Source organism: Mobula birostris, chromosome 9 (genome assembly GCF_030028105.1).
Source record: "Mobula birostris isolate sMobBir1 chromosome 9, sMobBir1.hap1, whole genome shotgun sequence".
Taxonomy (NCBI): domain Eukaryota; kingdom Metazoa; phylum Chordata; class Chondrichthyes; order Myliobatiformes; family Myliobatidae; genus Mobula; species Mobula birostris.
Window position 1 is genome coordinate 83,223,056 of NC_092378.1, and position 72,089 is coordinate 83,295,144.

The window sequence follows — 72,089 nt, forward strand, 5'->3', positions numbered from 1 at the left end:
GCATACAATGCTTTGTCATTACCAATAGTATACATTCCAACTTTACACCAAACTACTGTGTGGAAACCTAATGGAAACACGTTAAGTTAACTTTCCACATGATTCTGAGTTCTTAAAAACTGATTTCATGCCTCTGTTGAGCAAGACAAAAAAGTTGTTTTCTCAGGACATGCATGCTTTGACATTACCAATAGTATACACTTCAATTTTACACCAAACTACTGTGTGCAAACCTAATGTTAACAGTTTAAGTTAACTTTCCACATGATTATGAGATGTTTAAAACTGGTTTCATGCTTCTGCAGAGCAAGGCAAAAAAGTTGTTTTCTCAGGGCATACAACGCTTTGACATTACCAAGAGTATACATTTCAATTTTACACCAAACTACTGTGTGCAAACCTAATGGAAACAACTTAAATCAATTTTCCACATGATTCTGAGTTGTTTAAAACTGGTTTCATGCCTGTGCTGAGCAAGACAAAAAAGTTATTTTCTCAGGGCATGCAATGCTTTGACAATACCAAGAGTATACATTTCAATTTGACACCAAACTACTGTGTGCAAACCTAATGCAAACACCTTAAATCAACTTCCCACATGATTCTGAGTTGTTTAAAACCTGTTTCATGCTTCTGTTGAGCAAGACAAAAAAGTTGTTTTCTCAGGGCATACAACGCTTTGACATTACCAAGAGTATATATTTCAATTTTACACCAAACTACTGTGTGCAAACCTAATGTTAACAGTTTAAGTTAACTTTCCACATGATTCTGAGTTGTTTAAAACTGGTTTCTTGCCTGTGCTGAGCAAGACAAACATTTGTTTTCTCAGGGCATACAATGCTTTGTCATTACCAATAGTATACATTCCAATTTTACACCAAACTACTGTGTGGAAACCTAATGCAAACACCTTAAGTTAACTTTCCACATGATTCTGAGTTCTTAAAAACTGATTTCATGCCTCTGTTGAGCAAGACAAAAAAGTTGTTTTCTCAGGGCATACAATGCTTTGACATTACCAAGAGTATACATTTCAATTTTACACCAAACTACTGTGTGCAAACCTAATGTTAACAGTTTAAGTTAACTTTCCACATGATTCTGAGTTGTTTAAAACTGGTTTCATGCCTGTGCTGAGCAAGACAAAAAAGTTGTTTTCTCAGGGCATACAATGCTTTGTCATTACCAATAGTATACATTTCAATTTTAAACCGAACTACTGTGTGGACACCTAATGGAAACACCTTAAGTTAACTTTCCACATGATTCTGAGTTCTGAAAAACTGGTTTCATGCCTCTGCTGAGCAAGACAAAAAAGTTCCTTTCTCAGGCATACAATGCTTTGACATTACCAAGAGTATATATTTCAATTTTACACCAACCTACTGTGTGCAAACCTAATATTAACAGTTTAAGTTAACTTTCCACATGATTCTGAGTTGTTTAAAACTGGTTTCATGCCTCTGCTGAGCAAGACAAAAAAGTTCTTTTCTCAAGCATACAATGCTTTGACATTTCCAATAGTATACATTTAAATTTTACACCAAACTACTGTGTGCAAACCTAATGCAAACACCTTAAATCAACTTTCCACATGATTCTGAGTTGTTTAAAACTGGTTTCATTCCTGTGCTGAGCAAGACAAAAAAGTTATTTTCTCAGGGCATGCAATGCTTTGACATTACCAATACTATAAATTCCAATTTCGCACCAAACTACTGTGTGGAAACCTAATGGAAACACCTTAAATTAACTTTCCACATGATTCTGAGTTCTTAAAAACTGATTTCATGCCTCTGTTGAGCAAGACAACAAAGTTGTTTTCTCAGGACATGCATGCTTTGACATTACCAATAGTATACACTTCAATTTTACACAAAACTACTGTGTGCAAACCTAATGTTAACAGTTTAAGTTAACTTTCCACATGATTATGAGATGTTTAAAACTGGTTTCTTGCTTCTGCAGAGCAAGACAATAAAGTTGTTTTCTCAGGGCATACAACGCTTTGACATTACCAAGAGTATATATTTCAATTTCACACCAAACTACTGTGTGCAAACCTAATGTTAACAGATTAAGTTAACTTTCCACATGATTCTGAGTTGATTAAAACTGGTTTCATGCCTGTGCTGAGCAAGACAGAAAAGTTATTTTCTCAGGGCATACAATGCTTTGACATTACCAAGAGTATACATTTAAATTTTACACCAAACTACTGTGTGCAAACCCAATGCAAACACCTTAAATAAACTTTCCACATGATTCTGAGTTGTTTAAAACTGGTTTCATGCCTGTGCTGAGCAAGACAAAACAGTTATTTTCTCAGGGCATACAATGCTTTGACATTACCAAGAGTATACATTTCAATTTTACACCAAACTACTGTGTGCAAACCTAATGCAAACACCTTAAATCAACTTCCCACATGATTCTGAGTTGTTTAAAACCTGTTTCATGCTTCTGTTGAGCAAGACAAAAAAGTTGTTTTCTCAGGGCATACAATGCTTTGACATTACCAAGAGTATACATTTCAATTTTACACCAAACTACTGTGTGCAAACCTAATGTTAACAGTTTAAGTTAACTTTCCACATGACTCTGAGTTGTTTAAAACTGGTTTCATGCCTCTGCTGAGCAAGACAAAAAAGTTCTTTTCTCAGGCATACAATGCTTTGTCATTTCCAATAGTATACATTTAAATTTTACACCAAACTACTGTGTGCAAACCTAATGCAAACACCTTAAATCAACTTTCCACATGATTCTGAGTTGTTTCAAACTGGTTTCATGCCTGTGCTGAGCAAGACAAAAAAGTTATTTTCTCAGGGCATACAATGCTTTGACATTACCAATACTATAAATTCCAATTTCGCACCAAACTACTGTGTGGAAACCTAATGGAAACACCTTAAATTAATTTTCCACATGATTCTGAGTTCTTAAAAACTGATTTCATGCCTCTGTTGAGCAAGACAAAAAAGTTGTCTTCTCAGGGCATACAATGTTTTGTCATTACCAATAGAATACATTTCAATTTTACACCAAACTACTGTGTGCAAACCTAATGGAAACACGATAAGTTAACTTTCCACACGATTCTGAGTTCTTAAAAACTGATTTCATGCCTCTGTTGAGCAAGACAAAAAAGTTGTTTTCTCAGGGCATACAACGCTTTGACATTACCAAGAGTATACATTTCAATTTTACACCAAACTACTGTGTGTTAACCTAATGCAAACACTTTAAATCAACTTCCCAAATCATTCTGAGTTGTTTAAAACCAGTTTCATGTTTCTGTTGAGCAAGACAAAAATTTGTTTTCTCAGGGCAAACAATGCTTTGACATTACCAATAGTATACATTTAAATTTTACACCAAACTACTGTGTGCAAACCTAATGCAAACACCTTAAATCAACTTCCCACATGATTCTGAGTTGATTAAAACCTGTTTCATGCTTCTGTTGAGCAAGACAAATAAGTTGTTTTCTCAGGGCATACAATGCTTTGTCATTACCAATAGTATACATTTCAATTTTACAACAAACGACTGTGTAGAAACCTAAAGGAAACACCTTAAGTTAACTTTCCACATGATTCTGAGTTCTTGAAAACTGGTTTCATGCCTCTGTTGAGCAAGACAAAAAAGTTGTTTTCTCAGGACATGCATGCTTTGACATTACCAATAGTATGCACTTCAATTTTACACCAACCTACTGTGTGGAAACCTAATGTTAACAGTTTAAGTTAACTTTCCACATGATTATGAGATGTTTAAAACTGGTTTCATGCTTCTGCAGAGCAAGACAAAAAAGTTGTTTTCTGAGGGCATACAACGCTTTGACATTACCAAGAGTATACATTTCAATTTTACACCAAACTACTGGCTGCAAACCTAATGTTAACAGTTTAAGTTAACTTTCCACATGATTCTGAGTTGTTTAAAACTTGTTTCATGCCTCTGCTGAGCAAGACAAAAAAGTTATTTTCTCAGGGCATACAATGCTATGACATTTCCAATAGTATACATTTAAATTTTAGACCAAACTACTGTGTGTTAACCTAATGCAAACACCTTAAATCAACTTCCCAAATGATTCTGAGTTGTTTAAAACCTGTTTCATTCTTCTGTTGAGCAAGACAAAGAAGTTGTTTTCTCAGGGCAAACAAAGCTTTGACATTACCAATAGTATACATTTCAATTTTACACCAAACTACTGTGTGGAAACCTAATGCAAACACCTTATATCAACTTTCCACATGATTCTGAGTTGTTTAAAACTGGTTTCATGCCTGTGCTGAGCAAGACAAAAAAGTTATTTTCTCAGGGCATGCAATGCTTTGACATTACCAAGAGTATACATTTCAATTTTACACCAAACTACTGTGTGCAAACCTAATGCAAACACCTTAAATCAACTTCCCACATGATTCTGAGTTGTTTAAAACCTGTTTCATGCTTCTGTTGAGCAAGACAAAAAAGTTGTCTTCTCAGGGCATACAATGTTTTGTCATTACCAATAGAATACATTTCAATTTTACACCAAACTACTGTGTGCAAACCTAATGGAAACACGATAAGTTAACTTTCCACATGATTCTGAGTTGTTTAAAACTGCTTTCATGCCTGTGCTGAGCAAGACAAAAAAGTTGTTTTCTCAGGGCATACAATGCTTTGTCATTACCAATAGTATACATTTCAATTTTACAACAAACTACTGTGTAGAAACCTAAAGGAAACACCTTAAGTTAACTTTCCACATGATTCTGAGTTCTTGAAAACTGGTTTCATGCCTCTGTTGAGCAAGACAAAAAAGTTGTTTTCTCAGGACATGCATGCTTTGACATTACCAATAGGATACACTTCAATTTTACACCAACCTACTGTGTGGAAACCTAATGTTAACAGTTTAAGTTAACTTTCCACATGATTATGAGATGTTTAAAACTGGTTTCATGCTTCTGCAGAGCAAGACAAAAAAGTTGTTTTCTGAGGGCATACAACGCTTTGACATTACCAAGAGTATACATTTCAATTTTACACCAAACTACTGGCTGCAAAGCTAATGTTAACAGTTTAAGTTAACTTCCCACATGATTCTGAGTTGTTTAAAACTGGTTTCATGCCTCTGCTGAGCAAGACAAAAAAGTTATTTTCTCAGGGCATACAATGCTATGACATTTCCAATAGTATACATTTAAATTTTACACCAAACTACTGTGTGTTAACCTAATGCAAACACCTTAAATCAACTTCCCAAATGATTCTGAGTTGTGTAAAACCTGTTTCATTCTTCTGTTGAGCAAGACAAAGAAGTTGTTTTCTCAGGGCAAACAATGCTTTGACATTACCAAGAGTATACATTTCAATTTTACACCAAACTACTGTGTGCAAACCTAATGGAAACAACTTAAATCAATTTTCCACATGATTCTGAGTTGTTTAAAACTGGTTTCATGCCTGTGCTGAGCAAGACAAAAAAGTTATTTTCTCAGGGCATGCAATGCTTTGACAATACCAAGAGTATACATTTCAATTTGACACCAAACTACTGTGTGCAAACCTAATGCAAACACCTTAAATCAACTTCCCACATGATTCTGAGTTGTTTAAAACCTGTTTCATGCTTCTGTTGAGCAAGACAAAAAAGTTGTTTTCTCAGGGCATACAACGCTTTGACATTACCAAGAGTATATATTTCAATTTTACACCAAACTACTGTGTGCAAACCTAATGTTAACAGTTTAAGTTAACTTTCCACATGATTCTGAGTTGTTTAAAACTGGTTTCTTGCCTGTGCTGAGCAAGACAAACATTTGTTTTCTCAGGGCATACAATGCTTTGTCATTACCAATAGTATACATTCCAATTTTACACCAAACTACTGTGTGGAAACCTAATGCAAACACCTTAAGTTAACTTTCCACATGATTCTGAGTTCTTAAAAACTGATTTCATGCCTCTGTTGAGCAAGACAAAAAAGTTGTTTTCTCAGGGCATACAATGCTTTGACATTACCAAGAGTATACATTTCAATTTTACACCAAACTACTGTGTGCAAACCTAATGTTAACAGTTTAAGTTAACTTTCCACATGATTCTGAGTTGTTTAAAACTGGTTTCATGCCTGTGCTGAGCAAGACAAAAAAGTTGTTTTCTCAGGGCATACAATGCTTTGTCATTACCAATAGTATACATTTCAATTTTAAACCGAACTACTGTGTGGACACCTAATGGAAACACCTTAAGTTAACTTTCCACATGATTCTGAGTTCTGAAAAACTGGTTTCATGCCTCTGCTGAGCAAGACAAAAAAGTTCCTTTCTCAGGCATACAATGCTTTGACATTACCAAGAGTATATATTTCAATTTTACACCAACCTACTGTGTGCAAACCTAATATTAACAGTTTAAGTTAACTTTCCACATGATTCTGAGTTGTTTAAAACTGGTTTCATGCCTCTGCTGAGCAAGACAAAAAAGTTCTTTTCTCAAGCATACAATGCTTTGACATTTCCAATAGTATACATTTAAATTTTACACCAAACTACTGTGTGCAAACCTAATGCAAACACCTTAAATCAACTTTCCACATGATTCTGAGTTGTTTAAAACTGGTTTCATTCCTGTGCTGAGCAAGACAAAAAAGTTATTTTCTCAGGGCATGCAATGCTTTGACATTACCAATACTATAAATTCCAATTTCGCACCAAACTACTGTGTGGAAACCTAATGGAAACACCTTAAATTAACTTTCCACATGATTCTGAGTTCTTAAAAACTGATTTCATGCCTCTGTTGAGCAAGACAACAAAGTTGTTTTCTCAGGACATGCATGCTTTGACATTACCAATAGTATACACTTCAATTTTACACAAAACTACTGTGTGCAAACCTAATGTTAACAGTTTAAGTTAACTTTCCACATGATTATGAGATGTTTAAAACTGGTTTCTTGCTTCTGCAGAGCAAGACAATAAAGTTGTTTTCTCAGGGCATACAACGCTTTGACATTACCAAGAGTATATATTTCAATTTCACACCAAACTACTGTGTGCAAACCTAATGTTAACAGATTAAGTTAACTTTCCACATGATTCTGAGTTGATTAAAACTGGTTTCATGCCTGTGCTGAGCAAGACAGAAAAGTTATTTTCTCAGGGCATACAATGCTTTGACATTACCAAGAGTATACATTTAAATTTTACACCAAACTACTGTGTGCAAACCCAATGCAAACACCTTAAATAAACTTTCCACATGATTCTGAGTTGTTTAAAACTGGTTTCATGCCTGTGCTGAGCAAGACAAAACAGTTATTTTCTCAGGGCATACAATGCTTTGACATTACCAAGAGTATACATTTCAATTTTACACCAAACTACTGTGTGCAAACCTAATGCAAACACCTTAAATCAACTTCCCACATGATTCTGAGTTGTTTAAAACCTGTTTCATGCTTCTGTTGAGCAAGACAAAAAAGTTGTTTTCTCAGGGCATACAATGCTTTGACATTACCAAGAGTATACATTTCAATTTTACACCAAACTACTGTGTGCAAACCTAATGTTAACAGTTTAAGTTAACTTTCCACATGACTCTGAGTTGTTTAAAACTGGTTTCATGCCTCTGCTGAGCAAGACAAAAAAGTTCTTTTCTCAGGCATACAATGCTTTGTCATTTCCAATAGTATACATTTAAATTTTACACCAAACTACTGTGTGCAAACCTAATGCAAACACCTTAAATCAACTTTCCACATGATTCTGAGTTGTTTCAAACTGGTTTCATGCCTGTGCTGAGCAAGACAAAAAAGTTATTTTCTCAGGGCATACAATGCTTTGACATTACCAATACTATAAATTCCAATTTCGCACCAAACTACTGTGTGGAAACCTAATGGAAACACCTTAAATTAATTTTCCACATGATTCTGAGTTCTTAAAAACTGATTTCATGCCTCTGTTGAGCAAGACAAAAAAGTTGTCTTCTCAGGGCATACAATGTTTTGTCATTACCAATAGAATACATTTCAATTTTACACCAAACTACTGTGTGCAAACCTAATGGAAACACGATAAGTTAACTTTCCACACGATTCTGAGTTCTTAAAAACTGATTTCATGCCTCTGTTGAGCAAGACAAAAAAGTTGTTTTCTCAGGGCATACAACGCTTTGACATTACCAAGAGTATACATTTCAATTTTACACCAAACTACTGTGTGTTAACCTAATGCAAACACTTTAAATCAACTTCCCAAATCATTCTGAGTTGTTTAAAACCAGTTTCATGTTTCTGTTGAGCAAGACAAAAATTTGTTTTCTCAGGGCAAACAATGCTTTGACATTACCAATAGTATACATTTAAATTTTACACCAAACTACTGTGTGCAAACCTAATGCAAACACCTTAAATCAACTTCCCACATGATTCTGAGTTGATTAAAACCTGTTTCATGCTTCTGTTGAGCAAGACAAATAAGTTGTTTTCTCAGGGCATACAATGCTTTGTCATTACCAATAGTATACATTTCAATTTTACAACAAACGACTGTGTAGAAACCTAAAGGAAACACCTTAAGTTAACTTTCCACATGATTCTGAGTTCTTGAAAACTGGTTTCATGCCTCTGTTGAGCAAGACAAAAAAGTTGTTTTCTCAGGACATGCATGCTTTGACATTACCAATAGTATGCACTTCAATTTTACACCAACCTACTGTGTGGAAACCTAATGTTAACAGTTTAAGTTAACTTTCCACATGATTATGAGATGTTTAAAACTGGTTTCATGCTTCTGCAGAGCAAGACAAAAAAGTTGTTTTCTGAGGGCATACAACGCTTTGACATTACCAAGAGTATACATTTCAATTTTACACCAAACTACTGGCTGCAAACCTAATGTTAACAGTTTAAGTTAACTTTCCACATGATTCTGAGTTGTTTAAAACTGGTTTCATGCCTCTGCTGAGCAAGACAAAAAAGTTATTTTCTCAGGGCATACAATGCTATGACATTTCCAATAGTATACATTTAAATTTTAGACCAAACTACTGTGTGTTAACCTAATGCAAACACCTTAAATCAACTTCCCAAATGATTCTGAGTTGTTTAAAACCTGTTTCATTCCTCTGTTGAGCAAGACAAAGAAGTTGTTTTCTCAGGGCAAACAAAGCTTTGACATTACCAATAGTATACATTTCAATTTTACACCAAACTACTGTGTGGAAACCTAATGCAAACACCTTATATCAACTTTCCACATGATTCTGAGTTGTTTAAAACTGGTTTCATGCCTGTGCTGAGCAAGACAAAAAAGTTATTTTCTCAGGGCATGCAATGCTTTGACATTACCAAGAGTATACATTTCAATTTTACACCAAACTACTGTGTGCAAACCTAATGCAAACACCTTAAATCAACTTCCCACATGATTCTGAGTTGTTTAAAACCTGTTTCATGCTTCTGTTGAGCAAGACAAAAAAGTTGTCTTCTCAGGGCATACAATGTTTTGTCATTACCAATAGAATACATTTCAATTTTACACCAAACTACTGTGTGCAAACCTAATGGAAACACGATAAGTTAACTTTCCACATGATTCTGAGTTGTTTAAAACTGCTTTCATGCCTGTGCTGAGCAAGACAAAAAAGTTGTTTTCTCAGGGCATACAATGCTTTGTCATTACCAATAGTATACATTTCAATTTTACAACAAACTACTGTGTAGAAACCTAAAGGAAACACCTTAAGTTAACTTTCCACATGATTCTGAGTTCTTGAAAACTGGTTTCATGCCTCTGTTGAGCAAGACAAAAAAGTTGTTTTCTCAGGACATGCATGCTTTGACATTACCAATAGGATACACTTCAATTTTACACCAACCTACTGTGTGGAAACCTAATGTTAACAGTTTAAGTTAACTTTCCACATGATTATGAGATGTTTAAAACTGGTTTCATGCTTCTGCAGAGCAAGACAAAAAAGTTGTTTTCTGAGGGCATACAACGCTTTGACATTACCAAGAGTATACATTTCAATTTTACACCAAACTACTGGCTGCAAAGCTAATGTTAACAGTTTAAGTTAACTTCCCACATGATTCTGAGTTGTTTAAAACTGGTTTCATGCCTCTGCTGAGCAAGACAAAAAAGTTATTTTCTCAGGGCATACAATGCTATGACATTTCCAATAGTATACATTTAAATTTTACACCAAACTACTGTGTGTTAACCTAATGCAAACACCTTAAATCAACTTCCCAAATGATTCTGAGTTGTGTAAAACCTGTTTCATTCTTCTGTTGAGCAAGACAAAGAAGTTGTTTTCTCAGGGCAAACAATGCTTTGACATTACCAATAGTATACCTTTCAATTTTACACCAAACTACTGTGTGGAAACCTAATGCAAGCACCTTATATCAACTTTCCACATGATTCTGAGTTGTTTAAAACTGGTTTCATGCCTGTGCTGAGCAAGACAAAAAAGTTATTTTCTCAGGGCATACAATGCTTTGACATTACCAAGAGTATACATTTCAATTTTACACCAAACTACTGTGTGCAAACCTAATGTTAACAGTTTAAGTTAACTTTCCACATGATTATGAGATGTTTAAAACTGGTTTCATGCTTCTGCAGAGCAAGGCAAAAAAGTTGTTTTCTCAGGGCATACAATGCTATGACATTTCCAATAGTATACATTTAAATTTTACACCAAACTACTGTGTGTTAACCTAATGCAAACACCTTAAATCAACTTCCCAAATGATTCTGAGTTGTGTAAAACCTGTTTCATTCTTCTGTTGAGCAAGACAAAGAAGTTGTTTTCTCAGGGCAAACGATGCTTTGACATTACCAATAGTATACATTTCAATTTTACACCAAACTACTGTGTGGAAACCTAATGCAAACACCTTATATCAACTTTCCACATGATTCTGAGTTGTTTAAAACTGGTTTCATGCCTGTGCTGAGCAAGACAAAAAAGTTATTTTCTCAGGGCATACAATGCTTTGACATTACCAAGAGTATACATTTCAATTTTACACCAAACTACTGTGTGCAAACCTAATGCAAACACCTTAAATCAACTTCCCACATGATTCTGAGTTGTTTAAAACCTGTTTCATGCTTCTGTTGAGCAAGACAAAAAAGTTGTCTTCTCAGGGCATACAATGCTTTGTCATTACCAATAGAATACATTTCAATTTTACACCAAACTACTGTGTGCAAACCTAATGGAAATACGATAAGTTAAATTTCCACACGATTCTGAGTTCTTAAAAACTGATTTCATGCCTCTGTTGAGCAAGACAAAAAAGTTGTTTTCTCAGGGCATACAACGCTTTGACATTACCGAGAGTATACATTTCAATTTTACACCAAACTACTGTGTGCAAACCTAATGTTAACAGTTTAAGTTAACTTTCCACATGATTCCGAGTTGTTTAAAACTGGTTTCATGCCCGTGCTGAGCAAGACAAAAAAGTTGTTTTCTCAGGGCATACAATGCTTTGTCATTACCAATAGTATACATTCCAACTTTACACCAAACTACTGTGTGGAAACCTAATGGAAACACGTTAAGTTAACTTTCCACATGATTCTGAGTTCTTAAAAACTGATTTCATGCCTCTGTTGAGCAAGACAAAAAAGTTGTTTTCTCAGGACATGCATGCTTTGACATTACCAATAGTATACACTTCAATTTTACACCAAACTACTGTGTGCAAACCTAATGTTAACAGTTTAAGTTAACTTTCCACATGATTATGAGATGTTTAAAACTGGTTTCATGCTTCTGCAGAGCAAGGCAAAAAAGTTGTTTTCTCAGGGCATACAACGCTTTGACATTACCAAGAGTATACATTTCAATTTTACACCAAACTACTGTGTGCAAACCTAATGGAAACAACTTAAATCAATTTTCCACATGATTCTGAGTTGTTTAAAACTGGTTTCATGCCTGTGCTGAGCAAGACAAAAAAGTTATTTTCTCAGGGCATGCAATGCTTTGACAATACCAAGAGTATACATTTCAATTTGACACCAAACTACTGTGTGCAAACCTAATGCAAACACCTTAAATCAACTTCCCACATGATTCTGAGTTGTTTAAAACCTGTTTCATGCTTCTGTTGAGCAAGACAAAAAAGTTGTTTTCTCAGGGCATACAACGCTTTGACATTACCAAGAGTATATATTTCAATTTTACACCAAACTACTGTGTGCAAACCTAATGTTAACAGTTTAAGTTAACTTTCCACATGATTCTGAGTTGTTTAAAACTGGTTTCTTGCCTGTGCTGAGCAAGACAAACATTTGTTTTCTCAGGGCATACAATGCTTTGTCATTACCAATAGTATACATTCCAATTTTACACCAAACTACTGTGTGGAAACCTAATGCAAACACCTTAAGTTAACTTTCCACATGATTCTGAGTTCTTAAAAACTGATTTCATGCCTCTGTTGAGCAAGACAAAAAAGTTGTTTTCTCAGGGCATACAATGCTTTGACATTACCAAGAGTATACATTTCAATTTTACACCAAACTACTGTGTGCAAACCTAATGTTAACAGTTTAAGTTAACTTTCCACATGATTCTGAGTTGTTTAAAACTGGTTTCATGCCTGTGCTGAGCAAGACAAAAAAGTTGTTTTCTCAGGGCATACAATGCTTTGTCATTACCAATAGTATACATTTCAATTTTACACCGAACTACTGTGTGGACACCTAATGGAAACACCTTAAGTTAACTTTCCACATGATTCTGAGTTCTGAAAAACTGGTTTCATGCCTCTGCTGAGCAAGACAAAAAAGTTCCTTTCTCAGGCATACAATGCTTTGACATTACCAAGAGTATATATTTCAATTTTACACCAACCTACTGTGTGCAAACCTAATATTAACAGTTTAAGTTAACTTTCCACATGATTCTGAGTTGTTTAAAACTGGTTTCATGCCTCTGCTGAGCAAGACAAAAAAGTTCTTTTCTCAAGCATACAATGCTTTGACATTTCCAATAGTATACATTTAAATTTTACACCAAACTACTGTGTGCAAACCTAATGCAAACACCTTAAATCAACTTTCCACATGATTCTGAGTTGTTTAAAACTGGTTTCATTCCTGTGCTGAGCAAGACAAAAAAGTTATTTTCTCAGGGCATGCAATGCTTTGACATTACCAATACTATAAATTCCAATTTCGCACCAAACTACTGTGTGGAAACCTAATGGAAACACCTTAAATTAACTTTCCACATGATTCTGAGTTCTTAAAAACTGATTTCATGCCTCTGTTGAGCAAGACAACAAAGTTGTTTTCTCAGGACATGCATGCTTTGACATTACCAATAGTATACACTTCAATTTTACACAAAACTACTGTGTGCAAACCTAATGTTAACAGTTTAAGTTAACTTTCCACATGATTATGAGATGTTTAAAACTGGTTTCTTGCTTCTGCAGAGCAAGACAATAAAGTTGTTTTCTCAGGGCATACAACGCTTTGACATTACCAAGAGTATATATTTCAATTTCACACCAAACTACTGTGTGCAAACCTAATGTTAACAGATTAAGTTAACTTTCCACATGATTCTGAGTTGATTAAAACTGGTTTCATGCCTGTGCTGAGCAAGACAGAAAAGTTATTTTCTCAGGGCATACAATGCTTTGACATTACCAAGAGTATACATTTAAATTTTACACCAAACTACTGTGTGCAAACCCAATGCAAACACCTTAAATAAACTTTCCACATGATTCTGAGTTGTTTAAAACTGGTTTCATGCCTGTGCTGAGCAAGACAAAACAGTTATTTTCTCAGGGCATACAATGCTTTGACATTACCAAGAGTATACATTTCAATTTTACACCAAACTACTGTGTGCAAACCTAATGCAAACACCTTAAATCAACTTCCCACATGATTCTGAGTTGTTTAAAACCTGTTTCATGCTTCTGTTGAGCAAGACAAAAAAGTTGTTTTCTCAGGGCATACAATGCTTTGACATTACCAAGAGTATACATTTCAATTTTACACCAAACTACTGTGTGCAAACCTAATGTTAACAGTTTAAGTTAACTTTCCACATGACTCTGAGTTGTTTAAAACTGGTTTCATGCCTCTGCTGAGCAAGACAAAAAAGTTCTTTTCTCAGGCATACAATGCTTTGTCATTTCCAATAGTATACATTTAAATTTTACACCAAACTACTGTGTGCAAACCTAATGCAAACACCTTAAATCAACTTTCCACATGATTCTGAGTTGTTTCAAACTGGTTTCATGCCTGTGCTGAGCAAGACAAAAAAGTTATTTTCTCAGGGCATACAATGCTTTGACATTACCAATACTATAAATTCCAATTTCGCACCAAACTACTGTGTGGAAACCTAATGGAAACACCTTAAATTAATTTTCCACATGATTCTGAGTTCTTAAAAACTGATTTCATGCCTCTGTTGAGCAAGACAAAAAAGTTGTTTTCTCAGGACATGCATGCTTTGACATTACCAATAGTATACACTTCAATTTTACACAAAACTACTGTGTGCAAACCTAATGTTAACAGTTTAAGTTAACTTTCCACATGATTATGAGATGTTTAAAACTGGTTTCATGCTTCTGCAGAGCAAGACAATAAAGTTGTTTTCTGATTGCATTCAACGCTTTGACATTACCAAGAGTATACATTTCAATTTTACACCAAACTACTGGCTGCAAACCTAATGTTAACAGTTTAAGTTGACTTTCCACATGATTCTGAGTTGTTTTAAACTGGTTTCATGCCTCTGCTGAGCAAGACAAAAAAGTTATTTTCTCAGGGCATACAATGCTATGACATTTCCAATAGTATACATTTAAATTTTACACCAAACTACTGTGTGTTAACCTAATGTAAACACCTTAAATCAACTTCCCAAATGATTCTGAGTTGTTTAAAACCTGTTTCATGCTTCTGTTGAGCAAGACAACAAAGTTGTTTTCTCAGGGCAAACAATGCTTTGACATTACCAATAGTATACATTCCAATTTTACACCAAACTACTGAGTGGAAACCTAATGCAAACACCTTAAATCAACTTTCCACATGATTCTGAGTTGTTTAAAACTGGTTTCATGCCTGTGCTGAGCAAGACAAAAAAGTTATTTTCTCAGGGCATACAATGCTTTGACATTACCAAGAGCATACATTTCAATTTTACACCAAACTACTGTGTGCAAACCTAATGCAAACACCTTAAATCAACTTCCCACATGATTCTGAGTTGTTTAAAACCTGTTTCATGCTTCTGTTCAGCAAGACAAAAAAGTTGTTTTCTCAGGGCATACAATGCTTTGTCATTACCAATAGTATACATTTCAATTTTACACCGAACTACTGTGTGGACACCTAATGGAAACACCTTAAGTTAACTTTCCACATGATTCTGAGTTCTGAAAAACTGGTTTCATGCCTCTGCTGAGCAAGACAAAAAAGTTCCTTTCTCAGGCATACAATGCTTTGACATTACCAAGAGTATATATTTCAATTTTACACCAACCTACTGTGTGCAAACCTAATATTAACAGTTTAAGTTAACTTTCCACATGATTCTGAGTTGTTTAAAACTGGTTTCATGCCTCTGCTGAGCAAGACAAAAAAGTTCTTTTCTCAAGCATACAATGCTTTGACATTTCCAATAGTATACATTTAAATTTTACACCAAACTACTGTGTGCAAACCTAATGCAAACACCTTAAATCAACTTTCCACATGATTCTGAGTTGTTTAAAACTGGTTTCATGCCTCTGCTGAGCAAGACAAAAAAGTTATTTTCTCAGGGCATGCAATGCTTTGACATTACCAATACTATAAATTCCAATTTCGCACCAAACTACTGTGTGGAAACCTAATGGAAACACCTTAAATTAACTTTCCACATGATTCTGAGTTCTTAAAAACTGATTTCATGCCTCTGTTGAGCAAGACAACAAAGTTGTTTTCTCAGGACATGCATGCTTTGACATTACCAATAGTATACACTTCAATTTTACACAAAACTACCGTGTGCAAACCTAATGTTAACAGTTTAAGTTAACTTTCCACATGATTATGAGATGTTTAAAACTGGTTTCTTGCTTCTGCAGAGCAAGACAATAAAATTGTTTTCTCAGGGCATACAACGGTTTGACATTACCAAGAGTATATATTTCAATTTCACACCAAACTACTGTGTGCAAACCTAATGTTAACAGATTAAGTTAACTTTCCACATGATTCTGAGTTGATTAAAACTGGTTTCATGCCTGTGCTGAGCAAGACAGAAAAGTTATTTTCTCAGGGCATACAATGCTTTGACATTACCAAGAGTATACATTTAAATTTTACACCATACTACTGTGTGCAAACCCAATGCAAACACCTTAAATAAACTTTCCACATGATTCTGAGTTGTTTAAAACTGGTTTCATGCCTGTGCTGAGCAAGACAAAACAGTTATTTTCTCAGGGCATACAATGCTTTGACATTACCAAGAGTATACATTTCAATTTTACACCAAACTACTGTGTGCAAACCTAATGCAAACACCTTAAATCAACTTCCCACATGATTCTGAGTTGTTTAAAACCTGTTTCATGCTTCTGTTGAGCAAGACAAAAAAGTTGTTTTCTCAGGGCATACAATGCTTTGACATTACCAAGAGTATACATTTCAATTTTACACCAAACTACTGTGTGCAAACCTAATGTTAACAGTTTAAGTTAACTTTCCACATGACTCTGAGTTGTTTAAAACTGGTTTCATGCCTCTGCTGAGCAAGACAAAAAAGTTCTTTTCTCAGGCATACAATGCTTTGTCATTTCCAATAGTATACATTTAAATTTTACACCAAACTACTGTGTGCAAACCTAATGCAAACACCTTAAATCAACTTTCCACATGATTCTGAGTTGTTTCAAACTGGTTTCATGCCTGTGCTGAGCAAGACAAAAAAGTTATTTTCTCAGGGCATACAATGCTTTGACATTACCAATACTATAAATTCCAATTTCGCACCAAACTACTGTGTGGAAACCTAATGTTAACAGTTTAAGTTAACTTTCCACATGATTATGAGATGTTTAAAACTGGTTTCATGCTTCTGCAGAGCAAGACAAAAAAGTTGTTTTCTCAGGGCATACAACGCTTTGACATTACCAAGAGTATACATTTCAATTTTACACCAAACTACTGGGTGCAAGCCTAATGTTAGCAGTTTAAGTTAACTTTCCACATGATTCTGAGTTGTTTAAAACTGGTTTCATGCCTCTGCTGAGCAAGACAAAAAAGTTATTTTCTCAGGGCATATAATGCTATGACATTTCCAATAGTATACATTTAAATTTTACACCAAACTACTGTGTGTTAACCTAATGCAAACACCTTAAATCAACTTCTCAAATGTTTCTGAGTTGTTAAAAACCTGTTTCATGCTTCTGTTGAGCAAGACAAAAAAGTTGTTTTCTCAGGGCATACAATGCTTTGACATTACCAATAGTATACATTTCAATTTTACACCAAACTACTGTGTGGAAACCTAATGGAAACACCTTAAGTTAACTTTCCACATGATTCTGAGTTCTTAAAAACTGATTTCATGCCTCTGTTGAGCAAGACAAAAAAGTTGTTTTCTCAGGACATGCATGCTTTGACATTACCAATAGTATACACTTCAATTTTACATCAAACTACTGTGTGCAAACCTAATGTTAACAGTTTAAGTTAACTTTCCACATGATTATGAAATGTTTAAAACTGGTTTCATCCTTCTGCAGAGCAAGACAAAAAAGTTGTTTTCTCAGGGCATACAACGCTTTGACATTACTAAGATTATACATTTCAATCTTACACCAAACTACTGTGTGGAAACCTAATGGAAACACCTTAAATCAGCTTTCCACATGATTCTGAGTTGTTTAAAACTGGTTTCATGCCTGTGCTGAGCTAGACAAAAAAGTTATTTTCCCAGGGCACGCAATGCTTTGACAATACCAACAGTATACATCTCAATTTTACACCAAACTACTGTGTGCAAACCTGATGCAAACACCTTAAATCAACTTCTCACATGATTCTGAGTTGTTTAAAACCTGTTCCATGCTTCTGTTGAGCAAGACAAAAAAGTTGTTTTCTCAGGGCATACAATGCTTTGACATTACCAATAGTATACATTTCAATTTTACACCAAACTACTGTGTGGAAACCTAATGGAAACACCTTAAGTTAACTTTCCACATGATTCTGAGTTCTGAAAAACTGGTTTCATGCCTCTGCTGAGCAAGACAAAAAAGTTTTTTTCTCAACCATACAATGCTTTGACATTACAAAGAGTATACATTTCAATTTTACTCCAAACTACTGTGTGCAAACCTTATGTTAACAGTTTAAGTTAACTTTCCACATGATTCTGAGTTGTTTAAAACTGGTTTCATGCCTGTGCTCAGCAAGACAAAAAAGTTATTTTCTCAGGGCATGCAATGCTTTGACGTTACCAAGAGTATACATTTCAATTTTACACCAAACTACTGTGTGCAAACCTAATGCAAACACCTTAAATCAACTTCCCACATGATTCTGAGTTGTTTAAAACCTGTTTCATGCTTCTGTTGAGCAAGACAAAAAGTTGTTTTCTCACGGCATACAATGCTTCATTATTACCAATAGTATACATTTCAATTTTACACCAAACTACTGTGTGCAAACCTAATATTAACAGTTTATGTTAACTTTCCACATGATTATGAGATGTTTAAAACTGGTTTCATGCTTCTGCAGAGCAAGACAAAAAAGTTGTTTTCTCAGGGCATACAACGCTTTGACATTACCAAGAGTATACATTTCAATTTTACACCAAACTACTGTGTGCAAACCTAATGTTAACAGTTTAAGTTAACTTTCCACATGATTCTGAGTTGTTTAAAACAGGTTTCATGCCTCTGCTGAGCAAGACAAAATAGTTATTTTCTCAGGGCATTCAATGATATGACATTTCCAATAGTATACATTTAAATTTTACATCAAACTACTGTGTGTTAACCTAATGCAAACACCTTAAATCAACTTCCCACATGATTCTGAGTTGTTTAAAACCTGTTTCATGCTTCTGTTGAGCAAGACAAAAAAGTTGTTTTCTCAGGGCATACAATGCTTTGACATTACCAATAGTATACATTTCAATTTTACACCAAACTACTGTGTGGAAACCTAATGGAAACACCTTAAGTTAACTTTCCACATGATTCTGAGTTCTTAAAAACTGATTTCATGCCTCTGTTGAGCAAGACAAAAAAGTTGTTTTCTCAGGACATGCATGCTTTGACATTACCAATACTTTACACTTCAATTTTACACCAAACTACTGTGTGCAAACCTAATGGAAACAGCATAAGTTAACTTTCCACATGATTCTGAGTTGTTTAAAACTGGTTTCATGCCTGTGCTGAGCTAGACAAAAAAGTTATTTTCCCAGGGCACGCAATGCTTTGACAATACCAACAGTATACATCTCAATTTTACACCAAACTACTGTGTGCAAACCTGATGCAAACACCTTAAATCAACTTCTCACATGATTCTGAGTTGTTTAAAACCTGTTTCATGCTTCTGTTGAGCAAGACAAAAAAGTTGTTTTCTCAGGGCATACAATGCTTTGACATTACCAATAGTATACATTTCAATTTTACACCAAACTACTGTCTGGAAACCTAATGGAAACACCTTAAGTTAACTTTCCACATGATTCTGAGTCCTGAAAAACTGGTTTCATGCCTCTGCTGAGCAAGACAAAAAAGTTTTTTTCTCAAGCATACAATGCTTTGACATTACAAAGAGTATACATTTCAATTTTACTCCAAACTACTGTATGCAAACCTAATGTTAACAGTTTAAGTTAACTTTCCACATGATTCTGAGTTGTTTAAAACTGGTTTCATGCCTGTGCTGAGCAAGACAAAAAAGTTATTTTCTCAGGGCATGCAATGCTTTGACGTTACCAAGAGTATACATTTCAATTTTACACCAGACTACTGTGTGCAAACCTAATGCAAACACCTTAAATCAACTTCCCACATGATTCTGAGTTGTTTAAAACCTGTTTCATGCTTCTGTTGAGCAAGACAAAAAGTTGTTTTCGCACGGCATACAATGCTTCGTTATTACCAATAGTATACATTTCAATTTTACACCAAACTACTGTGTGCAAACCTCATATTAACAGTTTATGTTAACTTTCCACATGATTATGAGATGTTTAAAACTGGTTTCATGCTTCTGCAGAGCAAGACAAAAAAGTTATTTTCTCAGGGCATACAACGCTTTGATATTACCAAGTGTATACATTTCAATTTTACACCAAACTACTGTGTGCAAACCTAATGTTAACAGTTTAAGTTAACTTTCCACATGATTCTGAGTTGTTTAAAACTGGTTTCATGCCTCTGCTGAGCAAGACAAAAAAGTTATTTTCTCAGGGCATACAATGCTATGACATTTCCAATAGTATACATTTAAATTTTACATCAAACTACTGTGTGTTAACCTAATGCAAACACCTTAAATCAACTTCCCAAATGATTCGGAGTTGTTTAAAACCTGTTTCATGCTTCTGTTGAGCAAGATAAAAAAGTTGTTTTCTCAGGGCAAACAATGCTTTGACATTACCAATAGTATACATTTCAATTTTACACCAAACTACTGTGTGCAAACCTAATGCAAACACATTAAATCAACTTCCCACATGATTCTGAGTTGTTTAAAACCTGTTTCATGCTTCTGTTGAGCAAGACAAAAAAGTTGTTTTCTCAGGGCATACAATGCTTTGACATTACCAATAGTATACATTTCAATTTTACACCAAACTACTGTGTGGAAACCTAATGGAAACACCTTAAGTTAACTTTTCACATGATTCTGAGTTCTTAAAAACTGAATTCATGCCTCTGTTGAGCAAGACAAAAAAGTTGTTTTCTCAGGACATGCATGCTTTGACATTACCAATACTATACACTTCAATTTTACACCAAACTACTGTGTGCAAACCTAATGTTAACAGTTTAAGTTAACTTTCCACATGATTCTGAGTTGTTTAAAACTGGTTTCATGCCTGTGCTGAGCAAGACAAAAAAGTTATTTTCTCAGGGCATGCAATGCTTTGACATTACCAAGAGTATACATTTCAATTTTACACCAAACTACTGTGTGCAAACCTAATGCAAACACCTTAAATCAACTTCCCACATTATTCTGAGTTGTTTAAAACCTGTTTCATGCTTCTGTTGAGCAAGACAAAAAGTTGTTTTCTCACGGCATACAATGCTTCGTTATTACCAATAGTATACATTTCAATTTTACACCAAACTACTGTGTGCAAACCTAATATTAACAGTTTAAGTTAACTTTCCACATGATTATGAGATGTTTAAAACTGATTTCATGCTTCTGCAGAGCAAGACAAAAAAGTTGTTTTCTCAGGGCATACAACGCTTTGACATTACCAAGAGTATACATTTCAATTTTACACCAAACTACAGGGTGCAAACCTAATGTTAACAGTTTAAGTTATGATTCTGAGTTGTTTAAAACTGGTTTCATGCCTCTGCTGAGCAAGACAAAAAAGTTATTTTCTCAGGGCATACAATGCTATGACATTACCAATAGTATACACTTCAATTTTACACCAAACTACTGTGTGCAAACCTAATGTTAACAGTTTAAGTTAACTTTCCACATGATTATGAAATGTTTAAAACTGGTTTCATGCTTCTGCAGAGCAAGACAAAAAAGTTGTTTTCTCAGGACATACAACGCTTTGACATTACCAAGCGTATACATTTCAATCTTACACCAAACTACTGTGTGGAAACCTAATGGAAACACCTTAAATCAACTTTCCACATGATTCTGAGTTGTTTAAAACTGGTTTCATGCCTCTGCTGAGCAAGACAAAAAAGTTATTTTCTCAGGGCATACAATGCTATGACATTACCAATAGTATACACTTCAAATTTACACCAAACTACTGTGTGCAAACCTAATGTTAACAGTTTAAGTTAACTTTCCACATGATTCTGACTTCTTAAAAACTGATTTCATGCCTCTGTTGAGCAAGACAAAAAAGTTATTTTCTCAGGGCATGCAATGCTTTGACATTACCAAGAGTATACATTTCAATTTTACGCCAAACTACTGTGTGCAAACCTAATGCAAACAGCTTAAATCAACTTCCCACATGATTCTGAGTTGTTTAAAACCTGTTTCATGCTTCTGTTGAGCAAGACAAAAAAGTTGTTTTCTCAGGGCATACAACGCTTTGACATTACCAAGAGTATACACTTCAATTTTACACCAAACTACTGTGTGCAAACCTAATGGAAACCACATAAGTTAACTTTCCACATGATTCTGAGTTCTTAAAAACTGATTTCATGCCTCTGTTGAGCAAGACAAAAAAGTTGTTTTCTCAGGACATGCATGCTTTGACATTACCAATAGTATACACTTCAATTTTACACCAAACTACGTTGTGCAAACCTAATGTTAACAGTTTAAGTTAACTTTCCACATGATTCTGAGTTGTTTAAAACTGGTTTCATGCCTGTGCTGAGCAAGACAAAAAAGTTATTTTCTCAGGGCATACAATGCTTTGACATTACCAATAGTATACATTTCAATTTTACACCAAACTGCTATGTGGAAACCTAATGGAAACACCTTAAGCTAACTTTCTACATGATTCTGAGTTCTGAAAAACTGGTTTCATGCCTCTGCTGAGCAAGACAAAAAAGTTTTTTTCTCAAGCATACAATGCTTTGACATTTCAAAGAGTATACATTTCAATTTTACTCCAAACTACTGTGTGCAATCCTAATGCAAACACCTTAAATCAACTTCCCACATGATTCTGAGTTGTTTAAAACCTGTTTCATGCTTCTGTTGAGCAAGACAAAAAAGTTGTTTTCTCAGGGCATGCAATGCTTTGTCATTACCAATAGTATACATTTCAGTTTTACACCAAACTACTCTGTGCAAACCTAATGTTAACAGTTTAAGTTAACTTTCCACATGATTATGAGATGTTTAAAACTGGTTTCATGCTTCTGCAGAGCAAGACAAAAAAGTTGTTTTCTCAGGGCATACAACGCTTTGACATTACCAAGAGTATACATTTCAATTTTACACCAAACTACTGGGTGCAAACCTAATGTTAACAGTTTAAGTTAACTTTCCACATGATTCTGAGTTGTTTAAAACTGGTTTCATGCCTCTGCTGAGCAAGACAAAAAAGTTATTTTCTCAGGGCATATAATGCTATAACATTTCCAATAGTATACATTTAAATTTTACACCAAACTACTGTGTGTTAACCTAATGCAAACACCTTAAATCAACTTCTCAAATGTTTCTGAGTTGTTTAAAACCTGTTTCATGCTTCTGTTGAGCAAGACAAAAAAGTTGTTTTCTCAGGGCATACAATGCTTTGACATTACCAATAGTATACATTTCAATTTTACACCAAACTACTGTGTGGAAACCTAATGGAAACACCTTAAGTAAACTTTCCACATGATTCTGAGTTCTTAAAAACTGATTTCATGCCTCTGTTGAGCAAGACAAAAAAGTTGCTTTCTCAGGACATGCATGCTTTGACATTACCAATAGTATACACTTCAATTTTACACCAAACTACTGTGTGCAAACCTAATGTTAACAGTTTAAGTTAACTTTCCACATGATTATGAGATGCTTAAAACTGGTTTCATGCTTCTGCAGAGCAAGACAAAAAAGTTGTTTTCTCAGGGCATACAACGCTTTGACATTACCAAGAGTATACATTTCAATCTTACACCAAACTACTGTGTGGAAACCTAATGGAAACACCTTAAATCAGCTTTCCACATGACTCTGAGTTGTTTAAAACTGGTTTCATGCCTGTGCTGAGCTAGACAAAAAAGTTATTTTCCCAGGGCACGCAATGCTTTGACAATACCAATAGTCTACACTTCAATTTTACACCAAACTACTGTGTGCAAACCTAATGTTAACAGTTTAAGTTAACTTTCCACATGATTCTTAGTTGTTTAAAACTGGTTTCATGCCTGTGCTGAGCAAGACAAAAAAGTTATTTTCTCAGGGCATGCAATGCTTTGACGTTACCAAGAGTATACATTTCAATTTTACACCAAACTACTGTGTGCAAACCTAATGCAAACACCTTAAATCAACTTCCCACATGATTCTGAGTTGTTTAAAACCTGTTTCATGCTTCTGTTGAGCAAGACAAAAAGTTGTTTTCTCACGGCATACAATTCTTCGTCATTACCAATAGTATACATTTCAATTTTACACCAAACTACTGTGTGCAAACCTAATATTAACAGTTTATGTTAACTTTCCACATGATTATGAGATGTTTAAAACTGGTTTCATGCTTCTGCAGAGCAAGACAAAAAAGTTATTTTCTCAGGACATGCATGCCTTGACATTACCAAGAGTATACATTTCAATTTTACACCAAACTACTGGGTGCAAACCTAATGTTAACAGTTTAAGTTAACTTTCCACATGATTCTGAGTTGATTAAAACTGGTTTCATGCCTCTGCTGAGCAAGACAAAAAATTTATTTTCTCAGGGCATACAATGCTATGACATTTCCAATAGTATACATTTAAATTTTACACCAAACTAATGTGTGTTAACCGAAAGCAAACACCTTAAATCAACTTCCCAAATGATTCTGAGTTGTTTAAAACCTGTTTCATGCTTCTGTTGAGCAAGACAAAAAAGCTGTTTTCTCAGGGCAAACAATGCTTTGACATTACCAATAGTATACATTTCAATTTTACACCAAACTACTGTGTGGAAACCCAATGGAAACACCTTAAGTTAACTTTCCACATGATTCTGAGTTCTTAAAAACTGATTTCATGCCTCTGTTGAGCAAGACAAAAAAGTTGTTTTCTCAGGACATGCATGCTTTGACATTACCAATAGTATGCACTTCAATTTTACACCAAACTACTGTGTGCAAACCTAATGTTAACAGTTTAAGTTAACTTTCCACATGATTATGAGATGTTTAAAACTGGTTTCATGCTTCTGCAGAGCAAGACAAAAAAGTTGTTTTCTCAGGGCATACAACGCTTTGACATTACCAAGAGCATACATTTCAATTTTAGACCAAACTACTGTGTGCAAACCTAATGTTAACAGTTTAAGTTAACTTCCCACATGATTCTGAGTTGTTTAAAACTGGTTTCATGCCTCTGCTGAGCAAGACAAAAAAGTTATTTTCTCAGGGCGTACAATGTTATGACATTTCCAATAGTATACATTTAAATTTTACATCAAACTACTGTGTGTTAACCTAATGCAAACACCTTAAATCAACTTCCCAAATGATTCTGAGTTGTTTAAAACCTGTTTCATGCTTCTGTTGAGCAAGACAAAAAAGTTGTCTTCTCAGGGCAAACAATGCTTTGACATTACAAATAGTATACATTTCAATTTTACACCAAACTACTGTGTGCAAACCTAATGCAAACACCTTAAATCAACTTCCCACATGATTCTGAGTTGTTTAAAACCTGTTTCATGCTTCTGTTGAGCAAGACAAAAAAGTTGTTTTCTCAGGGCATGCAATGCTTTGTCATTACCAATAGTATACATTTCAATTTTACACCAAACTACTGGGTGCAAACCTAATGTTAACAGTTTAAGTTAACTTTCCACATGATTCTGAGTTGTTTAAAACTGGTTTCATGCCTCTGCTGAGCAAGACAAAAAACTTATTTTCTCAGGGCGTATAATGCTATGACATTTCCAATAGTATACATTTAAATTTTACACCAAACTACTGTGTGCTAACCTAATGCAAACACCTTAAATCAACTTCCCACATGATTCTGAGTTGTTTAACACCTGTTTCATGCTTCTGTTGAGCAAGACAAAAAAGTTGTTTTCTCAGGGCATGCAATGCTTTGTCATTACCAATAGTATACATTTCAATTTTACACCAGACTACTCTGTGCAAACCTAATGTTAACAGTTTAAGTTAACTTTCCACATGATTTATGAGACGTTTAAAACTGGTTTCATGCTTCTGCAGAGCAAGACAAAAAAGTTGTTTTATCAGGGCATACAACGCTTTGACATTACCAAAAGTATACATTTCAATTTTACACCAAACTACTGGGTGCAAACCTAATGTTAACAGTTTAAGTTAACTTTCCACATGATTCTGAGTTGTTTAAAACTGGTTTCATGCCTCTGCTGAGCAAGACAAAAAAGTTATTTTCTCAGGGCATATAATGCTATGACATTTCCAATAGTATACATTTAAATTTTACACCAAACTACTGTGTGTTAACCTAATGCAAACACCTTAAATCAACTTCTCAAATGATTCGGAGTTGTTTAAAACCTGTTTCATACTTCTGTTGAGCAAGACAAAAAAGTTGTTTTCTCTGGGCAAACAATGCTTTGACATTACCAATAGTATACATTTCACTGTTACACCAAACTACTGTGTGGAAACCCAATGGAAACACCTTAAGTTAACTTTCCACATGATTCTGAGTTCTTAAAAACTGATTTCATGCCTCTGTTGAGCAAGACAAAAAAGTTGTTTTCTCAGGACATGCATGCTTTGACATTACCAATAGTATGCACTTCAATTTTACACCAAACTACTGTGTGCAAACCTAATGTTAACAGTTTAAGTTAACTTTCCACATGATTATGAGATGTTTAAAACTGGTTTCATGCTTCTGCAGAGCAAGACAAAAAAGTTGTTTTCTCAGGGCATACAACGCTTTGACATTACCAAGAGTATACATTTCAATTTTAGACCAAACTACTGTGTGCAAACCTAATGTTAACAGTTTAAGTTAACTTCCCACATGATTCTGAGTTGTTTAAAACTGGTTTCATGCCTCTGCTGAGCAAGACAAAAAAGTTATTTTCTCAGGGCGTACAATGCTATGACATTTCCAATAGTATACATTTAAATTTTACATCAAACTACTGTGTGTTAACCTAATGCAAACACCTTAAATCAACTTCCCAAATGATTCTGAGTTGTTTAAAACCTGTTTCATGCTTCTGTTGAGCAAGACAAAAAAGTTGTTTTCTCAGGGCAAACAATGCTTTGACATTACCAATAGTATACATTTCAATTTTACACCAAACTACTGTCTGGAAACCTAATGGAAACACCTTAAGTTAACTTTCCACATGATTCTGAGTCCTGAAAAACTGGTTTCATGCCTCTGCTGAGCAAGACAAAAAAGTTTTTTTCTCAAGCATACAATGCTTTGACATTACAAAGAGTATACATTTCAATTTTACTCCAAACTACTGTATGCAAACCTAATGTTAACAGTTTAAGTTAACTTTCCACATGATTCTGAGTTGTTTAAAACTGGTTTCATGCCTGTGCTGAGCAAGACAAAAAAGTTATTTTCTCAGGGCATGCAATGCTTTGACGTTACCAAGAGTATACATTTCAATTTTACACCAGACTACTGTGTGCAAACCTAATGCAAACACCTTAAATCAACTTCCCACATGATTCTGAGTTGTTTAAAACCTGTTTCATGCTTCTGTTGAGCAAGACAAAAAGTTGTTTTCGCACGGCATACAATGCTTCGTTATTACCAATAGTATACGTTTCAATTTTACACCAAACTACTGTGTGCAAACCTAATATTAACAGTTTATGTTAACTTTCCACATGATTATGAGATGTTTAAAACTGGTTTCATGCTTCTGCAGAGCAAGACAAAAAAGTTATTTTCTCAGGGCATACAACGCTTTGATATTACCAAGTGTATACATTTCAATTTTACACCAAACTACTGGGTGCAAACCTAATGTTAACAGTTTAAGTTAACTTTCCACATGATTCTGAGTTGTTTAAAACTGGTTTCATGCCTCTGCTGAGCAAGACAAAAAAGTTATTTTCTCAGGGCATACAATGCTATGACATTTCCAATAGTATACATTTAAATTTTACATCAAACTACTGTGTGTTAACCTAATGCAAACACCTTAAATCAACTTCCCAAATGATTCGGAGTTGTTTAAAACCTGTTTCATGCTTCTGTTGAGCAAGATAAAAAAGTTGTTTTCTCAGGGCAAACAATGCTTTGACATTACCAATAGTATACATTTCAATTTTACACCAAACTACTGTGTGCAAACCTAATGCAAACACATTAAATCAACTTCCCACATGATTCTGAGTTGTTTAAAACCTGTTTCATGCTTCTGTTGAGCAAGACAAAAAAGTTGTTTTCTCAGGGCATACAATGCTTTGACATTACCAATAGTATACATTTCAATTTTACACCAAACTACTGTGTGGAAACCTAATGGAAACACCTTAAGTTAACTTTTCACATGATTCTGAGTTCTTAAAAACTGATTTCATGCCTCTGTTGAGCAAGACAAAAAAGTTGTTTTCTCAGGACATGCATGCTTTGACATTACCAATACTATACACTTCAATTTTACACCAAACTACTGTGTGCAAACCTAATGTTAACAGTTTAAGTTAACTTTCCACATGATTCTGAGTTGTTTAAAACTGGTTTCATGCCTGTGCTGAGCAAGACAAAAAAGTTATTTTCTCAGGGCATGCAATGCTTTGACATTACCAAGAGTATACATTTCAATTTTACACCAAACTACTGTGTGCAAACCTAATGCAAACACCTTAAATCAACTTCCCACATTATTCTGAGTTGTTTAAAACCTGTTTCATGCTTCTGTTGAGCAAGACAAAAAGTTGTTTTCTCACGGCATACAATGCTTCGTTATTACCAATAGTATACATTTCAATTTTACACCAAACTACTGTGTGCAAACCTAATATTAACAGTTTAAGTTAACTTTCCACATGATTATGAGATGTTTAAAACTGATTTCATGCTTCTGCAGAGCAAGACAAAAAAGTTGTTTTCTCAGGGCATACAACGCTTTGACATTACCAAGAGTATACATTTCAATTTTACACCAAACTACAGGGTGCAAACCTAATGTTAACAGTTTAAGTTATGATTCTGAGTTGTTTAAAACTGGTTTCATGCCTCTGCTGAGCAAGACAAAAAAGTTATTTTCTCAGGGCATACAATGCTATGACATTACCAATAGTATACACTTCAATTTTACACCAAACTACTGTGTGCAAACCTAATGTTAACAGTTTAAGTTAACTTTCCACATGATTATGAAATGTTTAAAACTGGTTTCATGCTTCTGCAGAGCAAGACAAAAAAGTTGTTTTCTCAGGACATACAACGCTTTGACATTACCAAGCGTATACATTTCAATCTTACACCAAACTACTGTGTGGAAACCTAATGGAAACACCTTAAATCAACTTTCCACATGATTCTGAGTTGTTTAAAACTGGTTTCATGCCTCTGCTGAGCAAGACAAAAAAGTTATTTTCTCAGGGCATACAATGCTATGACATTACCAATAGTATACACTTCAAATTTACACCAAACTACTGTGTGCAAACCTAATGTTAACAGTTTAAGTTAACTTTCCACATGATTCTGACTTCTTAAAAACTGATTTCATGCCTCTGTTGAGCAAGACAAAAAAGTTATTTTCTCAGGGCATGCAATGCTTTGACATTACCAAGAGTATACATTTCAATTTTACGCCAAACTACTGTGTGCAAACCTAATGCAAACAGCTTAAATCAACTTCCCACATGATTCTGAGTTGTTTAAAACCTGTTTCATGCTTCTGTTGAGCAAGACAAAAAAGTTGTTTTCTCAGGGCATAAAACGCTTTGACATTACCAAGAGTATACACTTCAATTTTACACCAAACTACTGTGTGCAAACCTAATGGAAACCACATAAGTTAACTTTCCACATGATTCTGAGTTCTTAAAAACTGATTTCATGCCTCTGTTGAGCAAGACAAAAAAGTTGTTTTCTCAGGACATGCATGCTTTGACATTACCAATAGTATACACTTCAATTTTACACCAAACTACGTTGTGCAAACCTAATGTTAACAGTTTAAGTTAACTTTCCACATGATTCTGAGTTGTTTAAAACTGGTTTCATGCCTCTGCTGAGCAAGACAAAAAAGTTATTTTCTCAGGGCATACAATGCTTTGACATTACCAATAGTATACATTTCAATTTTACACCAAACTGCTATGTGGAAACCTAATGGAAACACCTTAAGCTAACTTTCTACATGATTCTGAGTTCTGAAAAACTGGTTTCATGCCTCTGCTGAGCAAGACAAAAAAGTTTTTTTATCAAGCATACAATGCTTTGACATTTCAAAGAGTATACATTTCAATTTTACTCCAAACTACTGTGTGCAATCCTAATGCAAACACCTTAAATCAACTTCCCACATGATTCTGAGTTGTTTAAAACCTGTTTCATGCTTCTGTTGAGCAAGACAAAAAAGTTGTTTTCTCAGGGCATGCAATGCTTTGTCATTACCAATAGTATACATTTCAGTTTTACACCAAACTACTCTGTGCAAACCTAATGTTAACAGTTTAAGTTAACTTTCCACATGATTATGAGATGTTTAAAACTGGTTTCATGCTTCTGCAGAGCAAGACAAAAAAGTTGTTTTCTCAGGGCATACAACGCTTTGACATTACCAAGAGTATACATTTCAATTTTACACCAAACTACTGGGTGCAAACCTAATGTTAACAGTTTAAGTTAACTTTCCACATGATTCTGAGTTGTTTAAAACTGGTTTCATGCCTCTGCTGAGCAAGACAAAAAAGTTATTTTCTCAGGGCATATAATGCTATGACATTTCCAATAGTATACATTTAAATTTTACACCAAACTACTGTGTGTTAACCTAATGCAAACGCCTTAAATCAACTTCTCAAATGTTTCTGAGTTGTTTAAAACCTGTTTCATGCTTCTGTTGAGCAAGACAAAAAAGTTGTTTTCTCAGGGCATACAATGCTTTGACATTACCAATAGTATACATTTCAATTTTACACCAAACTACTGTGTGGAAACCTAATGGAAACACCTTAAGTAAACTTTCCACATGATTCTGAGTTCTTAAAAACTGATTTCATGCCTCTGTTGAGCAAGACAAAAAAGTTGCTTTCTCAGGACATGCATGCTTTGACATTACCAATAGTATACACTTCAATTTTACACCAAACTACTGTGTGCAAACCTAATGTTAACAGTTTAAGTTAACTTTCCACATGATTATGAGATGCTTAAAACTGGTTTCATGCTTCTGCAGAGCAAGACAAAAAAGTTGTTTTCTCAGGGCATACAACGCTTTGACATTACCAAGAGTATACATTTCAATCTTACACCAAACTACTGTGTGGAAACCTAATGGAAACACCTTAAATCAGCTTTCCACATGATTCTGAGTTCTTTAAAACTGGTTTCATGCCTGTGCTGAGCTAGACAAAAAAGTTATTTTCCCAGGGCACGCAATGCTTTGACAATACCAATAGTCTACACTTCAATTTTACACCAAACTACTGTGTGCAAACCTAATGTTAACAGTTTAAGTTAACTTTCCACATGATTCTTAGTTGTTTAAAACTGGTTTCATGCCTGTGCTGAGCAAGACAAAAAAGTTATTTTCTCAGGGCATGCAATGCTTTGACGTTACCAAGAGTATACATTTCAATTTTACACCAAACTACTGTGTGCAAACCTAATGCAAACACCTTAAATCAACTTCCCACATGATTCTGAGTTGTTTAAAACCTGTTTCATGCTTCTGTTGAGCAAGACAAAAAGTTGTTTTCTCACGGCATACAATTCTTCGTTATTACCAATAGTATACATTTCAATTTTACACCAAACTACTGTGTGCAAACCTAATATTAACAGTTTATGTTAACTTTCCACATGATTATGAGATGTTTAAAACTGGTTTCATGCTTCTGCAGAGCAAGACAAAAAAGTTATTTTCTCAGGACATGCATGCCTTGACATTACCAAGAGTATACATTTCAATTTTACACCAAACTACTGGGTGCAAACCTAATGTTAACAGTTTAAGTTAACTTTCCACATGATTCTGAGTTGATTAAAACTGGTTTCATGCCTCTGCTGAGCAAGACAAAAAATTTATTTTCTCAGGGCATACAATGCTATGACATTTCCAATAGTATACATTTAAATTTTACACCAAACTAATGTGTGTTAACCGAAAGCAAACACCTTAAATCAACTTCCCAAATGATTCTGAGTTGTTTAAAACCTGTTTCATGCTTCTGTTGAGCAAGACAAAAAAGCTGTTTTCTCAGGGCAAACAATGCTTTGACATTACCAATAGTATACATTTCAATTTTACACCAAACTACTGTGTGGAAACCCAATGGAAACACCTTAAGTTAACTTTCCACATGATTCTGAGTTCTTAAAAACTGATTTCATGCCTCTGTTGAGCAAGACAAAAAAGTTGTTTTCTCAGGACATGCATGCTTTGACATTACCAGTAGTATGCACTTCAATTTTACACCAAACTACTGTGTGCAAACCTAATGTTAACAGTTTAAGTTAACTTTCCACATGATTATGAGATGTTTAAAACTGGTTTCATGCTTCTGCAGAGCAAGACAAAAAAGTTGTTTTCTCAGGGCATACAACGCTTTGACATTACCAAGAGTATACATTTCAATTTTAGACCAAACTACTGTGTGCAAACCTAATGTTAACAGTTTAAGTTAACTTCCCACATGATTCTGAGTTGTTTAAAACTGGTTTCATGCCTCTGCTGAGCAAGACAAAAAAGTTATTTTCTCAGGGCGTACAATGTTATGACATGTCCAATAGTATACATTTAAATTTTACATCAAACTACTGTGTGTTAACCTAATGCAAACACCTTAAATCAACTTCCCAAATGATTCTGAGTTGTTTAAAACCTGTTTCATGCTTCTGTTGAGCAAGACAAAAAAGTTGTTTTCTCAGGGCAAACAATGCTTTGACATTACAAATAGTATACATTTCAATTTTACACCAAACTACTGTGTGCAAACCTAATGCAAACACCTTAAATCAACTTCCCACATGATTCTGAGTTGTTTAAAACCTGTTTCATGCTTCTGTTGAGCAAGACAAAAAAGTTGTTTTCTCAGGGCATGCAATGCTTTGTCATTACCAATAGTATACATTTCAATTTTACACCAAACTACTGGGTGCAAACCTAATGTTAACAGTTTAAGTTAACTTTCCACATGATTCTGAGTTGTTTAAAACTGGTTTCATGCCTCTGCTGAGCAAGACAAAAAACTTATTTTCTCAGGGCGTATAATGCTATGACATTTCCAATAGTATACATTTAAATTTTACACCAAACTACTGTGTGCTAACCTAATGCAAACACCTTAAATCAACTTCCCACATGATTCTGAGTTGTTTAACACCTGTTTCATGCTTCTGTTGAGCAAGACAAAAAAGTTGTTTTCTCAGGGCATGCAATGCTTTGTCATTACCAATAGTATACATTTCAATTTTACACCAGACTACTCTGTGCAAACCTAATGTTAACAGTTTAAGTTAACTTTCCACATGATTTATGAGACGTTTAAAACTGGTTTCATGCTTCTGCAGAGCAAGACAAAAAAGTTGTTTTATCAGGGCATACAACGCTTTGACATTACCAAAAGTATACATTTCAATTTTACACCAAACTACTGGGTGCAAACCTAATGTTAACAGTTTAAGTTAACTTTCCACATGATTCTGAGTTGTTTAAAACTGGTTTCATGCCTCTGCTGAGCAAGACAAAAAAGTTATTTTCTCAGGGCATATAATGCTATGACATTTCCAATAGTATACATTTAAATTTTACACCAAACTACTGTGTGTTAACCTAATGCAAACACCTTAAATCAACTTCTCAAATGATTCGGAGTTGTTTAAAACCTGTTTCATACTTCTGTTGAGCAAGACAAAAAAGTTGTTTTCTCTGGGCAAACAATGCTTTGACATTACCAATAGTATACATTTCACTGTTACACCAAACTACTGTGTGGAAACCCAATGGAAACACCTTAAGTTAACTTTCCACATGATTCTGAGTTCTTAAAAACTGATTTCATGCCTCTGTTGAGCAAGACAAAAAAGTTGTTTTCTCAGGACATGCATGCTTTGACATTACCAATAGTATGCACTTCAATTTTACACCAAACTACTGTGTGCAAACCTAATGTTAACAGTTTAAGTTAACTTTCCACATGATTATGAGATGTTTAAAACTGGTTTCATGCTTCTGCAGAGCAAGACAAAAAAGTTGTTTTCTCAGGGCATACAACGCTTTGACATTACCAAGAGTATACATTTCAATTTTAGACCAAACTACTGTGTGCAAACCTAATGTTAACAGTTTAAGTTAACTTCCCACATGATTCTGAGTTGTTTAAAACTGGTTTCATGCCTCTGCTGAGCAAGACAAAAAAGTTATTTTCTCAGGGCGTACAATGCTATGACATTTCCAATAGTATACATTTAAATTTTACATCAAACTACTGTGTGTTAACCTAATGCAAACACCTTAAATCAACTTCCCAAATGATTCTGAGTTGTTTAAAACCTGTTTCATGCTTCTGTTGAGCAAGACAAAAAAGTTGTTTTCTCAGGGCAAACAATGCTTTGACATTACCAATACTATACATTTCAATTTTACACCAAACTACTCTGTGCAAACCTAATGTTAACAAGTTAAGTTAACTTTCCACATGATTATGAGATGTTTAAAACTGGTTTCATGCTTCTGCAGAGCAAGACAAAAAAGTTGTTTTCTCAGTGCATACAACGCTTTGACATTACCAAGAGTATACATTTCAATTTTACACCAAACTACTGGGTGCAAACCTAATGGAAACACCTTAAATCAACTTTCCACATGATTCTGAGTTGTTTAAAACTGGTTTCATGCCTGTGCTGAGCAAGACAAAAAAGTTATTTTCTCAGGGCATGCAATGCTTTGACATTTCCAAGAGTATACATTTAAATTTTACATCAAACTACTGTGTGTTAACCTAATGCAAACACCTTAAATCAACTTCCCATATAATTCGGAGTTGTTTAAAACCTGTTTCATGCTTCTGTTGAGCAAGACAAAAAAGTTGTTTTCTCAGGGCAAACAATGCTTTGACATTACCAATACTATACATTTCAATTTTACACCAAACTACTGTGTGCAAACCTAATGCAAACACCTTAAATCAACTTCCCACATGATTCTGAGTTGTTTAAAACCTGTTTCATGCTTCTGTTGAGCAAGACAAAAAAGTTGTTTTCTCAGGGCATGCAAAGCTTTGTCATTACCAATAGTATACATTTCAATTTTACACCAAACTACTCTGTGCAAACCTAATGTTAACAAGTTAAGTTAACTTTCCACATGATTATGAGATGTTTAAAACTGGTTTCATGCTTCTGCAGAGCAAGACAAAAAAGTTGTTTTCTCAGTGCATACAACGCTTTGACATTACCAAGAGTATACATTTCAATTTTACACCAAACTACTGGGTGCAAACCTAATGGAAACACCTTAAATCAACTTTCCACATGATTCTGAGTTGTTTAAAACTGGTTTCATGCCTGTGCTGAGCAAGACAAAAAAGTTATTTTCTCAGGGCATGCAATGCTTTGACATTTCCAAGAGTATACATTTAAATTTTACACCAAACTACTGTGTGTTAACCTAATGCAAACACCTTAAATCAACTTCTCAAATGTTTCTGAGTTGTTTAAAACCTGTTTCATGCTTCTGTTGAGCAAGACAAAAAAGTTGTTTTCTCAGGGCATACAATGATTTGACATTACCAATAGTATACATTTCAATTTTACACCAAACTACTATGTGCAAACCTAATGTTAACAGTTTAAGTTAACTTTCCACATGATTCTGAGTTCTTAAAAACTGATTTCATGCCTCTGTTGAGCAAGACAAAAAAGTTGTTTTCTCAGGACATGCATGCTTTGACATTACCAATAGTATACACTTCAATTTTACACCAAACTACTGTGTACAAACCTAATGTTAACAGTTTAAGTTAACTTTCCACATGATTCTGAGTTGTTTAAAACCTGTTTCATGCTTCTGTTGAGCAAGACAAAAAAGTTGTTTTCTCAGGGCATGCAATGCTTTGTCATTATCAATAGTATACATTTCAATTTTACACCAAACTACTCTGTGCAAACCTAATGTTAACAGTTTAAGTTAACTTTCCACATGATTATGAGATGTTTAAAACTGGTTTCATGCTTCTGCAGAGCAAGACAAAAAAGTTTTTTACTCAGGGCATACAACGCTTTGACATTACCAAGAGTATACATTTCAATTTTACACCAAACTACAGGGTGCAAACCTAATGTTAACAGTTTAAGTTAACTTTCCACATGATTCTGAGTTGTTTAAAACTGGTTTCATGCCTCTGCTGAGCAAGACAAAAAAGTTATTTTCTCAGGGCATATAATGCTATGACATTTCCAATAGTATACATTTAAATGTTACACCAAACTACTGTGTGTTAACCTAATGGAAACACCTTAAGTTAACTTTCCACATGATTCTGAGTTCTTAAAAACTGATTTCATGCCTCTGTTGAGCAAGACAAAAAAGTTGTTTTCTCAGGACACGCATGCTTTGACATTACCAATAGTATACATTTCAATTTTACACCAAACTACTGTGTGCAAACCTAATATTAACAGTTTAAGTTAACTTTCCACATGATTATGAGATGTTTAAAACTGGTTTCATGCTTCTGCAGAGCAAGACAAAAAAGTTGTTTTCTCAGGGCATACAACGCTTTGACATTACCAAGAGTATACATTTCAATTTTACACCAAACTACTGTGTGCAAACCTAATGTTAACAGTTTAAGTTAATTTTCCACATGATTCTGAGTTGTTTAAAACTGGTTTCATGCCTCTGCTGAGCAAGACAAAAAAGTTATTTTCTCAGGGCATACAATGCTATGACATTTCCAATAGTACACATTTAAATTTTACATCAAACTCCTGTGTGTTAACCTAATGCAAACACCTTAAATCAACTTCCCAAATGATTCTGAGTTGTTTAAAACCTGTTTCATGCTTCTGTTGAGCAAGACAAAAAAGTTGTTTTCTCAGGGCAAACAATGCTTTGACATTACCAATAGTATACATTTCAATTTTACACCAAACTACTGTGTGCAAACCTAATGCAAACACCTTAAATCAACTTCCCACATGATTCTGAGTTGTTTAAAACCTGTTTCATGCTTCTGTTGAGCAAGACAAAAAAGTTGTTTTCTCAGGGCATGCAATGCTTTGTCATTACCAATAGTATACATTTCAATTTTACACCAAACTACTCTGTGCAAACCTAATGTTAACAGTTTAAGTTAACTTTCCACATGATTATGAGATGTTTAAAACTGGTTTCATGCTTCTGCAGAGCAAGACAAAAAAGTTGTTTTCTCAGGGCATGCAACGCTTTGACATTACCAAGAGTATACATTTCAATTTTACACCAAACTACAGGGTGCAAACCTAATGTTAACAGTTTAAGTTATGATTCTGAGTTGTTTAAAACTGGTTTCATGCCTCTGCTGAGCAAGACAAAAAAGTTATTTTCTCAGGGCATACAATGCTATGACATTACCAATAGTATACACTTCAATTTTACACCAAACTACTGTGTGCAAACCTAATGTTAACAGTTTAAGTTAACTTTCCACATGATTATGAGATGTTTAAAACTGGTTTCATCCTTCTGCAGAGCAAGACAAAAAAGTTGTTTTCTCAGGGCATACAACGCTTTGACATTACCAAGCGTATACATTTCAATCTTACACCAAACTACTGTGTGGAAACCTAATGGAAACACCTTAAATCAACTTTCCACATGATTCTCAGTTGTTTAAAACTGGTTTCATGCCTGTGCTGAGCTGGACAAAAAAGTTATTTTCTCAGGACATGCATGCCTTGACATTACCAATAGTATACACTTCAATTTTACACCAAACTACTGTGTGCAAACCTAATGTTAACAGTTTAAGTTAACTTTCCACATGATTCTGAGTTCTTAAAAACTGATTTCATGCCTCTGTTGAGCAAGACAAAAAAGTTATTTTCTCAGGGCATGCAATGCTTTGACATTACCAAGAGTATACATTTCAATTTTACGCCAAACTACTGTGTGCAAACCTAATGCAAACACCTTAAATCAACTTCCCACATGATTCTGAGTTGTTTAAAACCTGTTTCATGCTTCTGTTGAGCAAGACAAAAAAGTTGTTTTCTCAGGGCATACAACGCTTTGACATTACCAAGAGTATACATTTCAATTTTACACCAAACTACTGGGTGCAAACCTAATGTTAACAGTTTAAGTTAACTTTCCACATGATTCTGAGTTGATTAAAACTGGTTTCATGCCTCTGCTGAGGAAGACAAAAAAGTTATTTTCTCAGGGCATACAATGCTATGACATTTCCAATAGTATACATTTAAATTTTACACCAAACTACTGTGTGTTAACCGAAAGCAAACACCTGAAATCAACTTCCCAAATGATTCTGAGCGGTTTAAAACCTGTTTCATGCTTCTGTTGAGCAAGACAAAAAAGCTGTTTTCTCACGGCAAACAATGCTTTGACATTACCAATAGTATACATTTCAATTTTACACCAAACTACTGTGTGGAAACCTAATGCAAACACCTTAAGTTAACTTTCCACATGATTCTGAGTTCTTAAAAACTGATTTCATGCCTCTGTTGAGCAAGACAAAAAAGTTGTTTTCACAGGACATGCATGCTTTGACATTACCAATAGTATGCACTTCAATTTTACACCAAACTACTGTGTGCAAACCTAATGTTAACAGTTTAAGTTAACTTTCCACATGATTATGAGATGTTTAAAACTGGTTTCATGCTTCTGCAGAGCAAGACAAAAAAGTTGTTTTCTCAGGGCATACAACGCTTTGACATTACCAAGAGTATACATTTCAATTTTACACCAAACTACTGTGTGCAAACCTAATGTTAACAGTTTAAGTTAACTTTCCACATGATTCTGAGTTGTATAAAACTGGTTTCATGCCTCTGCTGAGCAAGACAAAAAAGTTATTTTCTCAGGGCATACAATGCTATGACATTTCCAATAGTATACATTTAAATTTTACATCAAACTACTGTGTGTTAACCTAATGCAAACACCTTAAATCAACTTCCCAAATGATTCTGAGTTGTTTAAAACCTGTTTCATGCTTCTGTTGAGCAAGACAAAAAAGTTGTTTCCTCAGGGCAAACAATGCTTTGACATTACCAATAGTATACATTTCAATTTTACACCAAACTGCTGTGTGCAAACCTAATGCAAACACCTTAAATCAACTTCCCACATGATTCTGAGTTGTTTAAAACCTGTTTCATGCTTCTGTTGAGCAAGACAAAAAAGTTGTTTTCTCAGGGCATGCAATGGTTTGTCATTACCAATAGTATACATTTCAATTTTACAACAAACTACTCTGTGCAAACCTAATGTTAACAGTTTAAGTTAACTTTCCACATGATTATGAGATGTTTAAAACTGGTTTCATGCTTCTGCAGAGCAAGACAAAAAAGTTGTTTTCTCAGGGCATACAACGCTTTGACATTACCAAGAGTATACATTTCAATTTTACACCAAACTACTGGGTGCAAACCTAATGTTAACAGTTTAAGTTAACTTTCCACATGATTCTGAGTTGTTTAAAACTGGTTTCATGCCTCTGCTGAGCAAGACAAAAAAGTTATTTTCTCAGGGCATATAATGCTATGACATTTCCAATAGTATACATTTAAATTTTACACCAAACTACTGTGTGCTAACCTAATGCAAACACCTTAAATCAACTTCTCACATGATTCTGAGTTGTTTAAAACCTGTTTCATGCTTCTGTTGAGCAAGACAAAAAAGTTATTTTCTAAGGGCCTGCAATGCTTTGACATTACCAAGAGTATACATTTCAATGTTACACCAAACTACTGTGTGGAAACCTAATGGAAACACCTGAAGTTAACTTTCCACATGATTCTGAGTTCTTAAAAACTGATTTTATGCCTCTGTTGAGCAAGACAAAAAAGTTGTTTTCTCAGGGCATACAATGCTTTGACATTACCAATAGTATACATTTCAATTTTACACCAAACTACTGTGTGCAAACCTAATATTAACAGTTTAAGTTAACTTTCCACATGATTCTGAGTTCTTAAAAACTGATTTCATGCCTCTGTTGAGCAAGACAAAAAAGTTGTTTTCTCAGGACATGCATGCTTTGACATTACCAATAGTATACACTTCAATTTTACACCAAACTACTGTGTGCAAACTTAATGTTAACAGTTTAAGTTAACTTTCCACATGATTCTGAGTTGTTTAAAACTGGTTTCATGCCTGTGCTGAGCAAGACAAAAAAGTTATTTTCTAAGGGCCTGCAATGCTTTGACATTACCAAGAGTATACATTTCAATTTTACACCAAACTACTGTGTGCAAACCTAATGCAAACACCTTAAATCAACTTCCCACATGATTCTGAGTTGTTTAAAACCTGTTTCATGCTTCTGTTGAGCAAGACAAAAAAGTTGTTTTCTCAGGGCATACAAAGCTTTGACATTACCAAGAGTATACATTTCAATTTTACACCAAACTACTGTGTGGAAACCTAATGGAAACACCTTAAGTTAACTTTCCACATGATTCTGAGTTCTTAAAAACTGATTTTATGCCTCTGTTGAGCAAGACAAAAAAGTTGTTTTCTCAGGACATGCATGCTTTGACATTACCAATAGTATACACTTCAATTTTACACCAAACTACTGTGTGCAAACCTAATGTTAACAGTTTAAGTTAACCTTCCACATGATTCTGAGTTGTTTAAAACTGGTTTCATGCCTGTGCTGAGCAAGACAAAAAAGTTATTTTCTCAGGGCATGCAATGCTTTGACATTACCAATAGTATACATTTCAATTTTACACCAAACTACTGTGTGCAAACCTAATGCAAACACCTTAAATCAACTTCCCACATGATTCTGAGTTGTTTAAAATCTGTTTCATGCTTCTGTTGAGCAAGACAAAAAGTTGTTTTCTCACGTCATACAATGCTTCGTTATTACCAATAGTATACATTTCAATTTTACACCAAACTACTGTGTGCAAACCTAATATTAACAGTTTAAGTTAACTTTCCACATGATTATGAGATGTTTAAAACTAGTTTCATGCTTCTGCAGAGCAAGACAAAAAGGTTGTTTTCTCAGGGCATACAACGCTTTGACATTACCAAGAGTATACATTTCAATCTTACACCAAACTACTGTGTGGAAACCTAATGGAAACACCTTAAAACAACTTTCCACATGATTCTGAGTTGTTTAAAACTGGTTTCATGCCTGTGCTGAGCAAGACAAAAAAGTTATTTTCTCAGGGCATACAATGCTATGACATTTCCAATAGTATACATTTAAAATTTACATCAAACTACTGTGTGTTAACCTAATGCAAACACCTTAAATCAACTTCCCAAATTATTCGGAGTTGTTTAAAACCTGTTTCATGCTTCTGTTGAGCAAGACAAAAAAGTTGTTTTCTCAGGGCAAACAATGCTTTGACATTACCAATAGTATACATTTCAATTTTACACCAAACTACTGTGTGTAAACCTAATGCAAACACCATAAATCAACTTCCCACATGATTCTGAGTTGTTTAAAACCTGTTTCATGCTTCTGTTGAGCAAGACAAAAAAGTTGTTTTCTCAGGGCATGCAAAGCTTTGTCATTACCAATAGTATACATTTCAATTTTACACCAAACTACTCTGTGCAAACCTAATGTTAACAGTTTAGGTTAACTTTCCACAGGATTATGAGATGTTTAAAACTGGTTTCATGCTTCTGCAGAGCAAGACAAAAAAGTTGTTTTCTCAGGGCATACAACGCTTTGACATTACCGAGAGTATACATTTCAATTTTACACCAAACTACTGGGTGCAAACCTAATGTTAACAGTTTAAGTTAACTTTCCACATGATTCTGAGTTGATTAAAACTGGTTTCATGCCTCTGCTGAGCAAGACAAAAAAGTTATTTTCTCAGGGCATACAATGCTATGACATTTCCAATAGTATACATTTAAATTTTACACCAAACTACTGTGTGTTAACCGAAAGCAAACACCTGAAATCAACTTCCCAAATGATTCTGAGCGGTTTAAAACCTGTTTCATGCTTCTGTTGAGCAAGACAAAAAAGCTGTTTTCTCACGGCAAACAATGCTTTGACATTACCAATAGTATACATTTCAATTTTACACCAAACTACTGTGTGGAAACCTAATGCAAACACCTTAAGTTAACTTTCCACATGATTCTGAGTTCTTAAAAACTGATTTCATGCCTCTGTTGAGCAAGACAAAAAAGTTGTTTTCACAGGACATGCATGCTTTGACATTACCAATAGTATGCACTTCAATTTTACACCAAACTACTGTGTGCAAACCTAATGTTAACAGTTTAAGTTAACTTTCCACATGATTATGAGATGTTTAAAACTGGTTTCATGCTTCTGCAGAGCAAGACAAAAAAGTTGTTTTCTCAGGGCATACAACGCTTTGACATTACCAAGAGTATACATTTCAATTTTACACCAAACTACTGTGTGCAAACTGAATGTTAACAGTTTAAGTTAACTTTCCACATGATTCTGAGTTGTATAAAACTGGTTTCATGCCTCTGCTGAGCAAGACAAAAAAGTTATTTTCTCAGGGCATACAATGCTATGACATTTCCAATAGTATACATTTAAATTTTACATCAAACTACTGTGTGTTAACCTAATGCAAACACCTTAAATCAACTTCCCAAATGATTCTGAGTTGTTTAAAACCTGTTTCATGCTTCTGTTGAGCAAGACAAAAAAGTTGTTTCCTCAGGGCAAACAATGCTTTGACATTACCAATAGTATACATTTCAATTTTACACCAAACTACTGTGTGCAAACCTAATGCAAACACCTTAAATCAACTTCCCACATGATTCTGAGTTGTTTAAAACCTGTTTCATGCTTCTGTTGAGCAAGACAAAAAAGTTGTTTTCTCAGGGCATGCAATGGTTTGTCATTACCAATAGTATACATTTCAATTTTACAACAAACTACTCTGTGCAAACCTAATGTTAACAGTTTAAGTTAACTTTCCACATGATTATGAGATGTTTAAAACTGGTTTCATGCTTCTGCAGAGCAAGACAAAAAAGTTGTTTTCTCAGGGCATACAACGCTTTGACATTACCAAGAGTATACATTTCAATTTTACACCAAACTACTGGGTGCAAACCTAATGTTAACAGTTTAAGTTAACTTTCCACATGATTCTGAGTTGTTTAAAACTGGTTTCATGCCTCTGCTGAGCAAGACAAAAAAGTTATTTTCTCAGGGCATATAATGCTATGACATTTCCAATAGTATACATTTAAATTTTACACCAAACTACTGTGTGCTAACCTAATGCAAACACCTTAAATCAACTTCTCACATGATTCTGAGTTGTTTAAAACCTGTTTCATGCTTCTGTTGAGCAAGACAAAAAAGTTGTTTTCTCAGGGCATACAATGCTTTGACATTACCAATAGTATACATTTCAATTTTACACCAAACTACTGTGTGCAAACCTAATATTAACAGTTTAAGTTAACTTTCCACATGATTCTGAGTTCTTAAAAACTGATTTCATGCCTCTGTTGAGCAAGACAAAAAAGTTGTTTTCTCAGGACATGCATGCTTTGACATTACCAATAGTATACACTTCAATTTTACACCAAACTACTGTGTGTAAACTTAATGTTAACAGTTTATGTTAACTTTCCACATGATTCTGAGTTGTTTAAAACTGGTTTCATGCCTGTGCTGAGCAAGACAAAAAAGTTATTTTCTAAAGGCCTGCAATGCTTTGACATTACCAAGAGTATACATTTCAATTTTACACCAAACTACTGTGTGCAAACCTAATGCAAACACCTTAAATCAACTTCCCACATGATTCTGAGTTGTTTAAAACCCGTTTCATGCTTCTGTTGAGCAAGACAAAAAAGTTGTTTTCTCAGGGCATACAAAGCTTTGACATTACCAAGAGTATACATTTCAATTTTACACCAAACTACTGTGTGGAAACCTAATGGAAACACCTTAAGTTAACTTTCCACATGATTCTGAGTTCTTAAAAACTGATTTTATGCCTCTGTTGAGCAAGACAAAAAAGTTGTTTTCTCAGGACATGCATGCTTTGACATTACCAATAGTATACACTTCAATTTTACACCAAACTACTGTGTGCAAACCTAATGTTAACAGTTTAAGTTAACTTTCCACATGATTCTGAGTTGTTTAAAACTGGTTTCATGCCTGTGCTGAGCAAGACAAAAAAGTTATTTTCTCAGGGCATGCAATGCTTTGACATTACCAATAGTATACATTTCAATTTTACACCAAACTACTGTGTGCAAACCTAATGCAAACACCTTAAATCAACTTCCCACATGATTCTGAGTTGTTTAAAATCTGTTTCATGCTTCTGTTGAGCAAGACAAAAAGTTGTTTTCTCAAGTCATACAATGCTTCGTTATTACCAATAGTATACATTTCAATTTTACACCAAACTACTGTGTGCAAACCTAATATTAACAGTTTAAGTTAACTTTCCACATGATTATGAGATGTTTAAAACTGGTTTCATGCTTCTGCAGAGCAAGACAAAAAAGTTGTTTTCTCAGGGCATACAACGCTTTGACATTACCAAGAGTATACATTTCAATCTTACACCAAACTACTGTGTGGAAACCTAATGGAAACACCTTAAAACAACTTTCCACATGATTCTGAGTTGTTTAAAACTGGTTTCATGCCTGTGCTGAGCAAGACAAAAAAGTTATTTTCTCAGGGCATACAATGCTATGACATTTCCAATAGTATACATTTAAAATTTACATCAAACTACTGTGTGTTAACCTAATGCAAACACCTTAAATCAACTTCCCAAATTATTCGGAGTTGTTTAAAACCTGTTTCATGCTTCTGTTGAGCAAGACAAAAAAGTTGTTTTCTCAGGGCAAACAATGCTTTGACATTACCAATAGTATACATTTCAATTTTACACCAAACTACTGTGTGTAAACCTAATGCAAACACCATAAATCAACTTCCCACATGATTCTGAGTTGTGTAAAACCTGTTTCATGCTTCTGTTGAGCAAGACAAAAAAGTTGTTTTCTCAGGGCATGCAATGCTTTGTCATTACCAATAGTATGCATTTCAATTTTACACCAAACTACTCTGTGCAAACCTAATGTTAACAGTTTAGGTTAACTTTCCACAGGATTATGAGATGTTTAAAACTGGTTTCATGCTTCTGCAGAGCAAGACAAAAAAGTTGTTTTCTCAGGGCATACAACGCTTTGACATTACCGAGAGTATACATTTCAATTTTACACCAAACTACTGGGTGCAAACCTAATGTTAACAGTTTAAGTTAACTTTCCACATGATTCTGAGTTGTTTAAAACTGGTTTCATGCCTCTGCTGAGCAAGACAAAAAAGTTATTTTCTCAGGGCATATAATGCTATGACATTTCCAATAGTATACATTTAAATTTTACACCAAACTACTGTGTGTTAACCTAATGCAAACACCTGAAATTAACGTCTCAAATGTTTCTGAGTTGTTTAAAACCTGTTTCATGCTTCTGTTGATAAGACAAAAAAGTTGTTTTCTCAGGGCATACAATGCTTTGACATTACCAATAGTATACATTTCAATTTTACACCAAACTACTGTGTGCAAACCTAATGTTAACAGTTTAAGTTAACTTTCCACATGATTCTGAGTTCTTAAAAACTGATTTCATGCCTCTGTTAAGCAAGACAAAAAAGTTGTTTTCTCAGGACATGCATGCTTTGACATTACCAATAGTATACACTTCAATTTTACACCAAACTACTGTGTGCAAACCTAATGTTAACAGTTTAAGTTAACTTTCCACATGATTCTGAGTTGTTTAAAACCTGTTTCATGCTTCTGTTGAGCAAGACAAAAAAGTTGTTTTCTCAGGGCATGCAATGCTTTGTCATTATCAATAGTATACATTTCAACTTTACACCAAACTACTCTGTGCAAACCTAATGTTAACAGTTTAAGTTAACTTTCCACATGATTCTGAGTTGTTTAAAACTGGTTTCATGCTTCTGCAGAGCAAGACAAAAAAGTTGTTTTCTCAGGGCATACAACGCTTTGACATTACCAAGAGTATACATTTCAATTTTACACCAAACTACTGGGTGCAAACCTAATGTTAACAGTTTAAGTTAACTTTCCACATGATTCTGAGTTGTTTAAAACTGGTTTCATGCCTCTGCTGAGCAAGACAAAAAAGTTATTTTCTCAGGGCATATAATGCTATGACATTTCCAATAGTATACATTTAAATTTTACACCAAACTACTGTGTGCTAACCTAATGCAAACACCTTAAATCAACTTCTCACATGATTCTGAGTTGTTTAAAACCTGTTTCATGCTTCTGTTGAGCAAGACAAAAAAGTTGTTTTCTCAGGGCATACAATGCTTTGACATTACCAATAGTATACATTTCAATTTTACACCAAACTACTGTGTGCAAACCTAATGTTAACAGTTTAAGTTAACTTTCCACATGATTCTGAGTTCTTAAAAACTGATTTCATGCCTCTGTTGAGCAAGACAAAAAAGTTGTTTTCTCAGGACATGCATGCTTTGACATTACCAATAGTATAGACTTCAATTTTACACCAAACTACTGTGTGCAAACTTAATGTTAACAGTTTAAGTTAACTTTCCACAAGATTCTGAGTTGTTTAAAACTGGTTTCATGCCTGTGCTGAGCAAGACAAAAAAGTTATTTTCTAAGGGCCTGCAATGCTTTGACATTACCAAGAGTATACATTTCAATTTTACACCAGACTACTGTGTGCACACCTAATGCAAACACCTTAAATCAACTTCCCACATGATTCTGAGTTGTTTAAAACCTGTTTCATGCTTCTGTTGAGCAAGACAAAAAAGTTGTTTTCTCAGGGCCTACAACGCTTTGACATTACCAAGAGTATACATTTCAATTTTACACCAAACTACAGGGTGCAAACCTAATGTTAACAGTTTAAGTTAACTTTCCACATGATTCTGAGTTGTTTAAAACTGGTTTCATGCCTGTGCTGAGCAAGACAAAAAAGTTATTTTCTCAGGGCATACAATGCTATGACATTTCAAATAGTATACATTTAAATTTTACACCAAACTACTGTGTGTTAACCTAAAGCAAACACCTTAAATCAACTTCCCAAATGATTCGGAGTTGTTTAAAACCTGTTTCATGCTTCTGTTGAGCAAGACAAAAAAGTTGTTTTCTCAGGGCAAACAATGCTTTGACATTACCAATAGTATACATTTCAATTTTACACCAAACTACTGTGTGGAAACCTAATGGAAACACCTTAAGTTAACTTTCCACATGATTCTGAGTTCTTAAAAACTGATTTCATGCCTCTGTTGAGCAAGACAAAAAAGTTGTTTTCTCAGGACATGCATGCTTTGACATTACCAATAGTATACACATCAATTTTACACCAAACTACTGGGTGCAAACCTAATGGAAACGCCTTAAGTTAACTTTCCAAATGATTCTGAGTTCTTAAAAACTGATTTCATGCCTTTGTTGAGCAAGACAAAAAAGTTGTTTTCTCAGGACATGCATGCTTTGACATTACCAATAGTATACACTTCAATTTTACACCAAACTACTGTGTGCAAACCTAATGTTAACAGTTTAAGTTAACTTTCCACAGGATTATGAGATGTTTAAAACTGGTTTCATGCTTCTGCAGAGCAAGACAAAAAAGTTAATTTCTCAGGGCATACAACGCTTTGACATTACCAAGAGTATACATTTCAATTTTACACCAAACTACTGGGTGCAAACCTAATGTTAACAGTTTAAGTTAACTTTCCACATGATTCTGAGTTGTTTAAAACCTGTTTCATGCTTCTGTTGAGCAAGACAAAAAAGTTGTTTTCTCAGGGCATGCAATGCTTTGTCATTACCAATAGTATACATTTCAATTTTACACCAAACTACTCTGTGCAAACCTAATGTTAACAGTTTAAGTTAACTTTCCACAGGATTATGAGATGTTTAAAACTGGTTTCATGCTTCTGCAGAGCAAGACAAAAAAGTTGTTTTCTCAGGGCATACAACGCTTTGACATTACCGAGAGTATACATTTCAATTTTACACCAAACTACTGGGTGCAAACCTAATGTTAACAGTTTAAGTTAACTTTCCACATGATTCTGAGTTGTTTAAAACTGGTTTCATGCCTCTGCTGAGCAAGACAAAAAAGTTATTTTCTCAGGGCATATAATGCTATGACATTTCCAATAGTATACATTTAAATTTTACACCAAACTACTGTGTGTTAACCTAATGCAAACACCTTAAATCAACTTCTCAAATGTTTCTGAGTTGTTTAAAACCTGTTTCATGCTTCTGTTGAGCAAGACAAAAAAGTTGTTTTCTCAGGGCATACAATGCTTTGACATTACCAATAGTATACATTTCAATTTTACACCAAACTACTGTGTGCAAACCTAATGTTAACAGTTTAAGTTAACTTTCCACATGATTCTGAGTTCTTAAAAACTGATTTCATGCCTCTGTTGAACAAGACAAAAAAGTTGTTTTCTCAGGACATGCATGCTTTGACATTACCAATAGTATACACTTCAATTTTACACCAAACTACTGTGTGCAAACCTAATGTTAACAGTTTAAGTTAACTTTCCACATGATTCTGAGTTGTTTAAAACCTGTTTCATGCTTCTGTTGAGCAAGACAAAAAAGTTGTTTTCTCAGGGCATGCAATGCTTTGTCATTATCAATAGTATACATTTCAATTTTACACCAAACTACTCTGTGCAAACCTAATGTTAACAGTTTAAGTTAACTTTCCACATGATTATGAGATGTTTAAAACTGGTTTCATGCTTCTGCAGAGCAAGACAAAAAAGTTGTTTTCTCAGGGTATACAACGCTTTGACATTACCAAGAGTATACATTTCAATTTTACACCAAACTACTGGGTGCAAACCTAATGTTAACAGTTTAAGTTAACTTTCCACATGATTCTGAGTTGTTTAAAACTGGTTTCATGCCTCTGCTGAGCAAGACAAAAAAGTTATTTTCTCAGGGCATATAATACTATGACATTTCCAATAGTATACATTTAAATTTTACACCAAACTACTGTGTGCTAACCTAATGCAAACACCTTAAATCAACTTCTCACATGATTCTGAGTTGTTTAAAACCTGTTTCATGCTTCTGTTGAGCAAGACAAAAAAGTTGTTTTCTCAGGGCATACAATGCTTTGACATTACCAATAGTATACATTTCAATTTTACACCAAACTACTGTGTGCAAACCTAATGTTAACAGTTGAAGTTAACTTTCCACATGATTCTGAGTTCTTAAAAACTGATTTCATGCCTCTGTTGAGCAAGACAAAAAAGTTGTTTTCTCAGGACATGCATGCTTTGACATTACCAATAGTATACACTTCAATTTTACACCAAACTACTGTGTGCAAACTTAATGTTAACAGTTTAAGTTAACTTTCCACATGATTCTGAGTTGTTTAAAACTGGTTTCATGCCTGTGCTGAGCAAGACAAAAAAGTTATTTTCTAAGGGCCTGCAATGCTTTGACATTACCAAGAGTATACATTTCAATTTTACACCAAACTACTGTGTGCAAACCTAATGCAAACACCTTAAATCAACTTCCCACATGATTCTGAGTTGTTTAAAACCTGTTTCATGCTTCTGTTGAGCAAGACAAAAAAGTTGTTTTCTCAGGGCACACAACGCTTTGACATTACCAAGAGTATACATTTCAATTTTACACCAAACTACAGGGTGCAAACCTAATGTTAACAGTTTAAGTTAACTTTCCACATGATTCTGAGTTGTTTAAAACTGGTTTCATGCCTCTGCTGAGCAAGACAAAAAAGTTATTTTCTCAGGGCATACAATGCTATGACATTTCCAATAGTATACATTTAAATTTTACACCAAACTACTGTGTGTTAACCTAAAGCAAACACCTTAAATCAACTTCCCAAATGATTCTGAGTTGTTTAAAACCTGTTTCATGCTTCTGTTGAGCAAGACAAAAAAGTTGTTTCCTCAGGGCAAACAATGCTTTGACATTACCAATAGTATACATTTCAATTTTACACCAAACTGCTGTGTGGAAACCTAATGAAAACACCTTAAGTTAACTTTCCACATGATTCTGAGTTCTTAAAAACTGATTTCATGCCTGTGTTGAGCAAGACAAAAAAGTTGTTTTCTCAGGACATGCATGTTTTGACATTACCAATAGTATACACATCAATTTTACACCAAACTACTGGGTGCAAACCTAATGGAAACGCCTTAAGTTAACTTTCCAAATGATTCAGAGTTCTTAAAAACTGATTTCATGCCTTTGTTGAGCAAGACAAAAAAGTTGTTTTCTCAGGACATGCATGCTTTGACATTACCAATAGTATACACTTCAATTTTACACCAAACTACTGTGTGCAAACCTAATGTTAACAGTTTAAGTTAACTTTCCACATGATTATGAGATGTTTAAAACTGGTTTCATGATCCTGCAGAGCAAGACAAAAAAGTTGTTTTCTCAGGGCATACAACGCTTTAACATTACCAAGGGTATACATTTCAATCTTACACCAAACTGCTGTGTGGAAACCTAATGGAAACACCTTAAATCAACTTTCCACATGATTCTGAGTTGTTTAAAACTGGTTTCATGCCTGTGCTGAGCTAGACAAAAAAGTTATTTTCTCAGGGCACGCAATGCTTTGACAATACCAACAGTATACATCTCAATTTTACACCAAACTACTGTGTGCAAACCTAATGCAAACACCTTAAATCAACTTCTCACATGATTCTGAGTTGTTTAAAACCTGTTTCATGCTTCTTTTGAGCAAGACAGAAAAGTTGTTTTCTCAGGGCATACAATGCTTTGACATTACCAATAGTATACACTTCAATTTTACACCAAACTAATGTGTGCAAACCTAATGTTAACAGTTTAAGTTAACTTTCCACATGATTCTGAGTTGTTTAAAACTGGTTTCATGCCTGTGCTGAGCAAGACAAAAAAGTTATTTTCTCAGGGCATGCAATGCTTTGACATTACCAAGAGTATACATTTCAATTTTACACCAAACTACTGTGTGCAAACCTAATGCAAACACCTTAAATCAACTTCCCACATGATTCTGAGTTGTTTAAAATCTGTTTCATGCTTCTGTTGAGCAAGACAAAAAGTTGTTTTCTCACGTCATACAATGCTTCGTTATTACCAATAGTATACATTTCAATTTTACACTAAACTACTGTGTGCAAACCTAATATTAACAGTTTAAGTTAACTTTCCACATGATTATGAGATGTTTAAAACTGGTTTCATGCTTCTGCAGAGCAAGACAAAAAAGTTGTTTTCTCAGGGCATACAACGCTTTGACATTACCAAGAGTATACATTTCAATCTTACACCAAACTACTGTGTGGAAGCCTAATGGAAACACCTTAAATCAACTTTCCACATGATTCTGAGTTGTTTAAAACTGGTTTCATGCCTGTGCTGAGCAAGACAAAAAAGTTATTTTCTCAGGGCATACAATGCTATGACATTTCCAATAGTATACATTTAAAATTTACATCAAACTACTGTGTGTTAACCTAATGCAAACACCTTAAATCAACTTCCCAAATGATTCGGAGTTGTTTAAAACCTGTTTCATGCTTCTGTTGAGCAAGACAAAAAAGCTGTTTTCTCAGGGCAAACAATGCTTTGACATTACCAATAGTATACATTTCAATTTTACACCAAACTACTGTGTGCAAACCTAATGCAAACACCATAAATCAACTTCCCACATGGTTCTGAGTTGTTTAAAACCTGTTTCATGCTTCTGTTGAGCAAGACAAAAAAGTTGTTTTCTCAGGGCATGCAATGCTTTGTCATTACCAATCGTATACATTTCAATTTTACACCAAACTGCTCTGTGCAAACCTAATGTTAACAGTTTAAGTTAACTTTCCACAGGATTATGAGATGTTTAAAACTGGTTTCATGCTTCTGCAGAGCAAGACAAAAAAATTGTTTTCTCAGGGCATACAACGCTTTGACATTACCGAGAGTATACATTTCAATTTTACGCCAAACTACTGGGTGCAAACCTAATGTTAACAGTTTAAGTTAACTTTCCACATGATTCTGAGTTGTTTAAAACTGGTTTCATGCCTCTGCTGAGCAAGACAAAAAAGTTATTTTCTCAGGGCATATAATGCTATGACATTTCCAATAGTATACATTTAAATTTTACACCAAACTACTGTGTGTTAACCTAATGCAAACACCTTAAATCAACTTCTCAAATGTTTCTGAGTTGTTTAAAACCTGTTTCATGCTTCTGTTGAGCAAGACAAAAAAGTTGTTTTCTCAGGGCATACAATGCTTTGACATTACCAATAGTATACATTTCAATTTTACACCAAACTACTGTGTGCAAACCTAATGTTAACAGTTTAAGTTAACTTTCCACATGATTCTGAGTTCTTAAAAACTGATTTCATGCCTCTGTTGAGCAAGACAAAAAAGTTGTTTTCTCAGGACATGCATGCTTTGACATTACCAATAGTATACACTTCAATTTTACACCAAACTACTGTGTGCAAACCTAATGTTAACAGTTTAAGTTAACTTTCCAAATTATTCTGAGTTGTTTAAAACCTGTTTCATGCTTCTGTTGAGCAAGACAAAAAAGTTGTTTTCTCAGGGCATGCAATGCTTTGTCATTATCAATAGTATACATTTCAATTTTACACCAAACTACTCTGTGCAAACCTAATGTTAACAGTTTAAGTTAACTTTCCACATGATTATGAGATGTTTAAAACTGGTTTCATGCTTCTGCAGAGCAAGACAAAAAAGTTGTTTACTCAGGGCATACAACGCTTTGACATTACCAAGAGTATACATTTCAATTTTACACCAAACTACAGGGTGCAAACCTAATGTTAACAGTTTAAGTTAACTTTCCACATGATTCTGAGTTGTTTAAAACTGGTTTCATGCCTCTGCTGAGCAAGACAAAACAGTTATTTTCTCAGGGCATATAATGCTATGACATTTCCAATAGTATACATTTAAATGTTACACCAAACTACTGTATGTTAACCTAATGGAAACACCTTAAGTTAACTTTCCACATGATTCTGAGTTCTTAAAAACTGATTTCATGCCTCTGTTGAGCAAGACAAAAAAGTTGTTTTCTCAGGACATGCATGCTTTGACATTACCAATAGTATACACTTCAATTTTACACCAAACTACTGTGTGCAAACCTAATGTTAACAGTTTAAGTTAACTTTCCACATGATTATGAGATGTTTAAAACTGGTTTCATGCTTCTGCAGAGCAAGACAAAAAAGTTGTTTTCTCAGGGCATACAACACTTTGACATTACCAAGCGTATACATTTCAATCTTACACCAAACTACTGTGTGGAAACCTAATGTTAACAGTTTAAGTTAACTTTCCACATGATTCTGAGTTGTTTAAAACTGGTTTCATGCCTGTGCTGAGCAAGACAAAAAAGTTATTTTCTCAGGGCATGCAATGCTTTGACATTACCAATAGTATACATTTCAATTTTACACCAAACTACTGTGTGGAAACCTAATGGAAACACCTTAAGTTAACTTTCCACATGATTCTGAGTTCTTAAAAACTGATTTCATGCCTCTGTTGAGCAAGACAAAAAAGTTGTTTTCTCAGGGCAAACAATGCTTTGACATTACCAATAGTATACATTTCAATTTTACACCAAACTACTGTGTGGAAACCTAATGGAAACACCTTAAGTTAACTTTCCACATGATTCTGAGTTCTTAAAAACTGATTTCATGCCTCTGTTGAGCAAGACAAAAAAGTTGTTTTCTCAGGACATGGATGCTTTGACATTACCAATAGTATACACTTCAATTTTACACCAAACTACTGTGTGCAAACCTAATGTTAACAGTTTAAGTTAACTTTCCATATGATTATGAGATGTTTAAAACTGGTTTCATGCTTCTGCAGAGCAAGACAAAAAAGTTGTTTTCTCAGGGCATACAACGCTTTGACATTACCAAGAGTATACATTTCAATCTTACACCAAACTACTGTGTGGAAACCTAATGGAAACACCTTAAATCAACTTTCCACATGATTCTGAGTTGTTTAAAACTGGTTTCATGCCTGTGCTGAGCTAGACAAAAAAGTTATTTTCTCAGGGCACGCAATGCTTTGACAATACCAACAGTATACATCTCAATTTTACACCAAACTGCTGTGTGCAAACCTGATGCAAACACCTTAAATCAACTTCTCACATGATTCTGAGTTGTTTAAAACCTGTTTCAAGCTTCTGTTGAGCAAGACAAAAAAGTTGTTTTCTCAGGGCATACAATGCATTGACATTACCAATAGTATACATTTCAATTTTACACCAAACTACTGTGTGGAAACCTAATGGAAACACCTTAAGTTAACTTTCCACATGATTCTGAGTTCTTAAAAACTGATTTTATGCCTCTGTTGAGCAAGACAAAAAAGTTGTTTTCTCAGGACATGCATGCTTTGACATTACCAATAGTATACACTTCAATTTTACACCAAACTACTGTGTGCAAACCTAATGTTAACAGTTTAAGTTAACTTTCCACATGATTCTGAGTTGTTTAAAACTGGTTTCATGCCTGTGCTGAGCAAGACAAAAAAGTTATTTTCTCAGGGCATGCAATGCTTTGACATTACCAAGAGTATACATTTCAATTTTACACGAAACTACTGTGTGCAAACCTAATGCAAACACCTTAAATCAACTTCCCACATGATTCTGAGTTGTTTAAAATCTGTTTCATGCTTCTGTTGAGCAAGACAAAAAGTTGTTTTCTCACGTCATACAATGCTTCGTTATTACCAATAGTATACATTTCAATTTTACACCAAACTACTCTGTGCAAACCTAATGTTAACAGTTTAAGTTAACTTTCCACAGGATTATGAGATGTTTAAAACTGGTTTCATGCTTCTGCAGAGCAAGACAAAAAAGTTGTTTTCTCAGGGCATACAACGCTTTGACATTACCGAGAGTATACATTTCAATTTTACACCAAACTACTGGGTGCAAACCTAATGTTAACAGTTTAAGTTAACTTTCCACATCATTCTGAGTTGTTTAAAACTGGTTTCATGCCTCTGCTGAGCAAGACAAAAAAGTTATTTTCTCAGGGCATATAATGCTATGACATTTCCAATAGTATACATTTAAATTTTACACCAAACTACTGTGTGTTAACCTAATGCAAACACCTTAAATCAACTTCTCAAATGTTTCTGAGTTGTTTAAAACCTGTTTCATGCTTCTGTTGAGCAAGACAAAAAAGTTGTTTTCTCAGGGCATACAATGCTTTGACATTACCAATAGTATACATTTCAATTTTACACCAAACTACTGTGTGCAAACCTAATGTTAACAGTTTAAGTTAACTTTCCACATGATTCTGAGTTCTTAAAAACTGATTTCATGCCTCTGTTGAGCAAGACAAAAAAGTTGTTTTCTCAGGACATGCATGCTTTGACATTACCAATAGTATACACTTCAATTTTACACCAAACTACTGTGTGCAAACCTAATGTTAACAGTTTAAGTTAACTTTCCACATGATTCTGAGTTGTTTAAAACCTGTTTCATGCTTCTGTTGAGCAAGACAAAAAAGTTGTTTTCTCAGGGCATGCAATGCTTTGTCATTATCAATAGTATACATTTCAATTTTACACCAAACTACTCTGTGCAAACCTAATGTTAACAGTTTAAGTTAACTTTCCACATGATTATGAGATGTTTAAAACTGGTTTCATGCTTCTGCAGAGCAAGACAAAAAAGTTCTTTACTCAGGGCATACAACGCTTTGACATTACCAAGAGTATACATTTCAATTTTACACCAAACTACAGGGTGCAAACCTAATGTTAACAGTTTAAGTTAACTTTCCACATGATTCTGAGTTGTTTAAAACTGGTTTCATGCCTCTGCTGAGCAAGACAAAAAAGTTATTTTCTCAGGGCATATAATGCTATGACATTTCCAATAGTATACATTTAAATGTTACACCAAACTACTGTGTGTTAACCTAATGGAAACACCTTAAGTTAACTTTCCACATGATTCTGAGTTCTTAAAAACTGATTTCATGCTTCTGCAGAGCAAGACAAAGAAGTTGTTTTCTCAGGGCATACAACGCTTTGACATTACCAAGCGTATACATTTCAATCTTACACCAAACTACTGTGTGGAAACCTAATGGAAACACCTTAAATCAACTTTCCACATGATTCTGAGTTGTTTAAAACTGGTTTCATGCCTGTGCTGAGCTAGACAAAAAAGTTATTTTCTCAGGGCACGCAATGCTTTGACATTACCAAGAGTATACATCTCAATTTTACACCAAACTACTGTGTGCAAACCTAATTCAAACACTTTAAATCAACTTCTCACATGATTCTGAGTTGTTTAAAACCTGTTTCATGCTTCTGTTGAGCAAGACAAAAAAGTTGTTTTCTCAGGGCATACAATGCTTTGACATTACCAATAGTATACATTTCAATTTTACACCAAACTACTGTGTGGAAACCTAATGGAAACACCTTAAGTTAACTTTCCACATGATTCTGAGTTCTTAAAAACTGATTTCATGCCTCTGTTGAGCAAGACAAAAAAGTTGTTTTCTCAGGACAGGGATGCTTTGTCATTACCAATAGTATACATTTCAATTTTACACCAAACTACAGGGTGCAAACCTGATGTTAACAGTTTAAGTTAACTTTCCACATGATTATGAGATGTTTAAAACTGGTTTCATGCTTCTGCAGAGCGAGACAAAAAAGTTGTTTTCTCAGGGCATACAACGCTTTGACATTACCAAGAGTATACATTTCAATCTTACACCAAACTACTGTGTGGAAACCTAATGTTAACAGTTTAAGTTAACTTTCCACATGATTCTGAGTTGTTTAAAACTGGTTTCATGCCTGTGCTGAGCAAGACAAAAAAGTTATTTTCTCAGGGCATGCAATGCTTTGACATTACCAAGAGTATACATTTCAATTTTACACCAAACTACTGTGTGCAAACCTAATGCAAACACCTTAAATCAACTTCCCACATGATTCTGAGTTGTTTAAAACCTGTTTCATGCTTCTGTTGAGCAAGACAAAAAAGTTGTTTTCTCAGGGCATACAACGCTTTGACATTACCAAGAGTATACATTTCAATTTTACACCAAACTACAGGGTGCAAACCTAATGTTAACAGTTTAAGTTAACTTTCCACATGATTCTGAGTTGTTTAAAACTGGTTTCATGCCTCTGCTGAGCAAGACAAAAAAGTTGTTTTCTCAGGACATGGATGCTTTGACATTACCAATAGTATACACTTCAATTTTACACCAAACTACTGTGTGCAAACCTAATGTTAACAGTTTAAGTTAACTTTCCATATGATTATGAGATGTTTAAAACTGGTTTCATGCTTCTGCAGAGCAAGACAAAAAAGTTGTTTTCTCAGGGCATACAACGCTTTGACATTACCAAGAGTATACATTTCAATCTTACACCAAACTACTGTGTGGAAACCTAATGGAAACACCTTAAATCAACTTTCAACATGATTCTGAGTTGTTTAAATCTGGTTTCATGCCTGTGCTGAGCTAGACAAAAAAGTTATTTTCTCAGGGCACGCAATGCTTTGACAATACCAACAGTATACATCTCAATTTTACACCAAACTACTGTGTGCAAACCTGATGCAAACACCTTAAATCAACTTCTCACATGATTCTGAGTTGTTTAAAACCTGTTTCATGCTTCTGTTGAGCAAGACAAAAAAGTTGTTTTCTCAGGGCATACAATGCTTTGACATTACCAATAGTATATATTTCAATTTTACACCAAACTACTGTGTGGAAACCTAATGGAAACACCTTAAGTTAACTTTCCACATGATTCTGAGTTCTTAAAAACTGATTTTATGCCTCTGTTGAGCAAGACAAAAAAGTTCTTTTCTCAGGACATGCATGCTTTGACATTACCAATAGTATACACTTCAATTTTACACCAAACTACTGTGTGCAAACCTAATGTTAACAGTTTAAGTTAACTTTCCACATGATTCTGAGTTGTTTAAAACTGGTTTCATGCCTGTGCTGAGCAGGACAAAAAAGTTATTTTCTCAGGGCATGCAATGCTTTGACATTACCAAGAGTATACATTTCAATTTTACACCAAACTACTGTGTGCAAACCTAATGCAAACACCTTAAATCAACTTCCCACATGATTCTGAGTTGTTTAAAATCTGTTTCATGCTTCTGTTGAGCAAGACAAAAAGTTGTTTTCTCACGTCATACAATGCTTCGTTATTACCAATAGTATACATTTCAATTTTACACCAAACTACTGTGTGCAAACCTAATATTAACAGTTTAAGTTAACTTTCCACATGATTATGAGATGTTTAAAACTGGTTTCATGCTTCTGCAGAGCAAGACAAAAAAGTTGTTTTCTCAGGGCATACAACGCTTTGACATTACCAAGAGTATACATTTCAATCTTACACCAAACTACTGTGTGGAAACCTAATGGAAACACCTTAAATCAACTTTCCACATGATTCTGAGTTGTTTAAAACTGGTTTCATGCCTGTGCTGAGCAAGACAAAAAAGTTATTTTCTCAGGGCATGCAATGCTTTGACATTTCCAAGAGTATACATTTCAATTTTACACCAAACTACTGTGTGCAAACCTAATGCAAACACCTTAAATCAACTTCCCACATGATTCTGAGTTGTTTAACACCTGTTTCATGCTTCTGCAGAGCAAGACAAAGAAGTTGTTTTCTCAGGGCATACAACGCTTTGACATTACCAAGCGTATACATTTCAATCTTACACCAAACTACTGTGTGGAAACCTAATGGAAACACCTTAAATCAACTTTCCACATGATTCTGAGTTGTTTAAAACTGGTTTCATGCCTGTGCTGAGCTAGACAAAAAAGTTATTTTCTCAGGGCACGCAATGCTTTGACATTACCAAGAGTATACATCTCAATTTTACACCAAACTACTGTGTGCAAACCTAATTCAAACACTTTAAATCAACTTCTCACATGATTCTGAGTTGTTTAAAACCTGTTTCATGCTTCTGTTGAGCAAGACAAAAAAGTTGTTTTCTCAGGGCATACAATGCTTTGACATTACCAATAGTATACATTTCAATTTTACACCAAACTACTGTGTGGAAACCTAATGGAAACACCTTAAGTTAACTTTCCACATGATTCTGAGTTCTTAAAAACTGATTTCATGCCTCTGTTGAGCAAGACAAAAAAGTTGTTTTCTCAGGACAGGGATGCTTTGTCATTACCAATAGTATACATTTCAATTTTACACCAAACTACAGGGTGCAAACCTAATGTTAACAGTTTAAGTTAACTTTCCACATGATTATGAGATGTTTAAAACTGGTTTCATGCTTCTGCAGAGCGAGACAAAAAAGTTGTTTTCTCAGGGCATACAACGCTTTGACATTACCAAGAGTATACATTTCAATCTTACACCAAACTACTGTGTGGAAACCTAATGTTAACAGTTTAAGTTAACTTTCCACATGATTCTGAGTTGTTTAAAACTGGTTTCATGCCTGTGCTGAGCAAGACAAAAAAGTTATTTTCTCAGGGCATGCAATGCTTTGACATTACCAAGAGTATACATTTCAATTTTACACCAAACTACTGTGTGCAAACCTAATGCAAACACCTTAAATCAACTTCCCACATGATTCTGAGTTGTTTAAAACCTGTTTCATGCTTCTGTTGAGCAAGACAAAAAAGTTGTTTTCTCAGGGCATACAACGCTTTGACATTACCAAGAGTATACATTTCAATTTTACACCAAACTACAGGGTGCAAACCTAATGTTAACAGTTTAAGTTAACTTTCCACATGATTCTGAGTTGTTTAAAACTGGTTTCATGCCTCTGCTGAGCAAGACAAAAAAGTTGTTTTCTCAGGACATGGATGCTTTGACATTACCAATAGTATACACTTCAATTTTACACCAAACTACTGTGTGCAAACCTAATGTTAACAGTTTAAGTTAACTTTCCATATGATTATGAGATGTTTAAAACTGGTTTCATGCTTCTGCAGAGCAAGACAAAAAAGTTGTTTTCTCAGGGCATACAACGCTTTGACATTACCAAGAGTATACATTTCAATCTTACACCAAACTACTGTGTGGAAACCTAATGGAAACACCTTAAATCAACTTTCAACATGATTCTGAGTTGTTTAAATCTGGTTTCATGCCTGTGCTGAGCTAGACAAAAAAGTTATTTTCTCAGGGCACGCAATGCTTTGACAATACCAACAGTATACATCTCAATTTTACACCAAACTACTGTGTGCAAACCTGATGCAAACACCTTAAATCAACTTCTCACATGATTCTGAGTTGTTTAAAACCTGTTTCATGCTTCTGTTGAGCAAGACAAAAAAGTTGTTTTCTCAGGGCATACAATGCTTTGACATTACCAATAGTATATATTTCAATTTTACACCAAACTACTGTGTGGAAACCTAATGGAAACACCTTAAGTTAACTTTCCACATGATTCTGAGTTCTTAAAAACTGATTTTATGCCTCTGTTGAGCAAGACAAAAAAGTTGTTTTCTCAGGACATGCATGCTTTGACATTACCAATAGTATACACTTCAATTTTACACCAAACTACTGTGTGCAAACCTAATATTAACAGTTTAAGTTAACTTTCCACATGATTATGAGATGTTTAAAACTGGTTTCATGCTTCTGCAGAGCAAGACAAAAAAGTTGTTTTCTCAGGGCATACAATGCTTTGACATTACCAAGAGTATACATTTCAATCTTACACCAAACTACTGTTTGGAAACCTAATGGAAACACCTTAAATCAACTTTCCACATGATTCTGAGTTGTTTAAAACTGGTTTCATGCCTGTGCTGAGCAAGACAAAAAAGTTATTTTCTCAGGGCATACAATGCTATGACATTTCCAATAGTATACATTTCAATTTTACACCAAACTGCTGTGTGCAAACCTAATATTAACAGTTTAAGTTAACTTTCCACATGATTATGAGATGTTTAAAACTGGTTTCATGCTTCTGCAGAGCAAGACAAAAAAGTTGTTTTCTCAGGGCATACAACGCTTTGACATTACCAAGAGTATACATTTCAATCTTACACCAAACTACTGTGTGGAAACCTAATGGAAACACCTTAAATCAACTTTCCACATGATTCTGAGTTGTTTAAAACTGGTTTCATGCCTGTGCTGAGCAAGACAAAAAAGTTATTTTCTCAGGGCTTGCAATGCTTTGACATTTCCAAGAGTATACATTTCAATTTTACACCAAACTACTGTGTGCAAACCTAATGCAAACACCTTAAATCAACTTCCCACATGATTCTGAGTTGTTTAACACCTGTTTCATGCTTCTGTTGAGCAAGACAAAAAAGTTGTTTTCTGAGGGCACACTATGCTTTGTCATAACCAATAGTATACATTTCAATTTTACACCAAACTACAGGGTGCAAACCTAATGTTAACAGTTTAAGTTAACTTTCCACATGATTATGAGATGTTTAAAACTGGTTTCATGCTTCTGCAGAGCAAGACAAAAAAGTTGTTTTCTCAGGGCATGCAACGCTTTGACATTACCATGCGTATACATTTCAATATTACACCAAACTACTGTGTGGAAACCTAATGGAAACACTTTAAATCAACTTTCCACATGATTCTGAGTTGTTTAAAACTGGTTTCATGCCTGTGCTGAGCTGGACAAAAAAGTTATTTTCTCAGGGCATGCAATGCTTTGACATTACCAAGAGTATACATTTCAATTTTACACCAAACTACTGTGTGCAAACCTAATGCAAACACCTTAAATCAACTTCTCACATGATTCTGACTTGTTTAAAACCTGTTTCATGCTTCTGTTGAGCAAGACAAAAAAGTTGTTTTCTCAGGGCATACAACGCTTTGACATTACCAAGCGTATACATTTCAATCTTACACCAAACTACTGTGTGGAAACCTAATGGAAACACCTTAAATCAACTTTCCACATGATTCTGAGTTGTTTAAAACTGGTTTCATGCCTGTGCTGAGCTAGACAAAAAAGTTATTTTCTCAGGGCACGCAATGCTTTGACATTACCAAGAGTATACATCTCAATTTTACACCAAACTACTGTGTGCAAACCTAATTCAAACACTTTAAATCAACTTCTCACATGATTCTGAGTTGTTTAAAACCTGTTTCATGCTTCTGTTGAGCAAGACAAAAAAGTTGTTTTCTCAGGGCATACAATGCTTTGACATTACCAATAGTATACATTTCAATTTTATACCAAACTACTGTGTGGAAACCTAATGGAAACACCTTAAGTTAACTTTCCACATGATTCTGAGTTCTTAAAAACTGATTTCATGCCTCTGTTGAGCAAGACAAAAAAGTTGTTTTCTCAGGACAGGGATGCTTTGTCATTACCAATAGTATACATTTCAATTTTACACCAAACTACAGGGTGCAAACCTAATGTTAACAGTTTAAGTTAACTTTCCACATGATTATGAGATGTTTAAAACTGGTTTCATGCTTCTGCAGAGCGAGACAAAAAAGTTGTTTTCTCAGGGCATACAACGCTTTGACATTACCAAGAGTATACATTTCAATCTTACACCAAACTACTGTGTGGAAACCTAATGTTAACAGTTTAAGTTAACTTTCCACATGATTCTGAGTTGTTTAAAACTGGTTTCATGCCTGTGCTGAGCAAGACAAAAAAGTTATTTTCTCAGGGCATGCAATGCTTTGACATTACCAAGAGTATACATTTCAATTTTACACCAAACTACTGTGTGCAAACCTAATGCAAACACCTTAAATCAACTTCCCACATGATTCTGAGTTGTTTAAAACCTGTTTCATGCTTCTGTTGAGCAAGACAAAAAAGTTGTTTTCTCAGGGCATACAACGCTTTGACATTACCAAGAGTATACATTTCAATTTTACACCAAACTACAGGGTGCAAACCTAATGTTAACAGTTTAAGTTAACTTTCCACATGATTCTGAGTTGTTTAAAACTGGTTTCATGCCTCTGCTGAGCAAGACAAAAAAGTTGTTTTCTCAGGACATGGATGCTTTGACATTACCAATAGTATACACTTCAATTTTACACCAAACTACTGTGTGCAAACCTAATGTTAACAGTTTAAGTTAACTTTCCATATGATTATGAGATGTTTAAAACTGGTTTCATGCTTCTGCAGAGCAAGACAAAAAAGTTGTTTTCTCAGGGCATACAACGCTTTGACATTACCAAGAGTATACATTTCAATCTTACACCAAACTACTGTGTGGAAACCTAATGGAAACACCTTAAATCAACTTTCAACATGATTCTGAGTTGTTTAAATCTGGTTTCATGCCTGTGCTGAGCTAGACAAAAAAGTTATTTTCTCAGGGCACGCAATGCTTTGACAATACCAACAGTATACATCTCAATTTTACACCAAACTACTGTGTGCAAACCTGATGCAAACACCTTAAATCAACTTCTCACATGATTCTGAGTTGTTTAAAACCTGTTTCATGCTTCTGTTGAGCAAGACAAAAAAGTTGTTTTCTCAGGGCATACAATGCTTTGACATTACCAAGAGTATACATTTCAATCTTACACCAAACTACTGTTTGGAAACCTAATGGAAACACCTTAAATCAACTTTCCACATGATTCTGAGTTGTTTAAAACTGGTTTCATGCCTGTGCTGAGCAAGACAAAAAAGTTATTTTCTCAGGGCATACAATGCTATGACATTTCCAATAGTATACATTTCAATTTTACACCAAACTGCTGTGTGCAAACCTAATATTAACAGTTTAAGTTAACTTTCCACATGATTATGAGATGTTTAAAACTGGTTTCATGCTTCTGCAGAGCAAGACAAAAAAGTTGTTTTCTCAGGGCATACAACGCTTTGACATTACCAAGAGTATACATTTCAATCTTACACCAAACTACTGTGTGGAAACCTAATGGAAACACCTTAAATCAACTTTCCACATGATTCTGAGTTGTTTAAAACTGGTTTCATGCCTGTGCTGAGCAAGACAAAAAAGTTATTTTCTCAGGGCTTGCAATGCTTTGACATTTCCAAGAGTATACATTTCAATTTTACACCAAACTACTGTGTGCAAACCTAATGCAAACACCTTAAATCAACTTCCCACATGATTCTGAGTTGTTTAACACCTGTTTCATGCTTCTGTTGAGCAAGACAAAAAAGTTGTTTTCTGAGGGCACACTATGCTTTGTCATAACCAATAGTATACATTTCAATTTTACACCAAACTACAGGGTGCAAACCTAATGTTAACAGTTTAAGTTAACTTTCCACATGATTATGAGATGTTTAAAACTGGTTTCATGCTTCTGCAGAGCAAGACAAAAAAGTTGTTTTCTCAGGGCATGCAACGCTTTGACATTACCATGCGTATACATTTCAATATTACACCAAACTACTGTGTGGAAACCTAATGGAAACACTTTAAATCAACTTTCCACATGATTCTGAGTTGTTTAAAACTGGTTTCATGCCTGTGCTGAGCTGGACAAAAAAGTTATTTTCTCAGGGCATGCAATGCTTTGACATTACCAAGAGTATACATTTCAATTTTACACCAAACTACTGTGTGCAAACCTAATGCAAACACCTTAAATCAACTTCTCACATGATTCTGACTTGTTTAAAACCTGTTTCATGCTTCTGTTGAGCAAGACAAAAAAGTTGTTTTCTCAGGGCATACAATGCTTTGACATTACCAATAGTATACATTTCAATTTTACACCAAACTACTGTGTGGAAACCTAATGGAAGCACCTTAAGTTAACTTTCCACATGATTCTGAGTTCTTAAAAACTGATTTCATGCCTCTGTTGAGCAAGACAAAAAAGTTGTTTTCTCAGGACATGCATGCTTTGACATTACCAATAGTATACACTTCAATTTTACACCAAACTACTGTGTGCAAACCTAATGTTAACAGTTTATGTTAACTTTCCACATGATTATGAGATGTTTAAAACTGGTTTCATGCTTCTGCAGAGCGAGACAAAAAAGTTGTTTTCTCAGGGCATACAACGCTTTGACATTACCAAGAGTATACATTTCAATCTTACACCAAACTACTGTGTGGAAACCTAATGGACACACCTTAAATCAACTTTCCACATGATTCTGAGTTGTTTAAAACTGGTTTCATGCCTGTGCTGAGCTAGACAAAAAAGTTATTTTCTCAGGGCACGCAATGCTTTGACAATACCAACAGTATACATCTCAATTTTACACCAAACTACTGTGTGCAAACCTGATGCAAACACCTTAAATCAACTTCTCACATGATTCTGAGTTGTTTAAAACCTGTTTCATGCTTCTGTTGAGCAAGACAAAAAAGTTGTTTTCTCAGGGCATACAACGCTTTGACATTACCAAGAGTATACATTTCAATTTTACACCAAGCTACTGTGTGCAAACCTAATGTTAACAGTTTAAGTTAACTTTCCACATGATTCTGAGTAGTTTAAAACTGGTTTCATGCCTCTGCTGAGCAAGACAAAAAAGTTATTTTCTCTGGGCATACAATGCTATGACATTTCCAATAGTATACATTTAAATTTTACATCAAACTACTGTGTGTTAACCTAATGCAAACACCTTAAATCAACTTCCCAAATGATTCGGAGTTGTTTAAAACCTGTTTCATGCTTCTGTTGAGCAAGACAAAAAAGTTATTTTCTCAGGGCAAACAATGCTTTGACATTACCAATAGTATACATTTCAATTTTACACCAAACTACTGTGTGCAAACCTAATGCAAACACCTTAAATCAACTTCCCACATGATTCTGAGTTGTTTAAAACCTGTTTCATGCTTCTATTGAGCAAGACAAAAAAGTTGTTTTCTCAGGGCATGCAATGCTTTGTCATTACCAATAGTATACATTTCAATTTTACACCAAACTACTCTGTGCAAACCTAATGTTAACAGTTTAAGTTAACTTTCCACATGATTATGAGATGTTTAAAACTGGTTTCATGCTTCTGCAGAGCAAGACAAAAAAGTTGTTTTCTCAGGGCATACAACGCTTTGACATTACCAAGAGTATACATTTCAATTTTACACCAAACTACTGGGTGCAAACCTAATGTTAACAGTTTAAGTTAACTTTCCACATGATTCTGAGTTGTTTAAAACTGGTTTCATGCCTCTGCTGAGCAAGACAAAAAAGTTATTTTCTCAGGGCATATAATGCTATGACATTACCAATAGTATACATTTCAATTTTACACCAAACTACTGTGTGGAAACCTAATGGAAACACCTTAAGTAAACTTTCCACATGATTCTGAGTTCTTAAAAACTGATTTCATGCCTCTGTTGAGCAAGACAAAAAAGTTGTTTTCTCAGGACATGCATACTTTGACATTACCAATAGTATACACTTCAATTTTACACCAAACTACTGTGTGCAAACCTAATCTTAACAGTTTAAGTTAACTTTCCACATGATTATGAGATGTTTAAAACTGGTTTCATGCTTCTGCAGAGCAAGACAAAAAAGTTGTTTTCTCAGGGCATACAATGCTATGACATTTCCAATAGTATACATTTAAAATTTACATCAAACTACTGTGTGTTAACCTAATGCAAACACCTTAAATCAACTTCCCAAATGATTCGGAGTTGTTTAAAACCAGTTTCATGCTTCTGTTGAGCAAGACAAAAAAGTTGTTTTCTCAGGGCATGCAATGCTTTGTCATTACCAATAGTATACATTTCAATTTTACACCAAACTACTGTGTGCAAACCTAATATTAACAGTTTAAGTTAACTTTCCACATGATTATGAGATGTTTAAAACTGGTTTCATGCTTCTGCAGAGCAAGACAAAAAAGTTGTTTTCTCAGGGCATACAACGCTTTGACATTACCAAGAGTATACATTTCAATCTTAAACCAAACTACTGTGTGGAAACCTAATGGAAACACCTTAAATCAACTTTCCACATGATTCTGAGTTGTTTAAAACTGGTTTCATGCCTGTGCTGAGCAAGACAAAAAAGTTATTTTCTCAGGGCATACAATGCTATGACATTTCCAATAGTATACATTTCAATTTTACACCAAACTACTGTGTGCAAACCTAATGTTAACAGTTTAAGCTAACTTTCCACATGATTCTGAGTTGTTTAAAACTGGTTTCATGCCTCTGCTGAGCAAGACAAAAAAGTTGCTTTCTCAGGACATGCATGCTTTGACATTACCAATAGTATACACTTCAATTTTACACCAAACTACTGTGTGCAAACCTAATGTTAACAGTTTAAGTTAACTTTCCACATGATTCTGAGTTGTTTAAAACCTGTTTCATGCTTCTGTTGAGCAAGACAAAAAAGTTGTTTTCTCAGGGCATGCAATGCTTTGTCATTATCAATAGTATACATTTCAATTTTACACCAAACTACTCTGTGCAAACCTAATGTTAACAGTTCAAGTTAACTTTCCACATGATTATGAGATGTTTAAAACTGGTTTCATGCTTCTGCAGAGCAAGACAAAAAAGTTCTTTACTCAGGGCATACAACGCTTTGACATTACCAAGAGTATACATTTCAATTTTACACCAAACTACAGGGTGCAAGCCTAATATTAACAGTTTAAGTTAACTTTCCACATGATTCTGAGTTGTTTAAAACTGGTTTCATGCCTCTGCTGAGCAAGACAAAAAAGTTATTTTCTCAGGGCATATAATGCTATGACATTTCCAATAGTATACATTTAAATGTTACACCAAATTACTGTGTGTTAACCTAATGGAAACACCTTAAGTTAACTTTCCACATGATTCTGAGTTCTTAAAAACTGATTTCATACTTCTGCAGAGCAAGACAAAAAAGTTGTTTTCTCAGGACACGAATGCTTTGACATTACCAATAGTGTACACTTCAATTTTACACCAAACTACTGTGTGCAAACCTAATGTTAACAGTTTAAGTTAACTTTCCACATGATTATGAGATGTTTAAAACTGGTTTCATGCTTCTGCAGAGCAAGACAAAAAAGTTGTTTTCTCAGGGCATACAACGCTTTGACATTACCAAGCGTATACATTTCAATCTTACACCAAACTACTGTGTGGAAACCTAATGTTAACAGTTTAAGTTAACTTTCCACATGATTCTGAGTTGTTTAAAGCTGGTTTCATGCCTGTGCTGAGCAAGACATAAAAGTTATTTTCTCAGGGCATGCAATGCTTTGACATTTCCAAGAGTATACATTTCAATTTTACACCAAACTACTGTGTGCAAACCTAATGCAAACACCTTAAATCAACTTCCCACATGATTCTGAGTTGTTTAACACCTGTTTCATGCTTCTGTTGAGCAAGACAAAAAAGTTGTTTTCTGAGGGCACACAATGCTTTGTCATTACCAATAGTATACATTTCAATTTTACACCAAACTACAGGGTGCAAACCTAATGTTAACAGTTTAAGTTAACTTTCCACATGATTATGAGATGTTTAAAACTGGTTTCATGCTTCTGCAGAGCAAGACAAAAAAGTTGTTTTCTCAGGGCATGCAACGCTTTGACATTTCCATGCGTATACATTTCAATCTTACACCAAACTACTGTGTGGAAACCTAATGGAAACACTTTAAATCAACTTTCCACATGATTCTGAGTTGTTTAAAACTGGTTTCATGCCTGTGCTGAGCTGGAACAAAAAGTTATTTTCTCAGGGCATGCAATGCTTTGACATTACCAAGAGTATACATTTCAATTTTACACCAAACTACTGTGTGCAAACCTAATGCAAACACCTTAAATCAACTTCTCACATGATTCTGAGTTGTTTAAAACCTGTTTCATGCTTCTGTTGAGCAAGACAAAAAAGTTGTTTTCTCAGGGCATACAATGCTTTGACATTACCAATAGTATACATTTCAATTTTACACCAAACCACTGTGTGGAAACCTAATGGAAACACCTTAAGTTAACTTTCCACATGATTCTGAGTTCTTAAAAACTGATTTCATGCCTCTGTTGAGCAAGACAAAAAAGTTGTTTTCTCAGGACATGCATGCTTTGACATTACCAATAGTATACACTTCAATTTTTACACCAAACTACTGTGTGCAAACCTAATGTTAACAGTTTATGTTAACTTTCCACATGATTATGAGATGTTTAAAACTGGTTTCATGCTTCTGCAGAGCGAGACAAAAAAGTTGTTTTCTCAGGGCATACAACGCTTTGACATTACCAAGAGTATACATTTCAATCTTACACCAAACTACTGTGTGGAAACCTAATGGACACACCTTAAATCAACTTCTCACATGATTCTGAGTTGTTTAAAACCTGTTTCATGCTTCTGTTGAGCAAGACAAAAAAGTTGTTTTCTCAGGACAGGGATGCTTTGTCATTACCAATAGTATACATTTCAATTTTACACCAAACTACAGGGTGCAAACCTAATGTTAACAGTTTAAGTTAACTTTCCACATGATTATGAGATGTTTAAAACTGGTTTCATGCTTCTGCAGAGCGAGACAAAAAAGTTGTTTTCTCAGGGCATACAACGCTTTGACATTACCAAGAGTATACATTTCAATCTTACACCAAACTACTGTGTGGAAACCTAATGTTAACAGTTTAAGTTAACTTTCCACATGATTCTGAGTTGTTTAAAACTGGTTTCATGCCTGTGCTGAGCAAGAGAAAAAAGTTATTTTCTCAGGGCATGCAATGCTTTGACATTACCAAGAGTATACATTTCAATTTTACACCAAACTACTGTGTGCAAACCTAATGCAAACACCTTAAATCAACTTCCCACATGATTCTGAGTTGTTTAAAACCTGTTTCATGCTTCTGTTGAGCAAGACAAAAAAGTTGTTTTCTCAGGGCATACAACGCTTTGACATTACCAAGAGTATACATTTCAATTTTACACCAAACTACAGGGTGCAAACCTAATGTTAACAGTTTAAGTTAACTTTCCACATGATTCTGAGTTGTTTAAAACTGGTTTCATGCCTCTGCTGAGCAAGACAAAAAAGTTGTTTTCTCAGGACATGGATGCTTTGACATTACCAATAGTATACACTTCAATTTTACACCAAACTACTGTGTGCAAACCTAATGTTAACAGTTTAAGTTAACTTTCCATATGATTATGAGATGTTTAAAACTGGTTTCATGCTTCTGCAGAGCAAGACAAAAAAGTTGTTTTCTCAGGGCATACAACGCTTTGACATTACCAAGAGTATACATTTCAATCTTACACCAAACTACTGTGTGGAAACCTAATGGAAACACCTTAAATCAACTTTCAACATGATTCTGAGTTGTTTAAATCTGGTTTCATGCCTGTGCTGAGCTAGACAAAAAAGTTATTTTCTCAGGGCACGCAATGCTTTGACAATACCAACAGTATACATCTCAATTTTACACCAAACTACTGTGTGCAAACCTGATGCAAACACCTTAAATCAACTTCTCACATGATTCTGAGTTGTTTAAAACCTGTTTCATGCTTCTGTTGAGCAAGACAAAAAAGTTGTTTTCTCAGGGCATACAATGCTTTGACATTACCAATAGTATATATTTCAATTTTACACCAAACTACTGTGTGGAAACCTAATGGAAACACCTTAAGTTAACTTTCCACATGATTCTGAGTTCTTAAAAACTGATTTTATGCCTCTGTTGAGCAAGACAAAAAAGTTGTTTTCTCAGGACATGCATGCTTTGACATTACCAATAGTATACACTTCAATTTTACACCAAACTACTGTGTGCAAACCTAATATTAACAGTTTAAGTTAACTTTCCACATGATTATGAGATGTTTAAAACTGGTTTCATGCTTCTGCAGAGCAAGACAAAAAAGTTGTTTTCTCAGGGCATACAATGCTTTGACATTACCAAGAGTATACATTTCAATCTTACACCAAACTACTGTTTGGAAACCTAATGCAAACACCTTAAATCAACTTCCCACATGATTCTGAGTTGTTTAACACCTGTTTCATGCTTCTGTTGAGCAAGACAAAAAAGTTGTTTTCTGAGGGCACACTATGCTTTGTCATTACCAATAGTATACATTTCAATTTTACACCAAACTACAGGGTGCAAACCTAATGTTAACAGTTTAAGTTAACTTTCCACATGATTATGAGATGTTTAAAACTGGTTTCATGCTTCTGCAGAGCAAGACAAAAAAGTTGTTTTCTCAGGGCATGCAACGCTTTGACATTACCATGCGTATACATTTCAATATTACACCAAACTACTGTGTGGAAACCTAATGGAAACACTTTAAATCAACTTTCCACATGATTCTGAGTTGTTTAAAACTGGTTTCATGCCTGTGCTGAGCTGGACAAAAAAGTTATTTTCTCAGGGCATGCAATGCTTTGACATTACCAAGAGTATACATTTCAATTTTACACCAAACTACTGTGTGCAAACCTAATGCAAACACCTTAAATCAACTTCTCACATGATTCTGACTTGTTTAAAACCTGTTTCATGCTTCTGTTGAGCAAGACAAAAAAGTTGTTTTCTCAGGGCATACAATGCTTTGACATTACCAATAGTATACATTTCAATTTTACACCAAACTACTGTGTGGAAACCTA